The following is a 70079-nucleotide window of genomic DNA, read 5'->3' as shown; positions in this document are numbered from 1 at the left end:
CACGGGGGGGAAGAGTTTGGGGGGATCGGACTGCACGGGGCGGGGAGGAGTTTGGGGGGATCAGACTGCACGGGGGGGAGGAGTTTGGGGGGATCGGACTGCACGGAGGGAGAGGAGTTTGGGGAGATCGGACTGCACGGGGCGGGGAAGAGTTTGGGGGGATCGGACTGCATGGGGCGGGGAGGAGTTTGGGGGGGATCAGACTGCACGGGGGGAGAGGAGTTTGGGGGGATCAGATTGCACGGGGCGGACGAGTTTGGGGGGATCAGACTGCACGGGGGGAGAGGAGTTTGGGGGGGATCGTACTGCACGGAGGGAGAGGAGTTTGGGGGGATCGGACTGCACGGGGCGGGGAAGAGTTTGGGGGGATCGGACTGCACGGGGCGTGGAGGAGTTTGGGGGGGATCAGACTGCACGGGGGGAGAGGAGTTTGGGGGGATCAGATTGCACGGGGGGGAAGAGTTTGGGAGGATCGGACTGCACGGGGCGGGGAGGAGTTTGGGGGGATCAGACTGCACGGGGGAGAGGATCAGACTGCACGGAGCGGGGAGGAGTGTGGGGGGGGATCAGACTGCACGGGGGGGAGGAGTTTGGAGGGGGATCAGACTGCACGGGGCGGGGAGGTGTTTGGGGGGGATCGGACTGCACGGGGCGGGGAGGTGTTTGGGGGGGATCATACTGCACGGGGGGAGAGGAGTTTGGGGGGATCGGACTGCACGGGGCGGGGAAGAGTTTGGGGGGATCGGACTGCACGGGGCGGGGAGGAGTTTGGGGGGATCAGACTGCACGGGGGGAGAGGAGTTTGGGGGGATCAGAGTGCACGGGGCGGAGGGGAAGTTTGGGGGGATCAGACTGCACGGGGGGGAGGAGTTTGAGGGGGGATCAGACTGCACGGGGCGGGGAGGAGTTTGGGGGGATCAGACTGCACGGGGTGGGGAGGAGTTTGGGGGGGAAGGGTTGCCGCGGAGTCTCCTCTCCCGAGTGGGGTCGGGGCATCAGCTGCGGACGCTGCCGTCTCTGAGGCAGGAGCCCCGCCCAGCAATGGGGAGGGGCGGGATGAGGGGGAGTAGGGAAAGTAGCCGCAGTGGCTTGTGGGAAACTGAGTGCCCCTGTCCGCAGCTCCCATCGGCCATTGCAGGGCCAGGGCAGGCCCGGCGCTGTTCGGCTGGGCGGGTGCAGCGGAAGTGACATCACAACGGGGCATTGACCAGGGAGCGACGCGGTTGGTCCCGCGCTCGTGTCACTCCAAGTGTTAGCGACGCATCCTGGGACTTGTAGTTCTCATAGTGCGGCCTCCCGGGGCACGTCGCAGCGCGCCCCGCCCCTATCATAGCCCCGCCCCCCGGCATAGCCCCGCCCAGCGTGTTCTTAGTTCGGAATGGGGCATTTCTACCCTAAGAACAATCTTTTTTATTCGGAAATAACGGCCCTTAGCAGAGCAACAGTGACACTCGGTAGTCACCGGCGGTAATGCACGTGTAATTCCGAAGCGCCTCCACAGTGCCGCTCGGTGGTCATTGCGGGTAATGCACGTGTAATTCCGAAGCGCCTCCACAGTGCCGCTCGGTGGTCAGTGCAGGTAATGCACGTGTAATTCCATCGCCCCCAGCTGCTGTCCCTGCTCCGCACGCCACGTGGCCCCAGTCTTGCCCTTTGACAGCAGGCAAAGTAAGAAGCTCGTTATTTCCAGGCTCCGCGCAGCCCTCTCCCCTCCTGCCCCCGGCCCCCTCATCCCACACACCAGGCTCCGCGCAGCCCTCTCCCCTCCTGCCCATGGCCCCCTCATCCCGCACTCCAGGCTCCGCACAGCCCTCTCCCCTCCTGCCCCCGGCCCCCTCATCCCGCACTCCAGGCTCCGCACAGCCCTCTCCCCTCCTGCCCATGGCCCCCTCATCCCGCACTCCAGGCTCCGCGCAGCCCCCTCCCCTCCTGCTTCCTCACCCCAGCCTGCACCCCGTCCATACTCTTATCCCGGGGCCCTTCCTCTCCCCAGCCTGCACCCCCATCCATATGCTTATCCCGGGGCCCTTCCTCCCCCCAGCCTGCACCCCCATCCATATTCTTATCCCGGGGCCCTTCCTCACTCCAGTCTGCACGCCCATTCATGGGAGCCATCAGTCCACCTTTTCCCTGCACCACATTCAGTAAAGTGTCTGATCAGGGTATGAGAGCAGCCCTGAGCCTTTGTCTCCACTCAGCAGGTTGCACCACACAGGATATGTGGATGGTCCTGGGCTTTGTACAGCACTCCAGACTGACCCCTGGACACGGCTTCTGGGTCCTAGCCCTTTGCTGTCACTCCTGCCCGAGGGCTTTGCTGGCTCCAGACTGGGTAACAGCTGGGAAACTGGCTGGGCAGTGGGCTGAGAAGATACCGTCCGAGATGGACTTGAGCTGCCTGGACGTGATTCTCGGAACACGTGAAGGGTCCTCAGCGTTCGGCCTTCCCATGGCTCTGTGTGAGTAAGAGGTGCGTGCTTTGAAATCTTCAAGCGTCCTGGCAGTATGTTTCTTCTGAGGCAGAGAGCTTCCTGCTGGGGCACGGAGCCTGGTGGCTTGGGGACTGGTGAAGGGGCAGTAGGCGGTTCAACAGTGCGTGGATAGATATTCAAGGCCTCCGTTCTCTCCGAGTTCCTGGAGTGGCAGCGGGAGGGGGTGGCCGATGGTGGGAGGAGAAGCGATGCCGCGTCCTTGCGGACTGAAAAGCTAAGTTGTTTGTTTGTTTTTTCCCCTCAGCTGTGTTCGGTAGCGAGCGATAAGAAGTCAACCCTCCCGGTGTCCTCCCGTCTGGGGATGGAACGGAAAAGAGAACGGCGAGCTTGGGAGCTTGGTCGAAGCGAGGCGAGAACCGTCCTGCTGGGAGCGGAGCAGCCATCGCTGACCGGGAGATAAGTGTCGGGTCTGGAAATCTCTCGGCTTACGGCCCACTCGGGTCTAGGAAGGGAAGTCACGTTTGCTTAGACAGCGAGTCCGAGCGGAGGTTCCCGAGGTGCTTACTTGGTAGTGGGAGAAACAGGGCTCCCGTTTGTCAGGGGTGCTGGTTTCTCTGGAACACGGTGTCCTTCTCAGCAGACGCTTGGCTCGAGGAGGAAGACGCAAGGTGGTAAGGTTTCTGGCTGCCTCGCATGTGTTTCTCTCTTGTTGCTCTCTCGTATTGGCCAATACGTCCTGTCTGTCTGTTTCTGTCTGTGTCTTTGTCCTTGCTCTGCTTCTGCCGTGTCCTTGTACAGCACACTTGCAGGCATTCCAGGTGAGCATCTCCAAGGGTTAAGGGCTCAGGAGCCAACGGGAATTCAGCAGGTTCGCAAGTCGCGCAAGGGAGAGCGGTGGTGCGTCATGGCTGAATGACTCGGTGTTCTTGTAGAGGACCCGATACATAGGCGAGAGGGGGGGAAAGGGCTAAAGGATAGAATTCCCACAGCCACAGACTTTAGTGAGTGAGAGCTAACGCTGGGCTTTTTTGGCCACCCTTGCAGAGGAATCAGTGCGTGGCCGTGGGCGGAGAATAAATCGTCCGAGATGTACTTGAGCTGCCTGGACGTGATTCTCGGAACATGTGAAGGGTCCTCAGCGTTCGGCCTTCCCATGGCTCTGTGTGAGTAAGAGGTGCGTGCTTTGAAATCTTTAAGCGTCCTGGCAGTATGTTTCTTCTGAGGCAGAGAGCTTCCTGCTGGGTCACGGAGCCTGGTGGCTTGGGGACTGGTGAAGGGGCATAGGCAGTTCAACAGAGCGTGGATAGATATTCAAGGCCTCCGTTCTCTCCGCGTTCCTGGAGTGGCAGCGGGAGGGGGTGGCCGATGGTGGGAGGCAGCGGTGCGATGGTGGGAGGAGAAGCGATGCCGCGTCCTTGCGGACTGAAAAGCTAAGTTGTTTGTTTGTTTTTTCCCCTCTGCTGTGTTCGGTAGTGAGCGATAAGAAGTCAACCCTCCCGGTGTCCTCCCGTCTGGGGATGGAACGGAAACGAGAACAGCGAGCTCGGGAGCTTGGTCGAAGCGAGGCGAGAACCGTCCGGCTGGGAGCGGAGCAGCCATCGCTGACAGGGAGATAAGTGTCGGGTTTGGAAATCTCTCGGCTTACGGCGCACTCGGGTCTAGGAAGGGAAGTCAGGTTTGCTTAGACAGCGAGTCCGAGCGGAGGTTCGCGAGGTGATTCCTTGGTAGTGGGAGAAACAGGGCTTCCGTTTGTCAGGGGTGCTGATTTCTCTGGAACACGGTGTCCTTCTCAGCAGACGATTGGCTCGAGGAGGAAGACGCAAGGCGGTAAGGTTTCCGTCTGCCTCTCATGTGTTTCTCTCTTGTTGCTCTCTCGTATTGGCCAATACGTTCTGTCTGTCTGTTTCTGTCTGTGTCTTTGTCCTTGCTCTGCTTCTGCCGTGTCCTTGTATAGCTCACGTGCAGGCATTCCAGGTGAGCATCTCCACGGGTTAAGGGCTCAGGAGCCAACGGGAATTCTGCAGGTTCGCAAGTCGCGCAAGGGAGAGCGGTGGCGCGTCATGGCTGACTGACTCAGTGTTCTTGTAGAGGGCCCTATACATAGGCGAGGGGCGGGGGGGAAGGGCTAAAGGATAGAATTCCCACAGCCACAGACCTTAGTGAGTGAGAGGTCTCTTCAGTCACGCCGCTCTCGGATCTCGCTGCAGGGAGGGATTCTGGTGCCGCTCTCGGGTCGTGCAGCTTGGGGGTGTCTCTAGCGCTGCTCTCGGGTCTCGCTGCTGGGGGGGAGGGGTCTTTGGGGCCACTCTCAGGTCGTGCTGCTGGGAGGGAGTCTGGCGCCTCTCTCGGGTTATGCTGCTGCGGGGAATCTCTGGTGCCGCTCTCGAGTCGCGCTACTGGGGGGGGTCTCTGGCGCCTCCTTGGGATCATGCTGCTGGGGGGGTCTCTGGCTTCGCTCTCCGGTCGTGCTGCTGGGGGGGGGTCTCTGTTACCGCTTTTGGGTCGCGCTGTTGGGGGGGTCTCTGGTGCCGCTCTCGGTAGTGGTGCTGGGGGTGGGGTCTCTGTCTCCACTCTCGGGTCGCGCTGCTGGGGGGAGGTCTCTGGCGCCGCTCTCGGGTCGCACTACTGGGGGTGGTCTCTGGAGCCTCCCTCCGGTCATGCTGCAGACGGGGGGTGTCACTGGCCCCGCTATCAGGTGATGCTGCTGCGGGGGGTCTCTGGCACCTCTCTCGGGTTTTGCTGCTGGGTGGGTGTCTGGGGCCGCTCTCGGGTGATGCTGTTCGGGGAGGTCTCTGGCGCCGCTCTCCGGTAGCGGTGCTGGGGGTGGGGTTTCTGTCTCCACTCTCGGGTAATGCTTCTGGGGGGGTCTCCGGCGCCGGTCTCGGGTCGCGCTCCTTGGGGGTGGGGTCTCTGTCGCCACTTTCATCTCATGCTGCTGGGGGGGGTCTCTGGCGCCACTCTCGGGTGATGCTGCTGGGGGGGGGCCTCTGGCTCCCATCTCAGGTTGTGCTGCTGGGGGGGGGGGAGATCTCTGTCGCCGTTCTCTGGTGATGCTGCTGGGGGGAGGGTCTCTGGCGCCACTCTTGGGTCGCACTGCTGGGGGCGGGTCTGTGGTGCCGCTCTCGGGTCTTGCTGCTGGGGGGGGTCTCTGGCACCGTTTTCGGGTCACTCTGCTGGGGGAGGTCTCTGGCTTCGCTCTCGGGTCACGCTGCTGGGGAGGGTCTCTGGCGCCGCCCTCGGGACTTGCTGCTGGGGGGGGTCTCTGGCGCCGCCCTCGGGTCGCAATGCCGGGGGGGTTCTTTCGCGCTGCTCTCGGGTTTTGCTGCTGGGGGGGGGGAGGGTCTCTTGTTTCGCTCTCGGGTCATGCTGCTGGGGGGGGGACTTTGCAAGCGGGGCCGGGTACTAAAGGCACCAAGCAGCTGGCGGAATCACTGAGAACAAGGGTCATGGGGTCGGGGGTTGGTTGAGACTCTTTGGACCAGAGGCAGGGGGTCCAGGCTGCCAAATGTGTCGCGGAGAACCTCCATCTATCGGACGCGGCTTCCTCTCCGCGCTTGCAGAACCGAGCAGCTAAAAGTGTTAGAAGCCAAATCAGAGCGGCTCATGTGTGTGTTAGAAACGGCTACGGGGAGCCAATTGCACTGGCACCTGACGCCTTCTTCAGCCCTTTGTTGCTGCATTCTCAGGCTGGCACCTCTCACAACCATTCATTCATCGTCCAAGCACTCTCTCTCTTATGTACATTCCCTAATTAATGTTTCCCATACAGTATTTTGCATAATAATACAAGAGTTGTAGTTACAAAAAGTTACAAACGTTTCTGGGTGGCATTTCTTAAAACATTCTCTCTCTGAGCGCTGAGTTAGTTACTGTTATAGTTACAATGCTTCACTTTGCGATTAGGGTTAAGTGCTTCACAATGCTTTGAAGAGAACGGTTGTCAATTGTGTAACAGTAAGTTTGAGCGTGCCCTGGCGCACAGCGAGGGGAGCTGTTTCTGGCTACATAGTAGTATATTTTTAACAGTTTGAAGTTACATGACCTAATATTACATTCCTAACCAATTATATTCTAGAGGGGCAAAAATGTTTAGATTTATAATTAAACAATCCTAACAAATAATAATAATAATAATAATTATAAATCTAAACACTTCTCAAGCTTGATAACACTAAATCTAAACACTTTCACAAGAATAAATCTAAACACTTCTATGCTTCTTCTACTTAACAAACTTCTCCTCCTTAGACTTGTAGTTGTGGGGAACAAATTCTGGGGAGTCACTTCCACTTGGGGAATCCTGTTTCATACTTGACTATGTTCTCCCTACACTAAGGCTGGCCGAGAGACTGTCCCGGACTGATCGTAACAGACTGTTCTGTCCGCGAATGGGCTGAGAGTAAAGGGCGTGTTCGGAATCTGTGGCGCCCAATCTGAGGCTGTCCGAGGTGACTCTTAACGGACTGCTCCGTGCGCCAATGGGCGGTGACTCAAGGCGTGTTCTGGGGCTGCTGGCGGCCAATAGGTTGTCCGGGGTGGATTATAACAGACTCTTCTGTCCGCGAATGGGCTGTGACTAAGGGGCGTGTTCTGAATCAGAGGCACCCAATAGGCTGACCCGGCTGCATCTTAACGGACAGCTCTGTCTGCGAATGCGGTGTGACTAGGGGGAATGACCTGCCACTGCTCTCGACCAATAGGCTGTCCGGGGTGGATCTTAATGGGCTGCTCTGTCCTCGAATTGTCTGTGACTTAGGGGTGGTTCCTGGCTGTGTGCCAGCCAATGGGCTTTCGGAAGACAGCCTTGGCGGAGGATAGTGTCGCCCAATGGGCTGTCAGCAAAGGGGATCCTGCCTCTGGTTCGGCCAATGGGCTGCCGCAGGGGGGCGTTGTCTGACTGGGCGGCCGGCGCCGCCATGACAGGAAGGTCCGAGGAGCGCGCGGGGGCGCGAGCGAATCCTGGGTCCGAGTGCGAAGCTCCCCGCCCCCAGCCCGCCCCTTGTTGGTGTCTGGCCCGGGGGAGGAGGGGGCGCGAGGGAAGGTGGGGGAGCGGGCTGGGGGTGGGGTGTCTGGACAGGGGTGAGGTGTAGGAGCAGGCTGGGTGTGAGGGGCCGGGGGGGGCGCTTGGCACTGGGGGGGCAGGAGGGGGTGAGGGGCCGGGGGGGTGCTCGGCACTGGGGGGGCAGGAGGGAGGGGGAGGGGCCGGGGGGGGCCTTGGCACTGGGGGGGGCAGGAGGGGACAGGGCGCGGGAGAGCGCAGGCGCGGGCGGCGCTGGCTGGGCGGGAAACTCCCGGGACGCTCGCGCTGACGAGGCGGGCGGGAAAACGCTGCGGGGGGCGCTGAGGGGCGGAGCCTGGGGGGCGGGGCGGGAGCTGGCAGTGACGTGGAGCCCCCCCCCCCCGCCTGCTTCTCTCCGGGCCCCAGGCTGGACATCGGCGGGGCGGCCCCTGGCGGAGGTGGGGGGGCGATTTCTGCCCCCCCCCGGCGCTGCAGCCTCCCCGGGGAGCAGCGCCCCTGTGACCCCCCCCCCACGTGGTGCCGGGGGAACGGGGCTGTGGCCCCCCCTTTGGGGCGCGGGAGCTGACCCGGGCTCCAGTCACGTGGGTGTCTCGGGGAGGGGGGGCTGCGGGCCACCGGGGCGCGGGAGTGTCACGTGCCCCCTCCCCCCGCCGGGGAGCCGCGCGCCCTCGAGGGGTGGTTCCCGCGGGCGGGGCACGCACAGAACGTGTCCCGTACGCGGGGGGGCGGGGCGGCCTGAGCCCTGCTCCCCGCGCTGCTCGCTGCCTGGGGGCGGGGCCGGGTGCCCGCTGAATCCCCCCTGTGCCCGGGGGGGGCAGTTCGGCGGGGGGCGCTGTGGGGGGGGATGCTCTGGCCCTGGCTGCCCGCAGTGCTGCCCAGTGCCCGGCTGTGCCTCCTGCAGAGGCCGAGAGCGTCCTGGGTGGGGGCGTGTGGGGAGAGGGGGGGAGTGGCTGAGAATTGGGGGGCAAACAGGTGACAGACAAACCAACCGACAGAAAAGCCTCCCTGCCTGGCCCCCAGCTGAGCGGAGAAACGTCCCCCTGGCGCCAGAGCACTGCAGGGCCCAGCCTAGTCGCTTTGTGCGCTCCAGCCCCACGGCGTGGGGAGGGGGCGACGGTGGAGGAGCCCCACGCACCCAGGCCTTAGGTTCCCCACCCGCCTTCTAAGCACTGAGCATTTTAGGCCTGGCTGGACTAGAGAAGGGGGCACCAGGAGAGTTGCCGCTGAAGGCGCGCGGCCGCGCACAAACACCCCTCTGCCGCCCACCTCCCTTGCGGAGCCTTGCAGCGGCACTCGCCTTCCTGCTGGCCGGGGAATGGCGCGGTTGTTTTCCTGATCTGGTGGAGGGCGGCAGTCCCGTTGTGTCCCTGCTGGGGCAGCCTCGCCCCACCTCCAGCTGCGATTGGGGCTTCTGTTTGTTTCTGTTCATACAGTTTGCTGCAGTTTTCCATCCCCGAGGACCTGCATGAAGCTGGTCCGACCAGAGATACTGGGATCGATTTTTAAGAGTAAGAGGTTTTGTTTTTAAAGCAGGGGTGAGGAACCTAATACCCCAGCTCACGTGAGTGTGGCCCTCGAGACTCAAGGTTCCCACACTAACGCTCTAGCTCCCCTCCAGATTGGTGATAGAAATGTAGCCGTGTTAGTCTGGGGTAGTTGAAGCAAAATGCAGGACAATGTAGCACTTTAAAGACTAACAAGATGGTTTATTAGATGATGAGCTTTCGTGGGCCAGACCCACTTCCTCAGATCAAATAGTGGAAGAAAGTAGTCACAACCATATATACCAAAGGATACAATTAAAAAAAAGAACAAATATGAAAAGGACAAATCACATTGCAGAACAGGAGGGGGATGCGGTGGGGGGGAAGGGGAAGGAAGGTAAGTGTCTGTGAATTGATGATATTAGAGGTAGGGAGAGTGGGATGTTTGTGAGTTAATGGTATTAGAGGTGATAATTGGGGAAACTATCTTGGTAATGGGTGAGATAACAAACATTTGAACTAAGTCCTTGTTGGAAAGTGTCGAATTTTAACATGAATGACAGTTCAGAGGATTCCCTTTCAAGTGCAGATGTAAAAGGTCTTTGTAGCAGAATGCAGGTGGTTAAGTCATTGAGAGAGTGTCCTTTCTGGTTAAAATGGCAAGAAACTGTTTTCTCTTTGTGATCTTGTCTGATATCTGTTTTGTGGGCATTAATCCTTTGGCGAAGTGTCTGAGATGTTTGTCCAATGTACATAGCAGACGGACACTTTCGGCACACGATAGCATAGATTATATTTCTGGATGCGCAGGAATATGTGTTCTTGATCTTATAACTCACTTGGTTGGGTCCAATAATGGTATCAGCAGAATGAATATGTGGACAAAGCTGGCAACGGGGTTTGTTGCAAGGGAAGGTACCAGGGTTGATATTAGTGTGGTATGTCCTGTGGTGGTTGGTAAGAATGATCTTGAGGTTAGGTGGTTGTCTATAGGAGACTATGGGTCTGTCTCCCAGAGCCTCTTTGAGTATGGTATCCTGTTCCAATATAGGCTGTAGTTTATTGATAATGTGTTGGACAGGTTTAAGTTGGGGGTTGTAGGTGATGACAAGTGGTGTTCTATTGTTGGTTTTCTTGGGTCTGTCTTGAAGTAGATGGTTTCTAGGTATTCGTCTGGCTCTTTCAATTTGCTTTTTTATTTCTCTGGGTGGCCAGATTGGAGCAGACAAATTCTGCTAGCCTGCCCCGCCCCGCCCCGCCCCCCGCCCCCCCCTCCTCACAAGCTCCGGTGTGCGAGGGGAATGTGGGAAGCCTCTTCCTCCTTCTCAGTTGGGGCATGTGTTAATGCGGATGGTGGGGTTTGGGATTTTTTTTTTCTTCACTCTTGTGTGTAGGGTTGCCAGGTGTCTAGCACTGAGCCAGACAGCCCGGTAGTTGCACTTTTTGTCCGGTAAATAAATTTAGAAAATACCGGACATACAAAATGTCCAGTATTTTCTGCTTTTCCTCTGTGCCCAGCAGAAATAAGCCGGGGCGGGGAGATTGGCTGACTAATTAAAGGGGTCACAACTGGATTTTGCTCAACAAAAATGTTCCTGGTGGGGTTTTTTTGTTTGGTTGGCTTCTTTCCCTCAACAAAAATTTTCCTGGCGCCTTTTTTTTTTTTTTTTTTTTTGCTGAAACCATCTGGCAACCCTACTAGTGTGTGCCTTCCGCCCCCCCAATAAGGTTCCCCACCCCGTCTGAAAGCGAGAGTTGGGAGAACAGGTTACCTTGCGTTCCTGTGTCCTTATAAGGAAGTTGAAGGCTACTATAAAATCCCCCCTCATGGTCTCCTCTTCAGACTAAAGAAACCTAAATCCCTCAGCCTCTTCATAGAGCAATTGCTCCAGCCCCCTAATCATTTTGGTTGTCCTCTGCTGGACCCTCTCCAATGTGTCCACATCCCTTCTGTAGTGGGGGGCCCAGAACTGGACACAGTACTCCAGATGTGGCCTCACCAAAGCCGAATAAAGGGGAATAATGACATCTCTGGATCTACTGGCAATGCTCCTCTTAATGCAACCTAATATGCCATTAGCCTTCTTGGCTACAAGGGCACACTGTTGACTCATCTCCAGCTTCTCATCCACTGTAACCCCCAGGTCCTGTCTGCAGAACTACTACTTAACCGGTTGGTCCCCAGCTTGTAACTATGCTTGGGATTCTTCCATCCCAAGTGCAGGACTCTACACTTGTCCTTGTTGAACCTCATCAGATTTCTTGTGGCCCAATCCTCCAATTTGTCTAAGTCATTCTGGACCCTATCTCCGCCCTTAGGCATCTTTTAGCCTTTTTGTTCTATTATTGTTTTTCTATTTGGTACTAGAAAATCAAACTTTCCTCCTGCTTGGGCCTCAAGTTTCACTCCAGCAGCCCTTCCACGAGTAGAATCGTCTGCAAAATAAAATGTCAGGGCTACCGTCATTAAGGTGCTTGTCCCTGTAAGGACATGTGACTGAACTGGTTGTTCAGAAGGTTTCTGGTGAATTGGTTTATGCACAGGTATGCCTCCCGTTCTTCTTTAACCACCGCAGTCTCTTGTTTTTGTCCGGAAGCAAATTCTCTGCCAAGCCACCTTTTTTCCCTTTCATGTAATTGTCTGCTCTTTCGTTCGGTGTGGTAGACTTGTTCTAGTGTGGCATTAGACAACCGAGCCACAGAAAAGTCTGCCTTGGTACCACTGAGTACCGGCCCAGACCAAAGTAGCTTTCAGACACCTTAAGAGAGTCTTGATTTGCAATTCTCCCCTTTCTTCTCCTTGGATTTTCAACTAGGAAAGTGTGCTAATCATCTGCTTTTGCGGAAAAACTTGCCAGCTGTCTACACTGGCCGCTTGAATTTCCGCAAAAGCACTGACGATCTCATGTAAGATTGTCAGTGCTTCTGCGGGAATACTATGCTGCTCCCGTTCGGGCAAAAGTCTTTTTCCGAAAGACTTCTGCGCAAAAGGGCCAGTGTAGACAGCAGAGAGTTCTTTTCCGCAAAAAAGCCCCGATGGCGAAAATGGCGATTGGGGCTTTTTTGCAGAAAAGCGCGACTAGATTGGCCACGGACGCTTTTCCGTAAAAAGTTTACATACCCAGTATCTTGTGAAGAACTTGTCACCTCAGCACAGGGTCCCGGGGCGGGCTTTACCATAAGGGACCCGGAGAGATCATCTAGGCCAGCTGGAGGGGGCAGGGGAGGGGAGGGGAGAGGAGAGGAGAGGAGAGGAGGTTGGCCACTGAAAATGTTGCAGTATTAATTTTCCTTTTATTTGACTTCATATCAAACAAATATTTACAGTTTAAATGACCTTGTTAATTCTCCCTTGTGTTAGTACTCTTTCTTCCAGAACGTTTTAAAAACACAGACGAGACATGTCTTCGCCTGGGTGGCAGGCATCCGAAGAAGGGCACGTGACCTCGATCTTGGAGCACGAGACAAAACTCACTCCGCTCCTGGAGGGGAAATGTTAGAGGCAACACTGGGCTCCAGTGAGCAGCAGCCAGGTGACGCACGTGTCTGTCCTTTCCACACATCTAGGGTGGCCTAGCTCCTAACCGTTCTCTGTCTCTTTTTCGGTCCCTGTAGACTTGGAGGAGATGAGAGGCTGGCCATGTGGTGGCAGAGACCGAAAGGAGCCACCCCCCCCGAGACCCTGCCGGCAGATGGAAACCAGACAGCGATCTATGGAAGAAGAGCAAATAGCAATTGGCTCAAGGTAAGTATCGAGGGAGGGCCGCACAGACGTTTGCGAGCGTGGTACGGGTCCCTGAGAAAAGGCCCTCTGGCTCGTGGTGGAAGAACTTGAAAATACGAAGTACAAAAGTCACAGTGTTGTACTTAAAAGAAGTACTCGGGATCTTTTTCAGAGGGATAAGGCAACACGCCACATTTATTGATCACACACACACACATTATATATATATAGAAATTATTTATTTATTTACCACATGCATATGATAAGTATTGATTATTCTGTGTCACTCACGCACTCACACACACACACACACGTGCACAAGCACACTCCGTCTTGCTGTTGTTACCAACTTGTTGCTCCCCTTAACTTCACTGGCCAGGTGAGTTAGATGGGGGAGGGGTGGAGCCGGGCTTCTGCTGATCCGGATCGATGCTCCGATGGTGACAAGATGAGACCCGGAGTCCTCTGCAAGACAACTCACTTTTATAGCAGCTTCCCTCTTATGCAAATATATCCCAGATTCAAAATCTGGGTCTGTGTCCTTTGGTCCCTTTGTGGGTGCTGTCTGTTAAGAGAGGGTGTTTTCCAAAGAAGGTGCTTGCTTCTAATCCCCAAGGCCTTCAATATGTCTGCTCTTCTTTCTTGAGCCCTCTTGACACCTTGGGTCTGGCTTCTACCCCCTTTTCAACTGGTGTAGCTCTCTGGAGGTGCTTGGCTCCCAAGTGTTACTCATTCACACCTCGTTCATTCAACTGGGCAATTGATTACAGAGTGGGGGGAGAGAGTGGGGGAAAGATCTTATTCTACTCCTAGCAAATGACATTTTTACCTCTTTAACTATATACTCTGTATTAGAACCCTATGTAGAAAACTAAGTTACAAGGTTATATGGATTCAGGTTCTAATACAAAGTGACAAGGTCATATGGATTAATACAAAGTTACAAGGTTATATGGAGAGGCACAGTGTCAAGTCATATGAAGTACATAGGTTTATCTACAACAGAAACTGAACACCGATTTTTGTATTTTTAAAAATGTCATTAATCCCCCCGCCCCGCCGCCCCCCGAATCTCCTGGCTGGCGATACTTAACGTGTCTAGGATCATACGGAAAACTAAGTGAGTAGGCTGCCAATTGACCTAGCGTCACGCATGCGGAGAGTTGGCAAAACTGGGATTGAAATAAAGACTTGGTCTCCAGCAGCACCGAGGAGCCCCAGACATGGATTAGGGCCTCGTGGGAATAGTTGTCTCCTAATTGATCTAATCTTTGGCTTTTGAGTTTAATATTATTGGTGAGTCCTTCTAGGCGACTGTTAGTCGGTGTGCATGCGTGCGCACGTAAGTATGAGTGCAAGTGTGTGCGTCCGCAAGTGTCCATTTGCGTGTGTGTGCACATGCCTGCGTGCGGGCAGATTGAGCAGATGCGTGTGTGGGCATTTGAGCGAGGGCATGAGTGGGCGCCCAGGCGTGTTAATCTGTTAATTCGCGTTTGTGAGTGTGTACACGCATCCCTGCGTGTGAGCATTTGGCAGGGTGAGTGGCTGTGGTACGGGCGTGTGCGTCTGACGTGTGCCAGTCAGACGGTGCCCTGGCAGCAGTAGCTCCTGGAAAGCGACACCCCTCCCCTCCCATCTGGAGCATGCAACTGGGATGAGAGGGGCAGGGAAGAGTAGCGCTGCTGCAGCGCGTTTCAGCACGAGGCTCTAACTGCCGCGCGGTAGCTGCTCCTTTTGTATCCGACGTGGGGCAACAAGGAGCGGCCTCGCATCATGCCGGCGCCACGTGCGTTCAGTCCCACGGACCGGAAGTGACGTTTGCTCGGTCCACAGCCTGACAGCAACCGACTGGGAACCGTGACCGGAAGGTGCCCAGGTACGAGCGCTCAGCTGGTGCCAGGTCAGCGGGTGGTAGGCAGGAGACACGGGGCCAGGCGGGACGGGTTCAGACACGGGGTGCCTGGCTGGGACAGCGACTGGGGTTGGAGGCTTCCTGTGGCGGTGCAGCCAGCGTAGGCCACCAGCTCCCGTGGTACGTGGGGCAGAGGAAGGACAGCAGAGCGGAGGCTGGAACCGCTCCGACAAGGCACCACTCTGCTTATGGTTGCCAGGTGTCCGGTTTTGAACTGGACGGTCCAGGCTTTCAGCTTTTTCTTCGGGAAACAAATTTATATTTTCTCAATGTCCGCGAAAGCGGCAAGGAGTTCTGTGCCACAGGGCTCCTCGCTGCTTTTGCAGATTCAGACTAACGCGGCTACTCCTCTGATAAATGTCGGGTATTTTCTAAATCAGATGGAATGCAGATTGTGATGTCATGTCAGGCGTGCCTGGTATTTTTGGTGAAACCATCTGGCAACCCTAGCTCTGCTCCTTGCTTGGCCGGGGTGGCGCCCTGCCTCTGTGGCAGGTCCTGACGTCACAGGGAGCGTGTTCCCCAGGAAATCCGGGCAGTGCAGCGGCTTCCGGTCCGCGCCACCCGGCCCCAAGGGAGCGGCGGCGGGAGGCGGCAGCGAGGTCAGAGCGTGACGCTGCCCCGCCCGGATCTCAGCCCTTGGGCGCCCCAGTGTGCACCCCGCCCGGCCGGGCCGCTCCCCTGTAGCTCCGCCCCCAGCGCTGCGCCCGCTGCCTCGTGGCCCGGCTCGGTGCGAAGCTGCCACTGCCGGCTACGAACAGCAGCGCACTGCTAGTGACGTCATTGCCCTGGCGCGGTGCATGCAAATGACGGAACGCGGGGCACGTTCTATCGGCTCCCGGGCGAGTGACACGTGGGTTTGTGTGGCACACAGACGGGTCCCAGGCTCCGTCATTAATGGCAGGGGCGGGGCCACTGACTGGCAGGAACTCAGCTGGGACACAGAAGTGAGCGGCAGAAAACTCCTCGGGGTCTCCGGAAAATCCTCGCGCGGCCCCTCTGGGCTTGTGAACGGGACGCAGCAGAGGCAGCCGCCCCCCTCCCCACCCACCCGCCTCACGCTCCCCGCTGCACTTTCGAAGGCAACAGCAGCATCAGCCTGTCCCGCTGCCAGTCCCTGCACAAGCCGGCTGGGAAATTTGGTGTTGGGGGGAGCAGACTGCACGGGGCGGAGAGGAGTTTGGGGGTGGTGGGGGATCAGACTGCATGGAGCGGAGAGGAGTTTGGGGGGAAGCAGACTGCACGGGGCGGGGAGGAGTTTGGTGAGGGGGGATCATACTGCATGGGGCGGAGAGGAGTTTGGTGAAGGGGAATCATACTGCATGGGGCGGAGAGGAGTTTGGGGGGAAGCAGACTGCACGGGGCGGGGAGGAGTTTGGTGAGGGGGGATCAGACTGCATGGCGCGGAGAGGAGTTAGGGGGGTAGGGGATCAGACTGCAGGGGGCGGAGAGGAGTTTCGTGGGGGGTAGGAGATCAGACTGCACGGGGGGAGGAGTTTGGGGGGGATCAGACTGCACGGGGCGAGGAGGAGTTTGGGGGGGGATCAGACTGCACGGGGCGGGGAGGAGTTTGGGGGGGATCAGACTGCACGGGGCGGGGAGGAGTTTGGGGGGGATCAGACTGCACGGGGCGGGGAGGAGTTGGGGGGGGATCAGACTGCACGGGGCGGGGAGGAGTTTAGGGGGGGATCAGACTGCACGGGGCGAGGAGTTTGGGGGGATCAGACTGCATGGGGTGGGGAGGAGTTTGGGGGGGATCAGACTGCACGGGGCGGGGAGGAGTTTTGGGGGGCGATCAGACTGCACGGGGGGGAGAGGAGTTTGGGGGGATCAGACTGCACGGGGGGAGAGGAGTTTGGGGGGATCAGACTGCACGGGGCAGGGAGGAGCTTTGGGGGGGATCAGACTGCACGGGGCGGACAGGAGTTTGGGGGGGCGATCAGACTGCACGGGGCGGAGGGGACTGTGGGGGGGATCAGACTGCACGGGGGGGAGAGGAGTTTGGGGGGGATCAGACTGCACGGAGCGGGGAGGAGTTTGGGGGGGGATCGGACTGCACGGGGCGGGGAGGAGTTTTGGGGGAGATCGGACTGCACGGGGCGGGGAGGAGTTTGGGGGGATCGGACTGCACGGGGCGGGGAAGAGTTTGGGGGGGATCGGACTGCACGGGGCGGGGAGGAGTTTGGGGGGGATCGGACTGCACGGAGGGAGAGGAGTTTGGGGGGATCGGACTGCACGGGGCGGGGAAGAGTTTGGGGGGATCGGACTGCACGTGGGGGAGGAGTTTGGGGGGATCAGACTGCACGGGGGGAGAGGAGTTTGGGGGGGATCGGACTGCACGGAGGGAGAGGAGTTTGGGGGGATCGGACTGCACGGGGCGGGGAAGAGTTTGGGGGGATCGGACTGCACGGGGCGGGGAGGAGTTTGGGGGGATCAGACTGCATGGAGGGGAGGATCAGACTGCACGGAGCGGGGAGGAGTTTGGGGGGGGATCAGACTGCACGGGGGGGAGGAGTTTGGGGGGATCGGACTGCACGGGGCGGGGAGGAGTTTGGGGGGGATCGGACTGCACGGAGGGAGAGGAGTTTGGGGGGATCGGACTGCACGGGGCGGGGAGGAGTTTGGGGGGGATCAGACTGCACGGGGGGAGAGGAGTTTGGGGGGATCAGATTGCACGGGGGGGAAGAGTTTGGGGGGATCGGACTGCACGGGGCGGGGAGGAGTTTGGGGGGATCAGACTGCACGGGGGGGAGGAGTTTGGGGGGATCGGACTGCACGGAGGGAGAGGAGTTTGGGGAGATCGGACTGCACGGGGCGGGGAAGAGTTTGGGGGGATCGGACTGCATGGGGCGGGGAGGAGTTTGGGGGGGATCAGACTGCACGGGGGGAGAGGAGTTTGGGGGGATCAGATTGCACGGGGCGGACGAGTTTGGGGGGATCAGACTGCACGGGGGGAGAGGAGTTTGGGGGGGATCGTACTGCACGGAGGGAGAGGAGTTTGGGGGGATCGGACTGCACGGGGCGGGGAAGAGTTTGGGGGGATCGGACTGCACGGGGCGTGGAGGAGTTTGGGGGGGATCAGATTGCACGGGGGGGAAGAGTTTGGGAGGATCGGACTGCACGGGGCGGGGAGGAGTTTGGGGGGATCAGACTGCACGGGGGAGAGGATCAGACTGCACGGAGCGGGGAGGAGTGTGGGGGGGGATCAGACTGCACGGGGGGGAGGAGTTTGGAGGGGGATCAGACTGCACGGGGCGGGGAGGTGTTTGGGGGGGATCGGACTGCACGGGGCGGGGAGGTGTTTGGGGGGGATCATACTGCACGGGGGGAGAGGAGTTTGGGGGGATCGGACTGCACGGGGCGGGGAAGAGTTTGGGGGGATCGGACTGCACGGGGCGGGGAGGAGTTTGGGGGGATCAGACTGCACGGGGGGAGAGGAGTTTGGGGGGATCAGAGTGCACGGGGCGGAGGGGAAGTTTGGGGGGATCAGACTGCACGGGGGGGAGGAGTTTGAGGGGGGATCAGACTGCACGGGGCGGGGAGGAGTTTGGGGGGATCAGACTGCACGGGGTGGGGAGGAGTTTGGGGGGGAAGGGTTGCCGCGGAGTCTCCTCTCCCGAGTGGGGTCGGGGCATCAGCTGCGGACGCTGCCGTCTCTGAGGCAGGAGCCCCGCCCAGCAATGGGGAGGGGCGGGATGAGGGGGAGTAGGGAAAGTAGCCGCAGTGGCTTGTGGGAAACTGAGTGCCCCTGTCCGCAGCTCCCATCGGCCATTGCAGGGCCAGGGCAGGCCCGGCGCTGTTCGGCTGGGCGGGTGCAGCGGAAGTGACATCACAACGGGGCATTGACCAGGGAGCGACGCGGTTGGTCCCGCGCTCGTGTCACTCCAAGTGTTAGCGACGCATCCTGGGACTTGTAGTTCTCATAGTGCGGCCTCCCGGGGCACGTCGCAGCGCGCCCCGCCCCTATCATAGCCCCGCCCCCCGGCATAGCCCCGCCCAGCGTGTTCTTAGTTCGGAATGGGGCATTTCTACCCTAAGAACAATCTTTTTTATTCGGAAATAACGGCCCTTAGCAGAGCAACAGTGACACTCGGTAGTCACCGGCGGTAATGCACGTGTAATTCCGAAGCGCCTCCACAGTGCCGCTCGGTGGTCATTGCGGGTAATGCACGTGTAATTCCGTAGCGCCTCCACAGTGCCGCTCGGTGGTCATTGCCGGTAATGCACGTGTAATTCCGTAGCGCCTCCACAGTGCCGCTCGGTGGTCATTGCCGGTAATGCACGTGTAATTCCGTAGCGCCTCCACAGTGCCGCTCGGTGGTCATTGCGGGTAATGCACGTGTAATTCCGTAGCGCCTCCACAGTGCCGCTCGGTGGTCATTGCCGGTAATGCACGTGTAATTCCGAAGCGCCTCCACAGTGCCGCTCGGTGGTCATTGCCGGTAATGCACGTGTAATTCCGTAGCGCCTCCACAGTGCCGCTCGGTGGTCATTGCCGGTAATGCACGTGTAATTCCGAAGCGCCTCCACAGTGCCGCTCGGTGGTCATTGCGGGTAATGCACGTGTAATTCCGAAGCGCCTCCACAGTGCCGCTCGGTGGTCAGTGCAGGTAATGCACGTGTAATTCCATCGCCCCCAGCTGCTGTCCCTGCTCCGCACGCCACGTGGCCCCAGTCTTGCCCTTTGACAGCAGGCAAAGTAAGAAGCTCGTTATTTCCAGGCTCCGCGCAGCCCTCTCCCCTCCTGCCCCCGGCCCCCTCATCCCACACACCAGGCTCCGCGCAGCCCTCTCCCCTCCTGCCCATGGCCCCCTCATCCCGCACTCCAGGCTCCGCACAGCCCTCTCCCCTCCTGCCCCCGGCCCCCTCATCCCGCACTCCAGGCTCCGCACAGCCCTCTCCCCTCCTGCCCATGGCCCCCTCATCCCGCACTCCAGGCTCCGCGCAGCCCCCTCCCCTCCTGCTTCCTCACCCCAGCCTGCACCCCGTCCATACTCTTATCCCGGGGCCCTTCCTCTCCCCAGCCTGCACCCCCATCCATATGCTTATCCCGGGGCCCTTCCTCCCCCCAGCCTGCACCCCCATCCATATTCTTATCCCGGGGCCCTTCCTCACTCCAGTCTGCACGCCCATTCATGGGAGCCATCAGTCCACCTTTTCCCTGCACCACATTCAGTAAAGTGTCTGATCAGGGTATGAGAGCAGCCCTGAGCCTTTGTCTCCACTCAGCAGGTTGCACCACACAGGATATGTGGATGGTCCTGGGCTTTGTACAGCACTCCAGACTGACCCCTGGACACGGCTTCTGGGTCCTAGCCCTTTGCTGTCACTCCTGCCCGAGGGCTTTGCTGGCTCCAGACTGGGTAACAGCTGGGAAACTGGCTGGGCAGTGGGCTGAGAAGATACCGTCCGAGATGGACTTGAGCTGCCTGGACGTGATTCTCGGAACACGTGAAGGGTCCTCAGCGTTCGGCCTTCCCATGGCTCTGTGTGAGTAAGAGGTGCGTGCTTTGAAATCTTCAAGCGTCCTGGCAGTATGTTTCTTCTGAGGCAGAGAGCTTCCTGCTGGGGCACGGAGCCTGGTGGCTTGGGGACTGGTGAAGGGGCAGTAGGCGGTTCAACAGTGCGTGGATAGATATTCAAGGCCTCCGTTCTCTCCGAGTTCCTGGAGTGGCAGCGGGAGGGGGTGGCCGATGGTGGGAGGAGAAGCGATGCCGCGTCCTTGCGGACTGAAAAGCTAAGTTGTTTGTTTGTTTTTTCCCCTCAGCTGTGTTCGGTAGCGAGCGATAAGAAGTCAACCCTCCCGGTGTCCTCCCGTCTGGGGATGGAACGGAAAAGAGAACGGCGAGCTTGGGAGCTTGGTCGAAGCGAGGCGAGAACCGTCCTGCTGGGAGCGGAGCAGCCATCGCTGACCGGGAGATAAGTGTCGGGTCTGGAAATCTCTCGGCTTACGGCCCACTCGGGTCTAGGAAGGGAAGTCACGTTTGCTTAGACAGCGAGTCCGAGCGGAGGTTCCCGAGGTGCTTACTTGGTAGTGGGAGAAACAGGGCTCCCGTTTGTCAGGGGTGCTGGTTTCTCTGGAACACGGTGTCCTTCTCAGCAGACGCTTGGCTCGAGGAGGAAGACGCAAGGTGGTAAGGTTTCTGGCTGCCTCGCATGTGTTTCTCTCTTGTTGCTCTCTCGTATTGGCCAATACGTCCTGTCTGTCTGTTTCTGTCTGTGTCTTTGTCCTTGCTCTGCTTCTGCCGTGTCCTTGTACAGCACACTTGCAGGCATTCCAGGTGAGCATCTCCAAGGGTTAAGGGCTCAGGAGCCAACGGGAATTCAGCAGGTTCGCAAGTCGCGCAAGGGAGAGCGGTGGTGCGTCATGGCTGAATGACTCGGTGTTCTTGTAGAGGACCCGATACATAGGCGAGAGGGGGGGAAAGGGCTAAAGGATAGAATTCCCACAGCCACAGACTTTAGTGAGTGAGAGCTAACGCTGGGCTTTTTTGGCCACCCTTGCAGAGGAATCAGTGCGTGGCCGTGGGCGGAGAATAAATCGTCCGAGATGTACTTGAGCTGCCTGGACGTGATTCTCGGAACATGTGAAGGGTCCTCAGCGTTCGGCCTTCCCATGGCTCTGTGTGAGTAAGAGGTGCGTGCTTTGAAATCTTTAAGCGTCCTGGCAGTATGTTTCTTCTGAGGCAGAGAGCTTCCTGCTGGGTCACGGAGCCTGGTGGCTTGGGGACTGGTGAAGGGGCATAGGCAGTTCAACAGAGCGTGGATAGATATTCAAGGCCTCCGTTCTCTCCGCGTTCCTGGAGTGGCAGCGGGAGGGGGTGGCCGATGGTGGGAGGCAGCGGTGCGATGGTGGGAGGAGAAGCGATGCCGCGTCCTTGCGGACTGAAAAGCTAAGTTGTTTGTTTGTTTTTTCCCCTCTGCTGTGTTCGGTAGTGAGCGATAAGAAGTCAACCCTCCCGGTGTCCTCCCGTCTGGGGATGGAACGGAAACGAGAACAGCGAGCTCGGGAGCTTGGTCGAAGCGAGGCGAGAACCGTCCGGCTGGGAGCGGAGCAGCCATCGCTGACAGGGAGATAAGTGTCGGGTTTGGAAATCTCTCGGCTTACGGCGCACTCGGGTCTAGGAAGGGAAGTCAGGTTTGCTTAGACAGCGAGTCCGAGCGGAGGTTCGCGAGGTGATTCCTTGGTAGTGGGAGAAACAGGGCTTCCGTTTGTCAGGGGTGCTGATTTCTCTGGAACACGGTGTCCTTCTCAGCAGACGATTGGCTCGAGGAGGAAGACGCAAGGCGGTAAGGTTTCCGTCTGCCTCTCATGTGTTTCTCTCTTGTTGCTCTCTCGTATTGGCCAATACGTTCTGTCTGTCTGTTTCTGTCTGTGTCTTTGTCCTTGCTCTGCTTCTGCCGTGTCCTTGTATAGCTCACGTGCAGGCATTCCAGGTGAGCATCTCCACGGGTTAAGGGCTCAGGAGCCAACGGGAATTCTGCAGGTTCGCAAGTCGCGCAAGGGAGAGCGGTGGCGCGTCATGGCTGACTGACTCAGTGTTCTTGTAGAGGGCCCTATACATAGGCGAGGGGCGGGGGGGAAGGGCTAAAGGATAGAATTCCCACAGCCACAGACCTTAGTGAGTGAGAGGTCTCTTCAGTCACGCCGCTCTCGGATCTCGCTGCAGGGAGGGATTCTGGTGCCGCTCTCGGGTCGTGCAGCTTGGGGGTGTCTCTAGCGCTGCTCTCGGGTCTCGCTGCTGGGGGGGAGGGGTCTTTGGGGCCACTCTCAGGTCGTGCTGCTGGGAGGGAGTCTGGCGCCTCTCTCGGGTTATGCTGCTGCGGGGAATCTCTGGTGCCGCTCTCGAGTCGCGCTACTGGGGGGGGTCTCTGGCGCCTCCTTGGGATCATGCTGCTGGGGGGGTCTCTGGCTTCGCTCTCCGGTCGTGCTGCTGGGGGGGGGTCTCTGTTACCGCTTTTGGGTCGCGCTGTTGGGGGGGTCTCTGGTGCCGCTCTCGGTAGTGGTGCTGGGGGTGGGGTCTCTGTCTCCACTCTCGGGTCGCGCTGCTGGGGGGAGGTCTCTGGCGCCGCTCTCGGGTCGCACTACTGGGGGTGGTCTCTGGAGCCTCCCTCCGGTCATGCTGCAGACGGGGGGTGTCACTGGCCCCGCTATCAGGTGATGCTGCTGCGGGGGGTCTCTGGCACCTCTCTCGGGTTTTGCTGCTGGGTGGGTGTCTGGGGCCGCTCTCGGGTGATGCTGTTCGGGGAGGTCTCTGGCGCCGCTCTCCGGTAGCGGTGCTGGGGGTGGGGTTTCTGTCTCCACTCTCGGGTAATGCTTCTGGGGGGGTCTCCGGCGCCGGTCTCGGGTCGCGCTCCTTGGGGGTGGGGTCTCTGTCGCCACTTTCATCTCATGCTGCTGGGGGGGGTCTCTGGCGCCACTCTCGGGTGATGCTGCTGGGGGGGGGCCTCTGGCTCCCATCTCAGGTTGTGCTGCTGGGGGGGGGGGAGATCTCTGTCGCCGTTCTCTGGTGATGCTGCTGGGGGGAGGGTCTCTGGCGCCACTCTTGGGTCGCACTGCTGGGGGCGGGTCTGTGGTGCCGCTCTCGGGTCTTGCTGCTGGGGGGGGTCTCTGGCACCGTTTTCGGGTCACTCTGCTGGGGGAGGTCTCTGGCTTCGCTCTCGGGTCACGCTGCTGGGGAGGGTCTCTGGCGCCGCCCTCGGGACTTGCTGCTGGGGGGGGTCTCTGGCGCCGCCCTCGGGTCGCAATGCCGGGGGGGTTCTTTCGCGCTGCTCTCGGGTTTTGCTGCTGGGGGGGGGGAGGGTCTCTTGTTTCGCTCTCGGGTCATGCTGCTGGGGGGGGGACTTTGCAAGCGGGGCCGGGTACTAAAGGCACCAAGCAGCTGGCGGAATCACTGAGAACAAGGGTCATGGGGTCGGGGGTTGGTTGAGACTCTTTGGACCAGAGGCAGGGGGTCCAGGCTGCCAAATGTGTCGCGGAGAACCTCCATCTATCGGACGCGGCTTCCTCTCCGCGCTTGCAGAACCGAGCAGCTAAAAGTGTTAGAAGCCAAATCAGAGCGGCTCATGTGTGTGTTAGAAACGGCTACGGGGAGCCAATTGCACTGGCACCTGACGCCTTCTTCAGCCCTTTGTTGCTGCATTCTCAGGCTGGCACCTCTCACAACCATTCATTCATCGTCCAAGCACTCTCTCTCTTATGTACATTCCCTAATTAATGTTTCCCATACAGTATTTTGCATAATAATACAAGAGTTGTAGTTACAAAAAGTTACAAACGTTTCTGGGTGGCATTTCTTAAAACATTCTCTCTCTGAGCGCTGAGTTAGTTACTGTTATAGTTACAATGCTTCACTTTGCGATTAGGGTTAAGTGCTTCACAATGCTTTGAAGAGAACGGTTGTCAATTGTGTAACAGTAAGTTTGAGCGTGCCCTGGCGCACAGCGAGGGGAGCTGTTTCTGGCTACATAGTAGTATATTTTTAACAGTTTGAAGTTACATGACCTAATATTACATTCCTAACCAATTATATTCTAGAGGGGCAAAAATGTTTAGATTTATAATTAAACAATCCTAACAAATAATAATAATAATAATAATTATAAATCTAAACACTTCTCAAGCTTGATAACACTAAATCTAAACACTTTCACAAGAATAAATCTAAACACTTCTATGCTTCTTCTACTTAACAAACTTCTCCTCCTTAGACTTGTAGTTGTGGGGAACAAATTCTGGGGAGTCACTTCCACTTGGGGAATCCTGTTTCATACTTGACTATGTTCTCCCTACACTAAGGCTGGCCGAGAGACTGTCCCGGACTGATCGTAACAGACTGTTCTGTCCGCGAATGGGCTGAGAGTAAAGGGCGTGTTCGGAATCTGTGGCGCCCAATCTGAGGCTGTCCGAGGTGACTCTTAACGGACTGCTCCGTGCGCCAATGGGCGGTGACTCAAGGCGTGTTCTGGGGCTGCTGGCGGCCAATAGGTTGTCCGGGGTGGATTATAACAGACTCTTCTGTCCGCGAATGGGCTGTGACTAAGGGGCGTGTTCTGAATCAGAGGCACCCAATAGGCTGACCCGGCTGCATCTTAACGGACAGCTCTGTCTGCGAATGCGGTGTGACTAGGGGGAATGACCTGCCACTGCTCTCGACCAATAGGCTGTCCGGGGTGGATCTTAATGGGCTGCTCTGTCCTCGAATTGTCTGTGACTTAGGGGTGGTTCCTGGCTGTGTGCCAGCCAATGGGCTTTCGGAAGACAGCCTTGGCGGAGGATAGTGTCGCCCAATGGGCTGTCAGCAAAGGGGATCCTGCCTCTGGTTCGGCCAATGGGCTGCCGCAGGGGGGCGTTGTCTGACTGGGCGGCCGGCGCCGCCATGACAGGAAGGTCCGAGGAGCGCGCGGGGGCGCGAGCGAATCCTGGGTCCGAGTGCGAAGCTCCCCGCCCCCAGCCCGCCCCTTGTTGGTGTCTGGCCCGGGGGAGGAGGGGGCGCGAGGGAAGGTGGGGGAGCGGGCTGGGGGTGGGGTGTCTGGACAGGGGTGAGGTGTAGGAGCAGGCTGGGTGTGAGGGGCCGGGGGGGGGGTGCTCGGCACTGGGGGGGGCAGGAGGGGGTGAGGGGCCGGGGGGGTGCTCGGCACTGGGGGGGCAGGAGGGAGGGGGAGGGGCCGGGGGGGGCCTTGGCACTGGGGGGGGCAGGAGGGGACAGGGCGCGGGAGAGCGCAGGCGCGGGCGGCGCTGGCTGGGCGGGAAACTCCCGGGACGCTCGCGCTGACGAGGCGGGCGGGAAAACGCTGCGGGGGGCGCTGAGGGGCGGAGCCTGGGGGGCGGGGCGGGAGCTGGCAGTGACGTGGAGCCCCCCCCCCCCGCCTGCTTCTCTCCGGGCCCCAGGCTGGACATCGGCGGGGCGGCCCCTGGCGGAGGTGGGGGGGCGATTTCTGCCCCCCCCCGGCGCTGCAGCCTCCCCGGGGAGCAGCGCCCCTGTGACCCCCCCCCCACGTGGTGCCGGGGGAACGGGGCTGTGGCCCCCCCTTTGGGGCGCGGGAGCTGACCCGGGCTCCAGTCACGTGGGTGTCTCGGGGAGGGGGGGCTGCGGGCCACCGGGGCGCGGGAGTGTCACGTGCCCCCTCCCCCCGCCGGGGAGCCGCGCGCCCTCGAGGGGTGGTTCCCGCGGGCGGGGCACGCACAGAACGTGTCCCGTACGCGGGGGGGCGGGGCGGCCTGAGCCCTGCTCCCCGCGCTGCTCGCTGCCTGGGGGCGGGGCCGGGTGCCCGCTGAATCCCCCCTGTGCCCGGGGGGCAGTTCGGCGGGGGGCGCTGTGGGGGGGGATGCTCTGGCCCTGGCTGCCCGCAGTGCTGCCCAGTGCCCGGCTGTGCCTCCTGCAGAGGCCGAGAGCGTCCTGGGTGGGGGCGTGTGGGGAGAGGGGGGGAGTGGCTGAGAATTGGGGGGCAAACAGGTGACAGACAAACCAACCGACAGAAAAGCCTCCCTGCCTGGCCCCCAGCTGAGCGGAGAAACGTCCCCCTGGCGCCAGAGCACTGCAGGGCCCAGCCTAGTCGCTTTGTGCGCTCCAGCCCCACGGCGTGGGGAGGGGGCGACGGTGGAGGAGCCCCACGCACCCAGGCCTTAGGTTCCCCACCCGCCTTCTAAGCACTGAGCATTTTAGGCCTGGCTGGACTAGAGAAGGGGGCACCAGGAGAGTTGCCGCTGAAGGCGCGCGGCCGCGCACAAACACCCCTCTGCCGCCCACCTCCCTTGCGGAGCCTTGCAGCGGCACTCGCCTTCCTGCTGGCCGGGGAATGGCGCGGTTGTTTTCCTGATCTGGTGGAGGGCGGCAGTCCCGTTGTGTCCCTGCTGGGGCAGCCTCGCCCCACCTCCAGCTGCGATTGGGGCTTCTGTTTGTTTCTGTTCATACAGTTTGCTGCAGTTTTCCATCCCCGAGGACCTGCATGAAGCTGGTCCGACCAGAGATACTGGGATCGATTTTTAAGAGTAAGAGGTTTTGTTTTTAAAGCAGGGGTGAGGAACCTAATACCCCAGCTCACGTGAGTGTGGCCCTCGAGACTCAAGGTTCCCACACTAACGCTCTAGCTCCCCTCCAGATTGGTGATAGAAATGTAGCCGTGTTAGTCTGGGGTAGTTGAAGCAAAATGCAGGACAATGTAGCACTTTAAAGACTAACAAGATGGTTTATTAGATGATGAGCTTTCGTGGGCCAGACCCACTTCCTCAGATCAAATAGTGGAAGAAAGTAGTCACAACCATATATACCAAAGGATACAATTAAAAAAAAGAACAAATATGAAAAGGACAAATCACATTGCAGAACAGGAGGGGGATGCGGTGGGGGGGAAGGGGAAGGAAGGTAAGTGTCTGTGAATTGATGATATTAGAGGTAGGGAGAGTGGGATGTTTGTGAGTTAATGGTATTAGAGGTGATAATTGGGGAAACTATCTTGGTAATGGGTGAGATAACAAACATTTGAACTAAGTCCTTGTTGGAAAGTGTCGAATTTTAACATGAATGACAGTTCAGAGGATTCCCTTTCAAGTGCAGATGTAAAAGGTCTTTGTAGCAGAATGCAGGTGGTTAAGTCATTGAGAGAGTGTCCTTTCTGGTTAAAATGGCAAGAAACTGTTTTCTCTTTGTGATCTTGTCTGATATCTGTTTTGTGGGCATTAATCCTTTGGCGAAGTGTCTGAGATGTTTGTCCAATGTACATAGCAGACGGACACTTTCGGCACACGATAGCATAGATTATATTTCTGGATGCGCAGGAATATGTGTTCTTGATCTTATAACTCACTTGGTTGGGTCCAATAATGGTATCAGCAGAATGAATATGTGGACAAAGCTGGCAACGGGGTTTGTTGCAAGGGAAGGTACCAGGGTTGATATTAGTGTGGTATGTCCTGTGGTGGTTGGTAAGAATGATCTTGAGGTTAGGTGGTTGTCTATAGGAGACTATGGGTCTGTCTCCCAGAGCCTCTTTGAGTATGGTATCCTGTTCCAATATAGGCTGTAGTTTATTGATAATGTGTTGGACAGGTTTAAGTTGGGGGTTGTAGGTGATGACAAGTGGTGTTCTATTGTTGGTTTTCTTGGGTCTGTCTTGAAGTAGATGGTTTCTAGGTATTCGTCTGGCTCTTTCAATTTGCTTTTTTATTTCTCTGGGTGGCCAGATTGGAGCAGACAAATTCTGCTAGCCTGCCCCGCCCCGCCCCGCCCCCCGCCCCCCCCTCCTCACAAGCTCCGGTGTGCGAGGGGAATGTGGGAAGCCTCTTCCTCCTTCTCAGTTGGGGCATGTGTTAATGCGGATGGTGGGGTTTGGGATTTTTTTTTTCTTCACTCTTGTGTGTAGGGTTGCCAGGTGTCTAGCACTGAGCCAGACAGCCCGGTAGTTGCACTTTTTGTCCGGTAAATAAATTTAGAAAATACCGGACATACAAAATGTCCAGTATTTTCTGCTTTTCCTCTGTGCCCAGCAGAAATAAGCCGGGGCGGGGAGATTGGCTGACTAATTAAAGGGGTCACAACTGGATTTTGCTCAACAAAAATGTTCCTGGTGGGGTTTTTTTGTTTGGTTGGCTTCTTTCCCTCAACAAAAATTTTCCTGGCGCCTTTTTTTTTTTTTTTTTTTTTGCTGAAACCATCTGGCAACCCTACTAGTGTGTGCCTTCCGCCCCCCCAATAAGGTTCCCCACCCCGTCTGAAAGCGAGAGTTGGGAGAACAGGTTACCTTGCGTTCCTGTGTCCTTATAAGGAAGTTGAAGGCTACTATAAAATCCCCCCTCATGGTCTCCTCTTCAGACTAAAGAAACCTAAATCCCTCAGCCTCTTCATAGAGCAATTGCTCCAGCCCCCTAATCATTTTGGTTGTCCTCTGCTGGACCCTCTCCAATGTGTCCACATCCCTTCTGTAGTGGGGGGCCCAGAACTGGACACAGTACTCCAGATGTGGCCTCACCAAAGCCGAATAAAGGGGAATAATGACATCTCTGGATCTACTGGCAATGCTCCTCTTAATGCAACCTAATATGCCATTAGCCTTCTTGGCTACAAGGGCACACTGTTGACTCATCTCCAGCTTCTCATCCACTGTAACCCCCAGGTCCTGTCTGCAGAACTACTACTTAACCGGTTGGTCCCCAGCTTGTAACTATGCTTGGGATTCTTCCATCCCAAGTGCAGGACTCTACACTTGTCCTTGTTGAACCTCATCAGATTTCTTGTGGCCCAATCCTCCAATTTGTCTAAGTCATTCTGGACCCTATCTCCGCCCTTAGGCATCTTTTAGCCTTTTTGTTCTATTATTGTTTTTCTATTTGGTACTAGAAAATCAAACTTTCCTCCTGCTTGGGCCTCAAGTTTCACTCCAGCAGCCCTTCCACGAGTAGAATCGTCTGCAAAATAAAATGTCAGGGCTACCGTCATTAAGGTGCTTGTCCCTGTAAGGACATGTGACTGAACTGGTTGTTCAGAAGGTTTCTGGTGAATTGGTTTATGCACAGGTATGCCTCCCGTTCTTCTTTAACCACCGCAGTCTCTTGTTTTTGTCCGGAAGCAAATTCTCTGCCAAGCCACCTTTTTTCCCTTTCATGTAATTGTCTGCTCTTTCGTTCGGTGTGGTAGACTTGTTCTAGTGTGGCATTAGACAACCGAGCCACAGAAAAGTCTGCCTTGGTACCACTGAGTACCGGCCCAGACCAAAGTAGCTTTCAGACACCTTAAGAGAGTCTTGATTTGCAATTCTCCCCTTTCTTCTCCTTGGATTTTCAACTAGGAAAGTGTGCTAATCATCTGCTTTTGCGGAAAAACTTGCCAGCTGTCTACACTGGCCGCTTGAATTTCCGCAAAAGCACTGACGATCTCATGTAAGATTGTCAGTGCTTCTGCGGGAATACTATGCTGCTCCCGTTCGGGCAAAAGTCTTTTTCCGAAAGACTTCTGCGCAAAAGGGCCAGTGTAGACAGCAGAGAGTTCTTTTCCGCAAAAAAGCCCCGATGGCGAAAATGGCGATTGGGGCTTTTTTGCAGAAAAGCGCGACTAGATTGGCCACGGACGCTTTTCCGTAAAAAGTTTACATACCCAGTATCTTGTGAAGAACTTGTCACCTCAGCACAGGGTCCCGGGGCGGGCTTTACCATAAGGGACCCGGAGAGATCATCTAGGCCAGCTGGAGGGGGCAGGGGAGGGGAGGGGAGAGGAGAGGAGAGGAGAGGAGGTTGGCCACTGAAAATGTTGCAGTATTAATTTTCCTTTTATTTGACTTCATATCAAACAAATATTTACAGTTTAAATGACCTTGTTAATTCTCCCTTGTGTTAGTACTCTTTCTTCCAGAACGTTTTAAAAACACAGACGAGACATGTCTTCGCCTGGGTGGCAGGCATCCGAAGAAGGGCACGTGACCTCGATCTTGGAGCACGAGACAAAACTCACTCCGCTCCTGGAGGGGAAATGTTAGAGGCAACACTGGGCTCCAGTGAGCAGCAGCCAGGTGACGCACGTGTCTGTCCTTTCCACACATCTAGGGTGGCCTAGCTCCTAACCGTTCTCTGTCTCTTTTTCGGTCCCTGTAGACTTGGAGGAGATGAGAGGCTGGCCATGTGGTGGCAGAGACCGAAAGGAGCCACCCCCCCCGAGACCCTGCCGGCAGATGGAAACCAGACAGCGATCTATGGAAGAAGAGCAAATAGCAATTGGCTCAAGGTAAGTATCGAGGGAGGGCCGCACAGACGTTTGCGAGCGTGGTACGGGTCCCTGAGAAAAGGCCCTCTGGCTCGTGGTGGAAGAACTTGAAAATACGAAGTACAAAAGTCACAGTGTTGTACTTAAAAGAAGTACTCGGGATCTTTTTCAGAGGGATAAGGCAACACGCCACATTTATTGATCACACACACACACATTATATATATATAGAAATTATTTATTTATTTACCACATGCATATGATAAGTATTGATTATTCTGTGTCACTCACGCACTCACACACACACACACACGTGCACAAGCACACTCCGTCTTGCTGTTGTTACCAACTTGTTGCTCCCCTTAACTTCACTGGCCAGGTGAGTTAGATGGGGGAGGGGTGGAGCCGGGCTTCTGCTGATCCGGATCGATGCTCCGATGGTGACAAGATGAGACCCGGAGTCCTCTGCAAGACAACTCACTTTTATAGCAGCTTCCCTCTTATGCAAATATATCCCAGATTCAAAATCTGGGTCTGTGTCCTTTGGTCCCTTTGTGGGTGCTGTCTGTTAAGAGAGGGTGTTTTCCAAAGAAGGTGCTTGCTTCTAATCCCCAAGGCCTTCAATATGTCTGCTCTTCTTTCTTGAGCCCTCTTGACACCTTGGGTCTGGCTTCTACCCCCTTTTCAACTGGTGTAGCTCTCTGGAGGTGCTTGGCTCCCAAGTGTTACTCATTCACACCTCGTTCATTCAACTGGGCAATTGATTACAGAGTGGGGGGAGAGAGTGGGGGAAAGATCTTATTCTACTCCTAGCAAATGACATTTTTACCTCTTTAACTATATACTCTGTATTAGAACCCTATGTAGAAAACTAAGTTACAAGGTTATATGGATTCAGGTTCTAATACAAAGTGACAAGGTCATATGGATTAATACAAAGTTACAAGGTTATATGGAGAGGCACAGTGTCAAGTCATATGAAGTACATAGGTTTATCTACAACAGAAACTGAACACCGATTTTTGTATTTTTAAAAATGTCATTAATCCCCCCGCCCCGCCGCCCCCCGAATCTCCTGGCTGGCGATACTTAACGTGTCTAGGATCATACGGAAAACTAAGTGAGTAGGCTGCCAATTGACCTAGCGTCACGCATGCGGAGAGTTGGCAAAACTGGGATTGAAATAAAGACTTGGTCTCCAGCAGCACCGAGGAGCCCCAGACATGGATTAGGGCCTCGTGGGAATAGTTGTCTCCTAATTGATCTAATCTTTGGCTTTTGAGTTTAATATTATTGGTGAGTCCTTCTAGGCGACTGTTAGTCGGTGTGCATGCGTGCGCACGTAAGTATGAGTGCAAGTGTGTGCGTCCGCAAGTGTCCATTTGCGTGTGTGTGCACATGCCTGCGTGCGGGCAGATTGAGCAGATGCGTGTGTGGGCATTTGAGCGAGGGCATGAGTGGGCGCCCAGGCGTGTTAATCTGTTAATTCGCGTTTGTGAGTGTGTACACGCATCCCTGCGTGTGAGCATTTGGCAGGGTGAGTGGCTGTGGTACGGGCGTGTGCGTCTGACGTGTGCCAGTCAGACGGTGCCCTGGCAGCAGTAGCTCCTGGAAAGCGACACCCCTCCCCTCCCATCTGGAGCATGCAACTGGGATGAGAGGGGCAGGGAAGAGTAGCGCTGCTGCAGCGCGTTTCAGCACGAGGCTCTAACTGCCGCGCGGTAGCTGCTCCTTTTGTATCCGACGTGGGGCAACAAGGAGCGGCCTCGCATCATGCCGGCGCCACGTGCGTTCAGTCCCACGGACCGGAAGTGACGTTTGCTCGGTCCACAGCCTGACAGCAACCGACTGGGAACCGTGACCGGAAGGTGCCCAGGTACGAGCGCTCAGCTGGTGCCAGGTCAGCGGGTGGTAGGCAGGAGACACGGGGCCAGGCGGGACGGGTTCAGACACGGGGTGCCTGGCTGGGACAGCGACTGGGGTTGGAGGCTTCCTGTGGCGGTGCAGCCAGCGTAGGCCACCAGCTCCCGTGGTACGTGGGGCAGAGGAAGGACAGCAGAGCGGAGGCTGGAACCGCTCCGACAAGGCACCACTCTGCTTATGGTTGCCAGGTGTCCGGTTTTGAACTGGACGGTCCAGGCTTTCAGCTTTTTCTTCGGGAAACAAATTTATATTTTCTCAATGTCCGCGAAAGCGGCAAGGAGTTCTGTGCCACAGGGCTCCTCGCTGCTTTTGCAGATTCAGACTAACGCGGCTACTCCTCTGATAAATGTCGGGTATTTTCTAAATCAGATGGAATGCAGATTGTGATGTCATGTCAGGCGTGCCTGGTATTTTTGGTGAAACCATCTGGCAACCCTAGCTCTGCTCCTTGCTTGGCCGGGGTGGCGCCCTGCCTCTGTGGCAGGTCCTGACGTCACAGGGAGCGTGTTCCCCAGGAAATCCGGGCAGTGCAGCGGCTTCCGGTCCGCGCCACCCGGCCCCAAGGGAGCGGCGGCGGGAGGCGGCAGGGAGGTCAGAGCGTGACGCTGCCCCGCCCGGATCTCAGCCCTTGGGCGCCCCAGTGTGCACCCCGCCCGGCCGGGCCGCTCCCCTGTAGCTCCGCCCCCAGCGCTGCGCCCGCTGCCTCGTGGCCCGGCTCGGTGCGAAGCTGCCACTGCCGGCTACGAACAGCAGCGCACTGCTAGTGACGTCATTGCCCTGGCGCGGTGCATGCAAATGACGGAACGCGGGGCACGTTCTATCGGCTCCCGGGCGAGTGACACGTGGGTTTGTGTGGCACACAGACGGGTCCCAGGCTCCGTCATTAATGGCAGGGGCGGGGCCACTGACTGGCAGGAACTCAGCTGGGACACAGAAGTGAGCGGCAGAAAACTCCTCGGGGTCTCCGGAAAATCCTCGCGCGGCCCCTCTGGGCTTGTGAACGGGACGCAGCAGAGGCAGCCGCCCCCCTCCCCACCCACCCGCCTCACGCTCCCCGCTGCACTTTCGAAGGCAACAGCAGCATCAGCCTGTCCCGCTGCCAGTCCCTGCACAAGCCGGCTGGGAAATTTGGTGTTGGGGGGAGCAGACTGCACGGGGCGGAGAGGAGTTTGGGGGTGGTGGGGGATCAGACTGCATGGAGCGGAGAGGAGTTTGGGGGGAAGCAGACTGCACGGGGCGGGGAGGAGTTTGGTGAGGGGGGATCATACTGCATGGGGCGGAGAGGAGTTTGGTGAAGGGGAATCATACTGCATGGGGCGGAGAGGAGTTTGGGGGGAAGCAGACTGCACGGGGCGGGGAGGAGTTTGGTGAGGGGGGATCAGACTGCATGGCGCGGAGAGGAGTTAGGGGGGTAGGGGATCAGACTGCAGGGGGCGGAGAGGAGTTTCGTGGGGGGTAGGAGATCAGACTGCACGGGGGGAGGAGTTTGGGGGGGATCAGACTGCACGGGGCGAGGAGGAGTTTGGGGGGGGATCAGACTGCACGGGGCGGGGAGGAGTTTGGGGGGGATCAGACTGCACGGGGCGGGGAGGAGTTTGGGGGGGATCAGACTGCACGGGGCGGGGAGGAGTTGGGGGGGGATCAGACTGCACGGGGCGGGGAGGAGTTTAGGGGGGGATCAGACTGCACGGGGCGAGGAGTTTGGGGGGATCAGACTGCATGGGGTGGGGAGGAGTTTGGGGGGGATCAGACTGCACGGGGCGGGGAGGAGTTTTGGGGGGCGATCAGACTGCACGGGGGGGAGAGGAGTTTGGGGGGATCAGACTGCACGGGGGGAGAGGAGTTTGGGGGGATCAGACTGCACGGGGCAGGGAGGAGCTTTGGGGGGGATCAGACTGCACGGGGCGGACAGGAGTTTGGGGGGGCGATCAGACTGCACGGGGCGGAGGGGACTGTGGGGGGGATCAGACTGCACGGGGGGGAGAGGAGTTTGGGGGGGATCAGACTGCACGGAGCGGGGAGGAGTTTGGGGGGGGATCAGACTGCACGGGGCGGGGAGGAGTTTTGGGGGAGATCGGACTGCACGGGGCGGGGAGGAGTTTGGGGGGATCGGACTGCACGGGGCGGGGAAGAGTTTGGGGGGGATCGGACTGCACGGGGCGGGGAGGAGTTTGGGGGGGATCGGACTGCACGGAGGGAGAGGAGTTTGGGGGGATCGGACTGCACGGGGCGGGGAAGAGTTTGGGGGGATCGGACTGCACGTGGGGGAGGAGTTTGGGGGGATCAGACTGCACGGGGGGAGAGGAGTTTGGGGGGGATCGGACTGCACGGAGGGAGAGGAGTTTGGGGGGATCGGACTGCACGGGGCGGGGAAGAGTTTGGGGGGATCGGACTGCACGGGGCGGGGAGGAGTTTGGGGGGATCAGACTGCATGGAGGGGAGGATCAGACTGCACGGAGCGGGGAGGAGTTTGGGGGGGGATCAGACTGCACGGGGGGGAGGAGTTTGGGGGGATCGGACTGCACGGGGCGGGGAGGAGTTTGGGGGGGATCGGACTGCACGGAGGGAGAGGAGTTTGGGGGGATCGGACTGCACGGGGCGGGGAGGAGTTTGGGGGGGATCAGACTGCACGGGGGGAGAGGAGTTTGGGGGGATCAGATTGCACGGGGGGGAAGAGTTTGGGGGGATCGGACTGCACGGGGCGGGGAGGAGTTTGGGGGGATCAGACTGCACGGGGGGGAGGAGTTTGGGGGGATCGGACTGCACGGAGGGAGAGGAGTTTGGGGAGATCGGACTGCACGGGGCGGGGAAGAGTTTGGGGGGATCGGACTGCATGGGGCGGGGAGGAGTTTGGGGGGGATCAGACTGCACGGGGGGAGAGGAGTTTGGGGGGATCAGATTGCACGGGGCGGACGAGTTTGGGGGGATCAGACTGCACGGGGGGAGAGGAGTTTGGGGGGGATCGTACTGCACGGAGGGAGAGGAGTTTGGGGGGATCGGACTGCACGGGGCGGGGAAGAGTTTGGGGGGATCGGACTGCACGGGGCGTGGAGGAGTTTGGGGGGGATCAGACTGCACGGGGGGAGAGGAGTTTGGGGGGATCAGATTGCACGGGGGGGAAGAGTTTGGGAGGATCGGACTGCACGGGGCGGGGAGGAGTTTGGGGGGATCAGACTGCACGGGGGAGAGGATCAGACTGCACGGAGCGGGGAGGAGTGTGGGGGGGGATCAGACTGCACGGGGGGGAGGAGTTTGGAGGGGGATCAGACTGCACGGGGCGGGGAGGTGTTTGGGGGGGATCGGACTGCACGGGGCGGGGAGGTGTTTGGGGGGGATCATACTGCACGGGGGGAGAGGAGTTTGGGGGGATCGGACTGCACGGGGCGGGGAAGAGTTTGGGGGGATCGGACTGCACGGGGCGGGGAGGAGTTTGGGGGGATCAGACTGCACGGGGGGAGAGGAGTTTGGGGGGATCAGAGTGCACGGGGCGGAGGGGAAGTTTGGGGGGATCAGACTGCACGGGGGGGAGGAGTTTGAGGGGGGATCAGACTGCACGGGGCGGGGAGGAGTTTGGGGGGATCAGACTGCACGGGGTGGGGAGGAGTTTGGGGGGGAAGGGTTGCCGCGGAGTCTCCTCTCCCGAGTGGGGTCGGGGCATCAGCTGCGGACGCTGCCGTCTCTGAGGCAGGAGCCCCGCCCAGCAATGGGGAGGGGCGGGATGAGGGGGAGTAGGGAAAGTAGCCGCAGTGGCTTGTGGGAAACTGAGTGCCCCTGTCCGCAGCTCCCATCGGCCATTGCAGGGCCAGGGCAGGCCCGGCGCTGTTCGGCTGGGCGGGTGCAGCGGAAGTGACATCACAACGGGGCATTGACCAGGGAGCGACGCGGTTGGTCCCGCGCTCGTGTCACTCCAAGTGTTAGCGACGCATCCTGGGACTTGTAGTTCTCATAGTGCGGCCTCCCGGGGCACGTCGCAGCGCGCCCCGCCCCTATCATAGCCCCGCCCCCCGGCATAGCCCCGCCCAGCGTGTTCTTAGTTCGGAATGGGGCATTTCTACCCTAAGAACAATCTTTTTTATTCGGAAATAACGGCCCTTAGCAGAGCAACAGTGACACTCGGTAGTCACCGGCGGTAATGCACGTGTAATTCCGAAGCGCCTCCACAGTGCCGCTCGGTGGTCATTGCGGGTAATGCACGTGTAATTCCGTAGCGCCTCCACAGTGCCGCTCGGTGGTCATTGCGGGTAATGCACGTGTAATTCCGTAGCGCCTCCACAGTGCCGCTCGGTGGTCATTGCCGGTAATGCACGTGTAATTCCGTAGCGCCTCCACAGTGCCGCTCGGTGGTCATTGCGGGTAATGCACGTGTAATTCCGTAGCGCCTCCACAGTGCCGCTCGGTGGTCATTGCCGGTAATGCACGTGTAATTCCGAAGCGCCTCCACAGTGCCGCTCGGTGGTCATTGCCGGTAATGCACGTGTAATTCCGTAGCGCCTCCACAGTGCCGCTCGGTGGTCATTGCCGGTAATGCACGTGTAATTCCGAAGCGCCTCCACAGTGCCGCTCGGTGGTCATTGCGGGTAATGCACGTGTAATTCCGAAGCGCCTCCACAGTGCCGCTCGGTGGTCAGTGCAGGTAATGCACGTGTAATTCCATCGCCCCCAGCTGCTGTCCCTGCTCCGCACGCCACGTGGCCCCAGTCTTGCCCTTTGACAGCAGGCAAAGTAAGAAGCTCGTTATTTCCAGGCTCCGCGCAGCCCTCTCCCCTCCTGCCCCCGGCCCCCTCATCCCACACACCAGGCTCCGCGCAGCCCTCTCCCCTCCTGCCCATGGCCCCCTCATCCCGCACTCCAGGCTCCGCACAGCCCTCTCCCCTCCTGCCCCCGGCCCCCTCATCCCGCACTCCAGGCTCCGCACAGCCCTCTCCCCTCCTGCCCATGGCCCCCTCATCCCGCACTCCAGGCTCCGCGCAGCCCCCTCCCCTCCTGCTTCCTCACCCCAGCCTGCACCCCGTCCATACTCTTATCCCGGGGCCCTTCCTCTCCCCAGCCTGCACCCCCATCCATATGCTTATCCCGGGGCCCTTCCTCCCCCCAGCCTGCACCCCCATCCATATTCTTATCCCGGGGCCCTTCCTCACTCCAGTCTGCACGCCCATTCATGGGAGCCATCAGTCCACCTTTTCCCTGCACCACATTCAGTAAAGTGTCTGATCAGGGTATGAGAGCAGCCCTGAGCCTTTGTCTCCACTCAGCAGGTTGCACCACACAGGATATGTGGATGGTCCTGGGCTTTGTACAGCACTCCAGACTGACCCCTGGACACGGCTTCTGGGTCCTAGCCCTTTGCTGTCACTCCTGCCCGAGGGCTTTGCTGGCTCCAGACTGGGTAACAGCTGGGAAACTGGCTGGGCAGTGGGCTGAGAAGATACCGTCCGAGATGGACTTGAGCTGCCTGGACGTGATTCTCGGAACACGTGAAGGGTCCTCAGCGTTCGGCCTTCCCATGGCTCTGTGTGAGTAAGAGGTGCGTGCTTTGAAATCTTCAAGCGTCCTGGCAGTATGTTTCTTCTGAGGCAGAGAGCTTCCTGCTGGGGCACGGAGCCTGGTGGCTTGGGGACTGGTGAAGGGGCAGTAGGCGGTTCAACAGTGCGTGGATAGATATTCAAGGCCTCCGTTCTCTCCGAGTTCCTGGAGTGGCAGCGGGAGGGGGTGGCCGATGGTGGGAGGAGAAGCGATGCCGCGTCCTTGCGGACTGAAAAGCTAAGTTGTTTGTTTGTTTTTTCCCCTCAGCTGTGTTCGGTAGCGAGCGATAAGAAGTCAACCCTCCCGGTGTCCTCCCGTCTGGGGATGGAACGGAAAAGAGAACGGCGAGCTTGGGAGCTTGGTCGAAGCGAGGCGAGAACCGTCCTGCTGGGAGCGGAGCAGCCATCGCTGACCGGGAGATAAGTGTCGGGTCTGGAAATCTCTCGGCTTACGGCCCACTCGGGTCTAGGAAGGGAAGTCACGTTTGCTTAGACAGCGAGTCCGAGCGGAGGTTCCCGAGGTGCTTACTTGGTAGTGGGAGAAACAGGGCTCCCGTTTGTCAGGGGTGCTGGTTTCTCTGGAACACGGTGTCCTTCTCAGCAGACGCTTGGCTCGAGGAGGAAGACGCAAGGTGGTAAGGTTTCTGGCTGCCTCGCATGTGTTTCTCTCTTGTTGCTCTCTCGTATTGGCCAATACGTCCTGTCTGTCTGTTTCTGTCTGTGTCTTTGTCCTTGCTCTGCTTCTGCCGTGTCCTTGTACAGCACACTTGCAGGCATTCCAGGTGAGCATCTCCAAGGGTTAAGGGCTCAGGAGCCAACGGGAATTCAGCAGGTTCGCAAGTCGCGCAAGGGAGAGCGGTGGTGCGTCATGGCTGAATGACTCGGTGTTCTTGTAGAGGACCCGATACATAGGCGAGAGGGGGGGAAAGGGCTAAAGGATAGAATTCCCACAGCCACAGACTTTAGTGAGTGAGAGCTAACGCTGGGCTTTTTTGGCCACCCTTGCAGAGGAATCAGTGCGTGGCCGTGGGCGGAGAATAAATCGTCCGAGATGTACTTGAGCTGCCTGGACGTGATTCTCGGAACATGTGAAGGGTCCTCAGCGTTCGGCCTTCCCATGGCTCTGTGTGAGTAAGAGGTGCGTGCTTTGAAATCTTTAAGCGTCCTGGCAGTATGTTTCTTCTGAGGCAGAGAGCTTCCTGCTGGGTCACGGAGCCTGGTGGCTTGGGGACTGGTGAAGGGGCATAGGCAGTTCAACAGAGCGTGGATAGATATTCAAGGCCTCCGTTCTCTCCGCGTTCCTGGAGTGGCAGCGGGAGGGGGTGGCCGATGGTGGGAGGCAGCGGTGCGATGGTGGGAGGAGAAGCGATGCCGCGTCCTTGCGGACTGAAAAGCTAAGTTGTTTGTTTGTTTTTTCCCCTCTGCTGTGTTCGGTAGTGAGCGATAAGAAGTCAACCCTCCCGGTGTCCTCCCGTCTGGGGATGGAACGGAAACGAGAACAGCGAGCTCGGGAGCTTGGTCGAAGCGAGGCGAGAACCGTCCGGCTGGGAGCGGAGCAGCCATCGCTGACAGGGAGATAAGTGTCGGGTTTGGAAATCTCTCGGCTTACGGCGCACTCGGGTCTAGGAAGGGAAGTCAGGTTTGCTTAGACAGCGAGTCCGAGCGGAGGTTCGCGAGGTGATTCCTTGGTAGTGGGAGAAACAGGGCTTCCGTTTGTCAGGGGTGCTGATTTCTCTGGAACACGGTGTCCTTCTCAGCAGACGATTGGCTCGAGGAGGAAGACGCAAGGCGGTAAGGTTTCCGTCTGCCTCTCATGTGTTTCTCTCTTGTTGCTCTCTCGTATTGGCCAATACGTTCTGTCTGTCTGTTTCTGTCTGTGTCTTTGTCCTTGCTCTGCTTCTGCCGTGTCCTTGTATAGCTCACGTGCAGGCATTCCAGGTGAGCATCTCCACGGGTTAAGGGCTCAGGAGCCAACGGGAATTCTGCAGGTTCGCAAGTCGCGCAAGGGAGAGCGGTGGCGCGTCATGGCTGACTGACTCAGTGTTCTTGTAGAGGGCCCTATACATAGGCGAGGGGCGGGGGGGAAGGGCTAAAGGATAGAATTCCCACAGCCACAGACCTTAGTGAGTGAGAGGTCTCTTCAGTCACGCCGCTCTCGGATCTCGCTGCAGGGAGGGATTCTGGTGCCGCTCTCGGGTCGTGCAGCTTGGGGGTGTCTCTAGCGCTGCTCTCGGGTCTCGCTGCTGGGGGGGAGGGGTCTTTGGGGCCACTCTCAGGTCGTGCTGCTGGGAGGGAGTCTGGCGCCTCTCTCGGGTTATGCTGCTGCGGGGAATCTCTGGTGCCGCTCTCGAGTCGCGCTACTGGGGGGGGTCTCTGGCGCCTCCTTGGGATCATGCTGCTGGGGGGGTCTCTGGCTTCGCTCTCCGGTCGTGCTGCTGGGGGGGGGTCTCTGTTACCGCTTTTGGGTCGCGCTGTTGGGGGGGTCTCTGGTGCCGCTCTCGGTAGTGGTGCTGGGGGTGGGGTCTCTGTCTCCACTCTCGGGTCGCGCTGCTGGGGGGAGGTCTCTGGCGCCGCTCTCGGGTCGCACTACTGGGGGTGGTCTCTGGAGCCTCCCTCCGGTCATGCTGCAGACGGGGGGTGTCACTGGCCCCGCTATCAGGTGATGCTGCTGCGGGGGGTCTCTGGCACCTCTCTCGGGTTTTGCTGCTGGGTGGGTGTCTGGGGCCGCTCTCGGGTGATGCTGTTCGGGGAGGTCTCTGGCGCCGCTCTCCGGTAGCGGTGCTGGGGGTGGGGTTTCTGTCTCCACTCTCGGGTAATGCTTCTGGGGGGGTCTCCGGCGCCGGTCTCGGGTCGCGCTCCTTGGGGGTGGGGTCTCTGTCGCCACTTTCATCTCATGCTGCTGGGGGGGGTCTCTGGCGCCACTCTCGGGTGATGCTGCTGGGGGGGGGCCTCTGGCTCCCATCTCAGGTTGTGCTGCTGGGGGGGGGGGAGATCTCTGTCGCCGTTCTCTGGTGATGCTGCTGGGGGGAGGGTCTCTGGCGCCACTCTTGGGTCGCACTGCTGGGGGCGGGTCTGTGGTGCCGCTCTCGGGTCTTGCTGCTGGGGGGGGTCTCTGGCACCGTTTTCGGGTCACTCTGCTGGGGGAGGTCTCTGGCTTCGCTCTCGGGTCACGCTGCTGGGGAGGGTCTCTGGCGCCGCCCTCGGGACTTGCTGCTGGGGGGGGTCTCTGGCGCCGCCCTCGGGTCGCAATGCCGGGGGGGTTCTTTCGCGCTGCTCTCGGGTTTTGCTGCTGGGGGGGGGGAGGGTCTCTTGTTTCGCTCTCGGGTCATGCTGCTGGGGGGGGGACTTTGCAAGCGGGGCCGGGTACTAAAGGCACCAAGCAGCTGGCGGAATCACTGAGAACAAGGGTCATGGGGTCGGGGGTTGGTTGAGACTCTTTGGACCAGAGGCAGGGGGTCCAGGCTGCCAAATGTGTCGCGGAGAACCTCCATCTATCGGACGCGGCTTCCTCTCCGCGCTTGCAGAACCGAGCAGCTAAAAGTGTTAGAAGCCAAATCAGAGCGGCTCATGTGTGTGTTAGAAACGGCTACGGGGAGCCAATTGCACTGGCACCTGACGCCTTCTTCAGCCCTTTGTTGCTGCATTCTCAGGCTGGCACCTCTCACAACCATTCATTCATCGTCCAAGCACTCTCTCTCTTATGTACATTCCCTAATTAATGTTTCCCATACAGTATTTTGCATAATAATACAAGAGTTGTAGTTACAAAAAGTTACAAACGTTTCTGGGTGGCATTTCTTAAAACATTCTCTCTCTGAGCGCTGAGTTAGTTACTGTTATAGTTACAATGCTTCACTTTGCGATTAGGGTTAAGTGCTTCACAATGCTTTGAAGAGAACGGTTGTCAATTGTGTAACAGTAAGTTTGAGCGTGCCCTGGCGCACAGCGAGGGGAGCTGTTTCTGGCTACATAGTAGTATATTTTTAACAGTTTGAAGTTACATGACCTAATATTACATTCCTAACCAATTATATTCTAGAGGGGCAAAAATGTTTAGATTTATAATTAAACAATCCTAACAAATAATAATAATAATAATAATTATAAATCTAAACACTTCTCAAGCTTGATAACACTAAATCTAAACACTTTCACAAGAATAAATCTAAACACTTCTATGCTTCTTCTACTTAACAAACTTCTCCTCCTTAGACTTGTAGTTGTGGGGAACAAATTCTGGGGAGTCACTTCCACTTGGGGAATCCTGTTTCATACTTGACTATGTTCTCCCTACACTAAGGCTGGCCGAGAGACTGTCCCGGACTGATCGTAACAGACTGTTCTGTCCGCGAATGGGCTGAGAGTAAAGGGCGTGTTCGGAATCTGTGGCGCCCAATCTGAGGCTGTCCGAGGTGACTCTTAACGGACTGCTCCGTGCGCCAATGGGCGGTGACTCAAGGCGTGTTCTGGGGCTGCTGGCGGCCAATAGGTTGTCCGGGGTGGATTATAACAGACTCTTCTGTCCGCGAATGGGCTGTGACTAAGGGGCGTGTTCTGAATCAGAGGCACCCAATAGGCTGACCCGGCTGCATCTTAACGGACAGCTCTGTCTGCGAATGCGGTGTGACTAGGGGGAATGACCTGCCACTGCTCTCGACCAATAGGCTGTCCGGGGTGGATCTTAATGGGCTGCTCTGTCCTCGAATTGTCTGTGACTTAGGGGTGGTTCCTGGCTGTGTGCCAGCCAATGGGCTTTCGGAAGACAGCCTTGGCGGAGGATAGTGTCGCCCAATGGGCTGTCAGCAAAGGGGATCCTGCCTCTGGTTCGGCCAATGGGCTGCCGCAGGGGGGCGTTGTCTGACTGGGCGGCCGGCGCCGCCATGACAGGAAGGTCCGAGGAGCGCGCGGGGGCGCGAGCGAATCCTGGGTCCGAGTGCGAAGCTCCCCGCCCCCAGCCCGCCCCTTGTTGGTGTCTGGCCCGGGGAGGAGGGGGCGCGAGGGAAGGTGGGGGAGCGGGCTGGGGGTGGGGTGTCTGGACAGGGGTGAGGTGTAGGAGCAGGCTGGGTGTGAGGGGCCGGGGGGGGCGCTTGGCACTGGGGGGGCAGGAGGGGGTGAGGGGCCGGGGGGGTGCTCGGCACTGGGGGGGCAGGAGGGAGGGGGAGGGGCCGGGGGGGGCCTTGGCACTGGGGGGGGCAGGAGGGGACAGGGCGCGGGAGAGCGCAGGCGCGGGCGGCGCTGGCTGGGCGGGAAACTCCCGGGACGCTCGCGCTGACGAGGCGGGCGGGAAAACGCTGCGGGGGGCGCTGAGGGGCGGAGCCTGGGGGCGGGGCGGGAGCTGGCAGTGACGTGGAGCCCCCCCCCCCCCGCCTGCTTCTCTCCGGGCCCCAGGCTGGACATCGGCGGGGCGGCCCCTGGCGGAGGTGGGGGGGCGATTTCTGCCCCCCCCCGGCGCTGCAGCCTCCCCGGGGAGCAGCGCCCCTGTGACCCCCCCCCACGTGGTGCCGGGGGAACGGGGCTGTGGCCCCCCCTTTGGGGCGCGGGAGCTGACCCGGGCTCCAGTCACGTGGGTGTCTCGGGGAGGGGGGGCTGCGGGCCACCGGGGCGCGGGAGTGTCACGTGCCCCCTCCCCCCGCCGGGGAGCCGCGCGCCCTCGAGGGGTGGTTCCCGCGGGCGGGGCACGCACAGAACGTGTCCCGTACGCGGGGGGGCGGGGCGGCCTGAGCCCTGCTCCCCGCGCTGCTCGCTGCCTGGGGGCGGGGCCGGGTGCCCGCTGAATCCCCCCTGTGCCCGGGGGGGGCAGTTCGGCGGGGGGCGCTGTGGGGGGGGATGCTCTGGCCCTGGCTGCCCGCAGTGCTGCCCAGTGCCCGGCTGTGCCTCCTGCAGAGGCCGAGAGCGTCCTGAGTGGGGGCGTGTGGGGAGAGGGGGGAGTGGCTGAGAATTGGGGGGCAAACAGGTGACAGACAAACCAACCGACAGAAAAGCCTCCCTGCCTGGCCCCCAGCTGAGCGGAGAAACGTCCCCCTGGCGCCAGAGCACTGCAGGGCCCAGCCTAGTCGCTTTGTGCGCTCCAGCCCCACGGCGTGGGGAGGGGGCGACGGTGGAGGAGCCCCACGCACCCAGGCCTTAGGTTCCCCACCCGCCTTCTAAGCACTGAGCATTTTAGGCCTGGCTGGACTAGAGAAGGGGGCACCAGGAGAGTTGCCGCTGAAGGCGCGCGGCCGCGCACAAACACCCCTCTGCCGCCCACCTCCCTTGCGGAGCCTTGCAGCGGCACTCGCCTTCCTGCTGGCCGGGGAATGGCGCGGTTGTTTTCCTGATCTGGTGGAGGGCGGCAGTCCCGTTGTGTCCCTGCTGGGGCAGCCTCGCCCCACCTCCAGCTGCGATTGGGGCTTCTGTTTGTTTCTGTTCATACAGTTTGCTGCAGTTTTCCATCCCGGAGGACCTGCGTGAAGCTGGTCCGACCAGAGATACTGGGATCGATTTTTAAGAGTAAGAGGTTTTGTTTTTAAAGCAGGGGTGAGGAACCTAATACCCCAGCTCACGTGAGTGTGGCCCTCGAGACTCAAGGTTCCCACACTAACGCTCTAGCTCCCCTCCAGATTGGTGATAGAAATGTAGCCGTGTTAGTCTGGGGTAGTTGAAGCAAAATGCAGGACAATGTAGCACTTTAAAGACTAACAAGATGGTTTATTAGATGATGAGCTTTCGTGGGCCAGACCCACTTCCTCAGATCAAATAGTGGAAGAAAGTAGTCACAACCATATATACCAAAGGATACAATTAAAAAAAAGAACAAATATGAAAAGGACAAATCACATTGCAGAACAGGAGGGGGATGCGGTGGGGGGGAAGGGGAAGGAAGGTAAGTGTCTGTGAATTGATGATATTAGAGGTAGGGAGAGTGGGATGTTTGTGAGTTAATGGTATTAGAGGTGATAATTGGGGAAACTATCTTGGTAATGGGTGAGATAACAAACATTTGAACTAAGTCCTTGTTGGAAAGTGTCGAATTTTAACATGAATGACAGTTCAGAGGATTCCCTTTCAAGTGCAGATGTAAAAGGTCTTTGTAGCAGAATGCAGGTGGTTAAGTCATTGAGAGAGTGTCCTTTCTGGTTAAAATGGCAAGAAACTGTTTTCTCTTTGTGATCTTGTCTGATATCTGTTTTGTGGGCATTAATCCTTTGGCGAAGTGTCTGAGATGTTTGTCCAATGTACATAGCAGACGGACACTTTCGGCACACGATAGCATAGATTATATTTCTGGATGCGCAGGAATATGTGTTCTTGATCTTATAACTCACTTGGTTGGGTCCAATAATGGTATCAGCAGAATGAATATGTGGACAAAGCTGGCAACGGGGTTTGTTGCAAGGGAAGGTACCAGGGTTGATATTAGTGTGGTATGTCCTGTGGTGGTTGGTAAGAATGATCTTGAGGTTAGGTGGTTGTCTATAGGAGACTATGGGTCTGTCTCCCAGAGCCTCTTTGAGTATGGTATCCTGTTCCAATATAGGCTGTAGTTTATTGATAATGTGTTGGACAGGTTTAAGTTGGGGGTTGTAGGTGATGACAAGTGGTGTTCTATTGTTGGTTTTCTTGGGTCTGTCTTGAAGTAGATGGTTTCTAGGTATTCGTCTGGCTCTTTCAATTTGCTTTTTTATTTCTCTGGGTGGCCAGATTGGAGCAGACAAATTCTGCTAGCCTGCCCCGCCCCGCCCCGCCCCCCGCCCCCCCCTCCTCACAAGCTCCGGTGTGCGAGGGGAATGTGGGAAGCCTCTTCCTCCTTCTCAGTTGGGGCATGTGTTAATGCGGATGGTGGGGTTTGGGATTTTTTTTTTCTTCACTCTTGTGTGTAGGGTTGCCAGGTGTCTAGCACTGAGCCAGACAGCCCGGTAGTTGCACTTTTTGTCCGGTAAATAAATTTAGAAAATACCGGACATACAAAATGTCCAGTATTTTCTGCTTTTCCTCTGTGCCCAGCAGAAATAAGCCGGGGCGGGGAGATTGGCTGACTAATTAAAGGGGTCACAACTGGATTTTGCTCAACAAAAATGTTCCTGGTGGGGTTTTTTTGTTTGGTTGGCTTCTTTCCCTCAACAAAAATTTTCCTGGCGCCTTTTTTTTTTTTTTTTTTTTTGCTGAAACCATCTGGCAACCCTACTAGTGTGTGCCTTCCGCCCCCCCAATAAGGTTCCCCACCCCGTCTGAAAGCGAGAGTTGGGAGAACAGGTTACCTTGCGTTCCTGTGTCCTTATAAGGAAGTTGAAGGCTACTATAAAATCCCCCCTCATGGTCTCCTCTTCAGACTAAAGAAACCTAAATCCCTCAGCCTCTTCATAGAGCAATTGCTCCAGCCCCCTAATCATTTTGGTTGTCCTCTGCTGGACCCTCTCCAATGTGTCCACATCCCTTCTGTAGTGGGGGGCCCAGAACTGGACACAGTACTCCAGATGTGGCCTCACCAAAGCCGAATAAAGGGGAATAATGACATCTCTGGATCTACTGGCAATGCTCCTCTTAATGCAACCTAATATGCCATTAGCCTTCTTGGCTACAAGGGCACACTGTTGACTCATCTCCAGCTTCTCATCCACTGTAACCCCCAGGTCCTGTCTGCAGAACTACTACTTAACTGGTTGGTCCCCAGCTTGTAACTATGCTTGGGATTCTTCCATCCCAAGTGCAGGACTGTACACTTGTCCTTGTTGAACCTCATCAGATTTCTTGTGGCCCAATCCTCCAATTTGTCTAAGTCATTCTGGACCCTATCTCCGCCCTTAGGCATCTTTTAGCCTTTTTGTTCTATTATTGTTTTTCTATTTGGTACTAGAAAATCAAACTTTCCTCCTGCTTGGGCCTCAAGTTTCACTCCAGCAGCCCTTCCACAAGTAGAATCGTCTGCAAAATAAAATGTCAGGGCTACCGTCATTAAGGTGCTTGTCCCTGTAAGGACATGTGACTGAACTGGTTGTTCAGAAGGTTTCTGGTGAATTGGTTTATGCACAGGTATGCCTCCCGTTCTTCTTTAACCACCGCAGTCTCTTGTTTTTGTCCGGAAGCAAATTCTCTGCCAAGCCACCTTTTTTCCCTTTCATGTAATTGTCTGCTCTTTCGTTCGGTGTGGTAGACTTGTTCTAGTGTGGCATTAGACAACCGAGCCACAGAAAAGTCTGCCTTGGTACCACTGAGTACCGGCCCAGACCAAAGTAGCTTTCAGACACCTTAAGAGAGTCTTGATTTGCAATTCTCCCCTTTCTTCTCCTTGGATTTTCAACTAGGAAAGTGTGCTAATCATCTGCTTTTGCGGAAAAACTTGCCAGCTGTCTACACTGGCCGCTTGAATTTCCGCAAAAGCACTGACGATCTCATGTAAGATTGTCAGTGCTTCTGCGGGAATACTATGCTGCTCCCGTTCGGGCAAAAGTCTTTTTCCGAAAGACTTCTGCGCAAAAGGGCCAGTGTAGACAGCAGAGAGTTCTTTTCCGCAAAAAAGCCCCGATGGCGAAAATGGCGATTGGGGCTTTTTTGCAGAAAAGCGCGACTAGATTGGCCACGGACGCTTTTCCGTAAAAAGTTTACATACCCAGTATCTTGTGAAGAACTTGTCACCTCAGCACAGGGTCCCGGGGCGGGCTTTACCATAAGGGACCCGGAGAGATCATCTAGGCCAGCTGGAGGGGGCAGGGGAGGGGAGGGGAGAGGAGAGGAGAGGAGAGGAGGTTGGCCACTGAAAATGTTGCAGTATTAATTTTCCTTTTATTTGACTTCATATCAAACAAATATTTACAGTTTAAATGACCTTGTTAATTCTCCCTTGTGTTAGTACTCTTTCTTCCAGAACGTTTTAAAAACACAGACGAGACATGTCTTCGCCTGGGTGGCAGGCATCCGAAGAAGGGCACGTGACCTCGATCTTGGAGCACGAGACAAAACTCACTCCGCTCCTGGAGGGGAAATGTTAGAGGCAACACTGGGCTCCAGTGAGCAGCAGCCAGGTGACGCACGTGTCTGTCCTTTCCACACATCTAGGGTGGCCTAGCTCCTAACCGTTCTCTGTCTCTTTTTCGGTCCCTGTAGACTTGGAGGAGATGAGAGGCTGGCCATGTGGTGGCAGAGACCGAAAGGAGCCACCCCCCCCCGAGACCCTGCCGGCAGATGGAAACCAGACAGCGATCTATGGAAGAAGAGCAAATAGCAATTGGCTCAAGGTAAGTATCGAGGGAGGGCCGCACAGACGTTTGCGAGCGTGGTACGGGTCCCTGAGAAAAGGCCCTCTGGCTCGTGGTGGAAGAACTTGAAAATACGAAGTACAAAAGTCACAGTGTTGTACTTAAAAGAAGTACTCGGGATCTTTTTCAGAGGGATAAGGCAACACGCCACATTTATTGATCACACACACACACATTATATATATATAGAAATTATTTATTTATTTACCACATGCATATGATAAGTATTGATTATTCTGTGTCACTCACGCACTCACTCTCACACACACACACACACACACACACACACACACACACACACACACACGTGCACAAGCACACTCCGTCTTGCTGTTGTTACCAACTTGTTGCTCCCCTTAACTTCACTGGCCAGGTGAGTTAGATGGGGGAGGGGTGGAGCCGGGCTTCTGCTGATCCGGATCGATGCTCCGATGGTGACAAGATGAGACCCGGAGTCCTCTGCAAGACAACTCACTTTTATAGCAGCTTCCCTCTTATGCAAATATATCCCAGATTCAAAATCTGGGTCTGTGTCCTTTGGTCCCTTTGTGGGTGCTGTCTGTTAAGAGAGGGTGTTTTCCAAAGAAGGTGCTTGCTTCTAATCCCCAAGGCCTTCAATATGTCTGCTCTTCTTTCTTGAGCCCTCTTGACACCTTGGGTCTGGCTTCTACCCCCTTTTCAACTGGTGTAGCTCTCTGGAGGTGCTTGGCTCCCAAGTGTTACTCATTCACACCTCGTTCATTCAACTGGGCAATTGATTACAGAGTGGGGGGAGAGAGTGGGGGAAAGATCTTATTCTACTCCTAGCAAATGACATTTTTACCTCTTTAACTATATACTCTGTATTAGAACCCTATGTAGAAAACTAAGTTACAAGGTTATATGGATTCAGGTTCTAATACAAAGTGACAAGGTCATATGGATTAATACAAAGTTACAAGGTTATATGGAGAGGCACAGTGTCAAGTCATATGAAGTACATAGGTTTATCTACAACAGAAACTGAACACCGATTTTTGTATTTTTAAAAATGTCATTAATCCCCCCGCCCCGCCGCCCCCCGAATCTCCTGGCTGGCGATACTTAACGTGTCTAGGATCATACGGAAAACTAAGTGAGTAGGCTGCCAATTGACCTAGCGTCACGCATGCGGAGAGTTGGCAAAACTGGGATTGAAATAAAGACTTGGTCTCCAGCAGCACCGAGGAGCCCCAGACATGGATTAGGGCCTCGTGGGAATAGTTGTCTCCTAATTGATCTAATCTTTGGCTTTTGAGTTTAATATTATTGGTGAGTCCTTCTAGGCGACTGTTAGTCGGTGTGCATGCGTGCGCACGTAAGTATGAGTGCAAGTGTGTGCGTCCGCAAGTGTCCATTTGCGTGTGTGTGCACATGCCTGCGTGCGGGCAGATTGAGCAGATGCGTGTGTGGGCATTTGAGCGAGGGCATGAGTGGGCGCCCAGGCGTGTTAATCTGTTAATTCGCGTTTGTGAGTGTGTACACGCATCCCTGCGTGTGAGCATTTGGCAGGGTGAGTGGCTGTGGTACGGGCGTGTGCGTCTGACGTGTGCCAGTCAGACGGTGCCCTGGCAGCAGTAGCTCCTGGAAAGCGACACCCCTCCCCTCCCATCTGGAGCATGCAACTGGGATGAGAGGGGCAGGGAAGAGTAGCACTGCTGCAGCGCGTTTCAGCACGAGGCTCTAACTGCCGCGCGGTAGCTGCTCCTTTTGTATCCGACGTGGGGCAACAAGGAGCGGCCTCGCATCATGCCGGCGCCACGTGCGTTCAGTCCCACGGACCGGAAGTGACGTTTGCTCGGTCCACAGCCTGACAGCAACCGACTGGGAACCGTGACCGGAAGGTGCCCAGGTACGAGCGCTCAGCTGGTGCCAGGTCAGCGGGTGGTAGGCAGGAGACACGGGGCCAGGCGGGACGGGTTCAGACACGGGGTGCCTGGCTGGGACAGCGACTGGGGTTGGAGGCTTCCTGCGGCGGTGCAGCCAGCGTAGGCCACCAGCTCCCGTGGTACGTGGGGCAGAGGAAGGACAGCAGAGCGGAGGCTGGAACCGCTCCGACAAGGCACCACTCTGCTTATGGTTGCCAGGTGTCCGGTTTTGAACTGGACGGTCCAGGCTTTCAGCTTTTTCTTCGGGAAACAAATTTATATTTTCTCAATGTCCGCGAAAGCGGCAAGGAGTTCTGTGCCACAGGGCTCCTCGCTGCTTTTGCAGATTCAGACTAACGCGGCTACTCCTCTGATAAATGTCGGGTATTTTCTAAATCAGATGGAATGCAGATTGTGATGTCATGTCAGGCGTGCCTGGTATTTTTGGTGAAACCATCTGGCAACCCTAGCTCTGCTCCTTGCTTGGCCGGGGTGGCGCCCTGCCTCTGTGGCAGGTCCTGACGTCACAGGGAGCGTGTTCCCCAGGAAATCCGGGCAGTGCAGCGGCTTCCGGTCCGCGCCACCCGGCCCCAAGGGAGCGGCGGCGGGAGGCGGCAGGGAGGTCAGAGCGTGACGCTGCCCCGCCCGGATCTCAGCCCTTGGGCGCCCCAGTGTGCACCCCGCCCGGCCGGGCCGCTCCCCTGTAGCTCCGCCCCCAGCGCTGCGCCCGCTGCCTCGTGGCCCGGCTCGGTGCGAAGCTGCCACTGCCGGCTACGAACAGCAGCGCACTGCTAGTGACGTCATTGCCCTGGCGCGGTGCATGCAAATGACGGAACGCGGGGCACGTTCTATCGGCTCCCGGGCGAGTGACACGTGGGTTTGTGTGGCACACAGACGGGTCCCAGGCTCCGTCATTAATGGCAGGGGCGGGGCCACTGACTGGCAGGAACTCAGCTGGGACACAGAAGTGAGCGGCAGAAAACTCCTCGGGGTCTCCGGAAAATCCTCGCACGGCCCCTCTGGGCTTGTGAACGGGACGCAGCAGAGGCAGCCGCCCCCCCTCCCCCCCCACCCGCCTCACGCTCCCCGCTGCACTTTCGAAGGCAACAGCAGCATCAGCCTGTCCCGCTGCCAGTCCCTGCACAAGCCGGCTGGGAAATTTGGTGTTGGGGGGAGCAGACTGCACGGGGCGGAGAGGAGTTTGGGGGTGGTGGGGGATCAGACTGCATGGAGCGGAGAGGAGTTTGGGGGGAAGCAGACTGCACGGGGCGGGGAGGAGTTTGGTGAGGGGGGATCATACTGCATGGGGCGGAGAGGAGTTTGGTGAAGGGGAATCATACTGCATGGGGCGGAGAGGAGTTTGGGGGGAAGCAGACTGCACGGGGCGGGGAGGAGTTTGGTGAGGGGGGATCAGACTGCATGGCGCGGAGAGGAGTTAGGGGGGTAGGGGATCAGACTGCAGGGGGCGGAGAGGAGTTTCGTGGGGGGTAGGAGATCAGACTGCACGGGGGGAGGAGTTTGGGGGGGATCAGACTGCACGGGGCGAGGAGGAGTTTGGGGGGGGATCAGACTGCACGGGGCGGGGAGGAGTTGGGGGGGATCAGACTGCAGGGGGCGAGGAGGAGTTTAGGGGGGGATCAGACTGCAGGGGGCGAGGAGGAGTTTAGGGGGGGATCAGACTGCACGGGGCGGGGAGGAGTTTGGGGGGGATCAGACTGCACGGGGCGGGGAGGAGTTTTGGGGGGCGATCAGACTGCACGGGGGGGAGGGGAGTGTGGGGGGGATCAGACTGCACGGGGGGGAGAGGAGTTTGGGGGGATCAGACTGCACGGGGGGGAGAGGAGTTTGGGGGGATCAGACTGCACGGGGGGAGGGGAGTGTGGGGGGGATCAGACTGCACGGGGGGAGGGGAGTGTGGGGGGGATCAGACTGCACGGGGGGGAGAGGAGTTTGGGGGGATCAGACTGCACGGGGGGGAGAGGAGTTTGGGGGGATCGGACTGCACGGGGCGGGGAGGAGTTTGGGGGGGATCGGACTGCACGGGGGGAGAGGAGTTTGGGGGGATCGGATTGCACGGGGGGGAAGAGTTTGGGGGGATCGGACTGCACGGGGCGGGGAGGAGTTTGGGGGGATCAGACTGCACGGGGGGGAGGAGTTTGGGGGGATCGGACTGCACGGAGGGAGAGGAGTTTGGGGAGATCGGACTGCACGGGGCGGGGAAGAGTTTGGGGGGATCGGACTGCATGGGGCGGGGAGGAGTTTGGGGGGGATCAGACTGCACGGGGGGAGAGGAGTTTGGGGGGATCAGATTGCACGGGGGGGACGAGTTTGGGGGGATCAGACTGCACGGGGGGAGAGGAGTTTGGGGGGGATCGTACTGCACGGAGGGAGAGGAGTTTGGGGGGATCGGACTGCACGGGGCGGGGAAGAGTTTGGGGGGATCGGACTGCACGGGGCGTGGAGGAGTTTGGGGGGGATCAGACTGCACGGGGGGAGAGGAGTTTGGGGGGATCAGATTGCACGGGGGGGAAGAGTTTGGGGGGATCGGACTGCACGGGGCGGGGAGGAGTTTGGGGGGATCAGACTGCACGGGGGAGAGGATCAGACTGCACGGAGCGGGGAGGAGTTTGGGGGGGGATCAGACTGCACGGGGGGGAGGATCAGACTGCACGGGGGGGGAGGAGTTTGGAGGGGGATCAGACTGCACGGGGCGGGGAGGTGTTTGGGGGGGATCATACTGCACGGGGGGAGAGGAGTTTGGGGGGATCGGACTGCACGGAGGGAGAGGAGTTTGGGGGGATCGGACTGCACGGGGCGGGGAGGAGTTTGGGGGGGATCAGACTGCACGGGAGGAGAGGAGTTTGGGGGGATCAGATTGTACGAGGGGGGAGGAGTTTGGGGGGATCAGACTGCACGGGGGGGGAGGATCAGACTGCACGGAGCGGGGAGGAGTTTGGGGGGGATCAGACTGCACGGGGGGGGAGGATCAGACTGCACGGAGCGGGGAGGAGTTTGGGGGGGATCAGACTGCACGGGGGGGAGGATCAGACTGCACGGGGGGGGAGGAGTTTGGAGGGGGATCAGACTGCACGGGGCGGGGAGGAGTTTGGGGGGGATCGGACTGCACGGGGCGGGGAGGTGTTTGGGGGGGATCGGACTGCACGGGGCGGGGAGGTGTTTGGGGGGGATCATACTGCACGGGGGGAGAGGAGTTTGGGGGGATCGGACTGCACGGGGCGGGGAAGAGTTTGGGGGGATCGGACTGCACGGGGCGGGGAGGAGTTTGGGGGGATCAGACTGCACGGGGGGAGAGGAGTTTGGGGGGATCAGACTGCACGGGGGGGAGGATCAGAGTGCACGGGGCGGAGGGGAAGTTTGGGGGGATCAGACTGCACGGGGGGGAGGAGTTTGAGGGGGGATCAGACTGCACGGGGCGGGGAGGAGTTTGGGGGGATCAGACTGCACGGGGCGGGGAGGAGTTTGGGGGGGAAGGGTTGCCGCGGAGTCTCCTCTCCCGAGTGGGGGCGGGGCATCAGCTGCGGACGCTGCCGTCTCTGAGGCAGGAGCCCCGCCCAGCAATGGGGAGGGGCGGGATGAGGGGGAGTAGGGAAAGTAGCCGCAGTGGCTTGTGGGAAACTGAGTGCCCCTGTCCGCAGCTCCCATCGGCCATTGCAGGGCCAGGGCAGGCCCGGCGCTGTTCGGTTGGGCGGGTGCAGCGGAAGTGACATCACAACGGGGCATTGACCAGGGAGCGACGCGGTTGGTCCCGCGCTCGTGTCACTCCAAGTGTTAGCGACGCATCCTGGGACTTGTAGTTCTCATAGTGCGGCCTCCCGGGGCACGTCGCAGCGCGCCCCGCCCCTATCATAGCCCCGCCCCCCGGCATAGCCCCGCCCAGCGTGTTCTTAGTTCGGAATGGGGCATTTCTACCCTAAGAACAATCTTTTTTATTCGGAAATAACGGCCCTTAGCAGAGCAACAGTGACACTCGGTAGTCACCGGCGGTAATGCACGTGTAATTCCGTAGCGCCTCCACAGTGCCGCTCGGTGGTCATTGCGGGTAATGCACGTGTAATTCCGTAGCGCCTCCACAGTGCCGCTCGGTGGTCATTGCGGGTAATGCACGTGTAATTCCGAAGCGCCTCCACAGTGCCGCTCGGTGGTCATTGCGGGTAATGCACGTGTAATTCCGAAGCGCCTCCACAGTGCCGCTCGGTGGTCATTGCGGGTAATGCACGTGTAATTCCGAAGCGCCTCCACAGTGCCGCTCGGTGGTCATTGCGGGTAATGCACGTGTAATTCCGTAGCGCCTCCACAGTGCCGCTCGGTGGTCATTGCAGGTAATGCACGTGTAATTCCATCGCCCCCAGCTGCTGTCCCTGCTCCGCACGCCACGTGGCCCCAGTCTTGCCCTTTGACAGCAGGCAAAGTAAGAAGCTCGTTATTTCCAGGCTCCGCGCAGCCCTCTCCCCTCCTGCCCCCGGCCCCCTCATCCCACACACCAGGCTCCGCGCAGCCCTCTCCCCTCCTGCCCCCGGCCCCCTCATCCCGCACTCCAGGCTCCGCACAGCCCTCTCCCCTCCTGCCCATGGCCCCCTCATCCCGCACTCCAGGCTCCGCGCAGCCCCCTCCCCTCCTGCTTCCTCACCCCAGCCTGCACCCCGTCCATACTCTTATCCCGGGGCCCTTCCTCTCCCCAGCCTGCACCCCCGTCCATATGCTTATCCCGGGGCCCTTCCTCACTCCAGTCTGCACGCCCATTCATGGGAGCCATCAGTCCACCTTTTCCCTGCACCACATTCAGTAAAGTGTCTGATCAGGGTATGAGAGCAGCCCTGAGCCTTTGTCTCCACTCAGCAGGTTGCACCACACAGGATATGTGGATGGTCCTGGGCTTTGTACAGCACTCCAGACTGACCCCTGGACACGGCTTCTGGGTCCTAGCCCTTTGCTGTCACTCCTGCCCGAGGGCTTTGCTGGCTCCAGACTGGGTAACAGCTGGGAAACTGGCTGGGCAGTGGGCTGAGAAGATACCGTCCGAGATGGACTTGAGCTGCCTGGACGTGATTCTCGGAACACGTGAAGGGTCCTCAGCGTTCGGCCTTCCCATGGCTCTGTGTGAGTAAGAGGTGCGTGCTTTGAAATCTTCAAGCGTCCTGGCAGTATGTTTCTTCTGAGGCAGAGAGCTTCCTGCTGGGGCACGGAGCCTGGTGGCTTGGGGACTGGTGAAGGGGCAGTAGGCGGTTCAACAGTGCGTGGATAGATATTCAAGGCCTCCGTTCTCTCCGAGTTCCTGGAGTGGCAGCGGGAGGGGGTGGCCGATGGTGGGAGGAGAAGCGATGCCGCGTCCTTGCGGACTGAAAAGCTAAGTTGTTTGTTTGTTTTTTCCCCTCAGCTGTGTTCGGTAGCGAGCGATAAGAAGTCAACCCTCCCGGTGTCCTCCCGTCTGGGGATGGAACGGAAAAGAGAACGGCGAGCTTGGCAGCTTGGTCGAAGCGAGGCGAGAACCGTCCTGCTGGGAGCGGAGCAGCCATCGCTGACCGGGAGATAAGTGTCGGGTCTGGAAATCTCTCGGCTTACGGCCCACTCGGGTCTAGGAAGGGAAGTCACGTTTGCTTAGACAGCGAGTCCGAGCGGAGGTTCCCGAGGTGCTTACTTGGTAGTGGGAGAAACAGGGCTCCCGTTTGTCAGGGGTGCTGGTTTCTCTGGAACACGGTGTCCTTCTCAGCAGACGCTTGGCTCGAGGAGGAAGACGCAAGGTGGTAAGGTTTCTGGCTGCCTCGCATGTGTTTCTCTCTTGTTGCTCTCTCGTATTGGCCAATACGTCCTGTCTGTCTGTTTCTGTCTGTGTCTTTGTCCTTGCTCTGCTTCTGCCGTGTCCTTGTACAGCACACTTGCAGGCATTCCAGGTGAGCATCTCCAAGGGTTAAGGGCTCAGGAGCCAACGGGAATTCAGCAGGTTCGCAAGTCGCGCAAGGGAGAGCGGTGGTGCGTCATGGCTGAATGACTCGGTGTTCTTGTAGAGGACCCGATACATAGGCGAGAGGGGGGGAAAGGGCTAAAGGATAGAATTCCCACAGCCACAGACTTTAGTGAGTGAGAGCTAACGCTGGGCTTTTTTGGCCACCCTTGCAGAGGAATCAGTGCGTGGCCGTGGGCGGAGAATAAATCGTCCGAGATGTACTTGAGCTGCCTGGACGTGATTCTCGGAACATGTGAAGGGTCCTCAGCGTTCGGCCTTCCCATGGCTCTGTGTGAGTAAGAGGTGCGTGCTTTGAAATCTTTAAGCGTCCTGGCAGTATGTTTCTTCTGAGGCAGAGAGCTTCCTGCTGGGTCACGGAGCCTGGTGGCTTGGGGACTGGTGAAGGGGCATAGGCAGTTCAACAGAGCGTGGATAGATATTCAAGGCCTCCGTTCTCTCCGCGTTCCTGGAGTGGCAGCGGGAGGGGGTGGCCGATGGTGGGAGGCAGCGGTGCGATGGTGGGAGGAGAAGCGATGCCGCGTCCTTGCGGACTGAAAAGCTAAGTTGTTTGTTTGTTTTTTCCCCTCTGCTGTGTTCGGTAGTGAGCGATAAGAAGTCAACCCTCCCGGTGTCCTCCCGTCTGGGGATGGAACGGAAACGAGAACAGCGAGCTCGGGAGCTTGGTCGAAGCGAGGCGAGAACCGTCCGGCTGGGAGCGGAGCAGCCATCGCTGACAGGGAGATAAGTGTCGGGTTTGGAAATCTCTCGGCTTACGGCGCACTCGGGTCTAGGAAGGGAAGTCAGGTTTGCTTAGACAGCGAGTCCGAGCGGAGGTTCGCGAGGTGATTCCTTGGTAGTGGGAGAAACAGGGCTTCCGTTTGTCAGGGGTGCTGATTTCTCTGGAACACGGTGTCCTTCTCAGCAGACGCTTGGCTCGAGGAGGAAGACGCAAGGCGGTAAGGTTTCCGTCTGCCTCTCATGTGTTTCTCTCTTGTTGCTCTCTCGTATTGGCCAATACGTTCTGTCTGTCTGTTTCTGTCTGTGTCTTTGTCCTTGCTCTGCTTCTGCCGTGTCCTTGTATAGCTCACGTGCAGGCATTCCAGGTGAGCATCTCCACGGGTTAAGGGCTCAGGAGCCAACGGGAATTCTGCAGGTACGCTAGTCGCGCAAGGGAGAGCGGTGGTGCGTCATGGCTGACTGACTCAGTGTTCTTGTAGAGGGCCCTATACATAGGCGAGGGGGGGGGAAGGGCTAAAGGATAGAATTCCCACAGCCACAGACCTTAGTGAGTGAGAGGTCTCTTCAGTCACGCCGCTCTCGGATCTCGCTGCAGGGAGGGATTCTGGTGCCGCTCTCGGGTCGTGCAGCTTGGGGGTGTCTCTAGCGCTGCTCTCGGGTCTCGCTGCTGGGGGGGAGGGGTCTTTGGGGCCACTCTCAGGTCGTGCTGCTGGGAGGGAGTCTGGCGCCTCTCTCGGGTTATGCTGCTGCGGGGAATCTCTGGTGCCGCTCTCGAGTCGCGCTACTGGGGGGGGTCTCTGGCGCCTCCTTGGGATCATGCTGCTGGGGGGGTCTCTGGCTTCGCTCTCCGGTCGTGCTGCTGGGGGGGGGTCTCTGTTACCGCTTTCGGGTCGCGCTGTTGGGGGGGGTCTCTGGTGCCGCTCTCGGTAGTGGTGCTGGGGGTGGGGTCTCTGTCTCCACTCTCGGGTCGCGCTGCTGGGGGGAGGTCTCTGGCGCCGCTCTCGGGTCGCACTACTGGGGGTGGTCTCTGGAGCCTCCCTCCGGTCATGCTGCAGACGGGGGGTGTCACTGGCCCCGCTATCAGGTGATGCTGCTGCGGGGGGTCTCTGGCACCTCTCTCGGGTTTTGCTGCTGGGTGGGTGTCTGGGGCCGCTCTCGGGTGATGCTGTTCGGGGAGGTCTCTGGCGCCGCTCTCCGGTAGCGGTGCTGGGGGTGGGGTTTCTGTCTCCACTCTCGGGTAATGCTTCTGGGGGGGTCTCCGGCGCCGGTCTCGGGTCGCGCTCCTTGGGGGTGGGGTCTCTGTCGCCACTTTCATCTCATGCTGCTGGGGGGGGTCTCTGGCGCCACTCTCGGGTGATGCTGCTGGGGGGGGCCTCTGGCTCCCATCTCAGGTTGTGCTGCTGGGGGGGGGGGGAGATCTCTGTCGCCGTTCTCTGGTGATGCTGCTGGGGGGAGGGTCTCTGGCGCCACTCTTGGGTCGCACTGCTGGGGGCGGGTCTGTGGTGCCGCTCTCGGGTCTTGCTGCTGGGGGGGGTCTCTGGCACTGTTTTCGGGTCACTCTGCTGGGGGAGGTCTCTGGCTTCGCTCTCGGGTCACGCTGCTGGGGAGGGTCTCTGGCGCCGCCCTCGGGACTTGCTGCTGGGGGGGGTCTCTGGCGCCGCCCTCGGGTCGCAATGCCGGGGGGGTTCTTTCGCGCTGCTCTCGGGTTTTGCTGCTGGGGGGGGGGGTCTCTTGTTTCGCTCTCGGGTCATGCTGCTGGGGGGGGACTTTGCAAGCGGGGCCGGGTACTAAAGGCACCAAGCAGCTGGCGGAATCACTGAGAACAAGGGTCATGGGGTCGGGGGTTGGTTGAGACTCTTTGGACCAGAGGCAGGGGGTCCAGGCTGCCAAATGTGTCGCGGAGAACCTCCATCTATCGGACGCGGCTTCCTCTCCGCGCTTGCAGAACCGAGCAGCTAAAAGTGTTAGAAGCCAAATCAGAGCGGCTCATGTGTGTGTTAGAAACGGCTACGGGGAGCCAATTGCACTGGCACCTGACGCCTTCTTCAGCCCTTTGTTGCTGCATTCTCAGGCTGGCACCTCTCACAACCATTCATTCATCGTCCAAGCACTCTCTCTCTTATGTACATTCCCTAATTAATGTTTCCCATACAGTATTTTGCATAATAATACAAGAGTTGTAGTTACAAAAAGTTACAAAAGTTTCTGGGTGGCATTTCTTAAAACATTCTCTCTCTGAGCGCTGAGTTAGTTACTGTTATAGTTACAATGCTTCACTTTGCGATTAGGGTTAAGTGCTTCACAATGCTTTGAAGAGAACGGTTGTCAATTGTGTAACAGTAAGTTTGAGCGTGCCCTGGCGCACAGCGAGGGGAGCTGTTTCTGGCTACATAGTAGTATATTTTTAACAGTTTGAAGTTACATGACCTAATATTACATTCCTAACCAATTATATTCTAGAGGGGCAAAAATGTTTAGATTTATAATTAAACAATCCTAACAAATAATAATAATAATAATAATTATAAATCTAAACACTTCTCAAGCTTGATAACACTAAATCTAAACACTTTCACAAGAATAAATCTAAACACTTCTATGCTTCTTCTACTTAACAAACTTCTCCTCCTTAGACTTGTAGTTGTGGGGAACAAATTCTGGGGAGTCACTTCCACTTGGGGAATCCTGTTTCATACTTGACTATGTTCTCCCTACACTAAGGCTGGCCGAGAGACTGTCCCGGACTGATCGTAACAGACTGTTCTGTCCGCGAATGGGCTGAGAGTAAAGGGCGTGTTCGGAATCTGTGGCGCCCAATCTGAGGCTGTCCGAGGTGACTCTTAACGGACTGCTCCGTGCGCCAATGGGCGGTGACTCAAGGCGTGTTCTGGGGCTGCTGGCGGCCAATAGGTTGTCCGGGGTGGATTATAACAGACTCTTCTGTCCGCGAATGGGCTGTGACTAAGGGGCGTGTTCTGAATCAGAGGCACCCAATAGGCTGACCCGGCTGCATCTTAACGGACAGCTCTGTCTGCGAATGCGGTGTGACTAGGGGGAATGACCTGCCACTGCTCTCGACCAATAGGCTGTCCGGGGTGGATCTTAATGGGCTGCTCTGTCCTCGAATTGTCTGTGACTTAGGGGTGGTTCCTGGCTGTGTGCCAGCCAATGGGCTTTCGGAAGACAGCCTTGGCGGAGGATAGCGTCGCCCAATGGGCTGTCAGCAAAGGGGATCCTGCCTCTGGTTCGGCCAATGGGCTGCCGCAGGGGGGCGTTGTCTGACTGGGCGGCCGGCGCCGCCATGACAGGAAGGTCCGAGGAGCGCGCGGGGGCGCGAGCGAATCCTGGGTCCGAGTGCGAAGCTCCCCGCCCCCAGCCCGCCCCTTGTTGGTGTCTGGCCCGGGGGAGGAGGGGGCGCGAGGGAAGGTGGGGGAGCGGGCTGGGGGTGGGGTGTCTGGCCTGGGGGAGGAGGGGGCGCGAGGGAAGGTGGGGGAGCGGGCTGGGGGTGGGGTGTCTGGACAGGGGTGAGGTGTAGGAGCAGGCTGGGTGTGAGGGGCCGGGGGGGGCGCTTGGCACTGGGGGGGCAGGAGGGGGTGAGGGGCCGGGGGGGTGCTCGGCACTGGGGGGGCAGGAGGGAGGGGGAGGGGCCGGGGGGGGCCTTGGCACTGGGGGGGGCAGGAGGGGACAGGGCGCGGGAGAGCGCAGGCGCGGGCGGCGCTGGCTGGGCGGGAAACTCCCGGGACGCTCGCGCTGACGAGGCGGGCGGGAAAACGCTGCGGGGGGCGCTGAGGGGCGGAGCCTGGGGGGCGGGGCGGGAGCTGGCAGTGACGTGGAGCCCCCCCCCCCCGCCTGCTTCTCTCCGGGCCCCAGGCTGGACATCGGCGGGGCGGCCCCTGGCGGAGGTGGGGGGGCGATTTCTGCCCCCCCCCCCCGGCGCTGCAGCCTCCCCGGGGAGCAGCGCCCCTGTGACCCCCCCCCACGTGGTGCCGGGGGAACGGGGCTGTGGCCCCCCCTTTGGGGCGCGGGAGCTGACCCGGGCTCCAGTCACGTGGGTGTCTCGGGGAGGGGGGGCTGCGGGCCACCGGGGCGCGGGAGTGTCACGTGCCCCCTCCCCCCGCCGGGGAGCCGCGCGCCCTCGAGGGGTGGTTCCCGCGGGCGGGGCACGCACAGAACGTGTCCCGCACGCGGGGGGGCGGGGCGGCCTGAGCCCTGCTCCCCGCGCTGCTCGCTGCCTGGGGGCGGGGCCGGGTGCCCGCTGAATCCCCCCTGTGCCCGGGGGGGGCAGTTCGGCGGGGGGCGCTGTGGGGGGGGATGCTCTGGCCCTGGCTGCCCGCAGTGCCGCCCAGTGCCCGGCTGTGCCTCCTGCAGAGGCCGAGAGCATCCTGGGTGGGGGCGTGTGGGGAGGGGGGGGAGTGGCTGAGAATTGGGGGGCAAACAGGTGACAGACAAACCAACCGACAGAAAAGCCTCCCTGCCTGGCCCCCGGCTGAGCGGAGAAACGTCCCCCTGGCGCCAGAGCACTGCAGGGCCCAGCCTAGTCGCTTTGTGCGCTCCAGCCCCACGGCGTGGGGAGGGGGCGACGGTGGAGGAGCCCCAAGCACCCAGGCCTTAGGTTCCCCACCCGCCTTCTAAGCACTGAGCATTTTAGGCCTGGCTGGACTAGAGAAGGGGGCACCAGGGGAGTTGCCGCTGAAGGCGCGCGGCCGCGCACAAACACCCCTCTGCCGCCCACCTCCGTTGCGGAGCCTTGCAGCGGCACTCGCCTTCCTGCTGGCCGGGGAATGGCGCGGTTGTTTTCCTGATCTGGTGGAGGGCGGCTGCCCGGTTGTGTCCCTGCTGGGGCAGCCTCGCCCCACCTCCAGCTGCGATTGGGGCTTCTGTTTGTTTCTGTTCATACAGTTTGCTGCAGTTTTCCATCCCCGAGGACCTGCATGAAGCTGGTCCGACCAGAGATACTGGGATCGATTTTTAAGAGTAAGAGGTTTTGTTTTTAAAGCAGGGGTGAGGAACCTAATACCCCAGCTCACGTGAGTGTGGCCCTCGAGACTCAAGGTTCCCACACTAACGCTCTAGCTCCCCTCCAGATTGGTGATAGAAATGTAGCCGTGTTAGTCTGGGGTAGTTGAAGCAAAATGCAGGACAATGTAGCACTTTAAAGACTAACAAGATGGTTTATTAGATGATGAGCTTTCGTGGGCCAGACCCACTTCCTCAGATCAAATAGTGGAAGAAAGTAGTCACAACCATATATACCAAAGGATACAATTAAAAAAAAGAACAAATATGAAAAGGACAAATCACATTGCAGAACAGGAGGGGGATGCGGTGGGGGGGAGGGGGAAGGAAGGTAAGTGTCTGTGAATTGATGATATTAGAGGTAGGGAGAGTGGGATGTTTGTGAGTTAATGGTATTAGAGGTGATAATTGGGGAAACTATCTTGGTAATGGGTGAGATAACAAACATTTGAACTAAGTCCTTGTTGGAAAGTGTCGAATTTTAACATGAATGACAGTTCAGAGGATTCCCTTTCAAGTGCAGATGTAAAAGGTCTTTGTAGCAGAATGCAGGTGGTTAAGTCATTGAGAGAGTGTCCTTTCTGGTTAAAATGGCAAGAAACTGTTTTCTCTTTGTGATCTTGTCTGATATCTGTTTTGTGGGCATTAATCCTTTGGCGAAGTGTCTGAGATGTTTGTCCAATGTACATAGCAGACGGACACTTTCGGCACACGATAGCATAGATTATATTTCTGGATGCGCAGGAATATGTGTTCTTGATCTTATAACTCACTTGGTTGGGTCCAATAATGGTATCAGCAGAATGAATATGTGGACAAAGCTGGCAACGGGGTTTGTTGCAAGGGAAGGTACCAGGGTTGATATTAGTGTGGTATGTCCTGTGGTGGTTGGTAAGAATGATCTTGAGGTTAGGTGGTTGTCTATAGGAGACTATGGGTCTGTCTCCCAGAGCCTCTTTGAGTATGGTATCCTGTTCCAATATAGGCTGTAGTTTATTGATAATGTGTTGGACAGGTTTAAGTTGGGGGTTGTAGGTGATGACAAGTGGTGTTCTATTGTTGGTTTTCTTGGGTCTGTCTTGAAGTAGATGGTTTCTAGGTATTCGTCTGGCTCTTTCAATTTGCTTTTTTATTTCTCTGGGTGGCCAGATTGGAGCAGACAAATTCTGCTAGCCTGCCCCGCCCCGCCCCGCCCCCCGCCCCCCCCTCCTCACAAGCTCCGGTGTGCGAGGGGAATGTGGGAAGCCTCTTCCTCCTTCTCAGTTGGGGCATGTGTTAATGCGGATGGTGGGGTTTGGGATTTTTTTTTTCTTCACTCTTGTGTGTAGGGTTGCCAGGTGTCTAGCACTGAGCCAGACAGCCCGGTAGTTGCACTTTTTGTCCGGTAAATAAATTTAGAAAATACCGGACATACAAAATGTCCAGTATTTTCTGCTTTTCCTCTGTGCCCAGCAGAAATAAGCCGGGGCGGGGAGATTGGCTGACTAATTAAAGGGGTCACAACTGGATTTTGCTCAACAAAAATGTTCCTGGTGGGGTTTTTTTGTTTGGTTGGCTTCTTTCCCTCAACAAAAATTTTCCTGGCGCCTTTTTTTTTTTTTTTTTTTTTGCTGAAACCATCTGGCAACCCTACTAGTGTGTGCCTTCCGCCCCCCCAATAAGGTTCCCCACCCCGTCTGAAAGCGAGAGTTGGGAGAACAGGTTACCTTGCGTTCCTGTGTCCTTATAAGGAAGTTGAAGGCTACTATAAAATCCCCCCTCATGGTCTCCTCTTCAGACTAAAGAAACCTAAATCCCTCAGCCTCTTCATAGAGCAATTGCTCCAGCCCCCTAATCATTTTGGTTGTCCTCTGCTGGACCCTCTCCAATGTGTCCACATCCCTTCTGTAGTGGGGGGCCCAGAACTGGACACAGTACTCCAGATGTGGCCTCACCAAAGCCGAATAAAGGGGAATAATGACATCTCTGGATCTACTGGCAATGCTCCTCTTAATGCAACCTAATATGCCATTAGCCTTCTTGGCTACAAGGGCACACTGTTGACTCATCTCCAGCTTCTCATCCACTGTAACCCCCAGGTCCTGTCTGCAGAACTACTACTTAACCGGTTGGTCCCCAGCTTGTAACTATGCTTGGGATTCTTCCATCCCAAGTGCAGGACTCTACACTTGTCCTTGTTGAACCTCATCAGATTTCTTGTGGCCCAATCCTCCAATTTGTCTAAGTCATTCTGGACCCTATCTCCGCCCTTAGGCATCTTTTAGCCTTTTTGTTCTATTATTGTTTTTCTATTTGGTACTAGAAAATCAAACTTTCCTCCTGCTTGGGCCTCAAGTTTCACTCCAGCAGCCCTTCCACAAGTAGAATCGTCTGCAAAATAAAATGTCAGGGCTACCGTCATTAAGGTGCTTGTCCCTGTAAGGACATGTGACTGAACTGGTTGTTCAGAAGGTTTCTGGTGAATTGGTTTATGCACAGGTATGCCTCCCGTTCTTCTTTAACCACCGCAGTCTCTTGTTTTTGTCCGGAAGCAAATTCTCTGCCAAGCCACCTTTTTTCCCTTTCATGTAATTGTCTGCTCTTTCGTTCGGTGTGGTAGACTTGTTCTAGTGTGGCATTAGACAACCGAGCCACAGAAAAGTCTGCCTTGGTACCACTGAGTACCGGCCCAGACCAAAGTAGCTTTCAGACACCTTAAGAGAGTCTTGATTTGCAATTCTCCCCTTTCTTCTCCTTGGATTTTCAACTAGGAAAGTGTGCTAATCATCTGCTTTTGCGGAAAAACTTGCCAGCTGTCTACACTGGCCGCTTGAATTTCCGCAAAAGCACTGACGATCTCATGTAAGATTGTCAGTGCTTCTGCGGGAATACTATGCTGCTCCCGTTCGGGCAAAAGTCTTTTTCCGAAAGACTTCTGCGCAAAAGGGCCAGTGTAGACAGCAGAGAGTTCTTTTCCGCAAAAAAGCCCCGATGGCGAAAATGGCGATTGGGGCTTTTTTGCAGAAAAGCGCGACTAGATTGGCCACGGACGCTTTTCCGTAAAAAGTTTACATACCCAGTATCTTGTGAAGAACTTGTCACCTCAGCACAGGGTCCCGGGGCGGGCTTTACCATAAGGGACCCGGAGAGATCATCTAGGCCAGCTGGAGGGGGCAGGGGAGGGGAGGGGAGAGGAGAGGAGAGGAGAGGAGGTTGGCCACTGAAAATGTTGCAGTATTAATTTTCCTTTTATTTGACTTCATATCAAACAAATATTTACAGTTTAAATGACCTTGTTAATTCTCCCTTGTGTTAGTACTCTTTCTTCCAGAACGTTTTAAAAACACAGACGAGACATGTCTTCGCCTGGGTGGCAGGCATCCGAAGAAGGGCACGTGACCTCGATCTTGGAGCACGAGACAAAACTCACTCCGCTCCTGGAGGGGAAATGTTAGAGGCAACACTGGGCTCCAGTGAGCAGCAGCCAGGTGACGCACGTGTCTGTCCTTTCCACACATCTAGGGTGGCCTAGCTCCTAACCGTTCTCTGTCTCTTTTTCGGTCCCTGTAGACTTGGAGGAGATGAGAGGCTGGCCATGTGGTGGCAGAGACCGAAAGGAGCCACCCCCCCCGAGACCCTGCCGGCAGATGGAAACCAGACAGCGATCTATGGAAGAAGAGCAAATAGCAATTGGCTCAAGGTAAGTATCGAGGGAGGGCCGCACAGACGTTTGCGAGCGTGGTACGGGTCCCTGAGAAAAGGCCCTCTGGCTCGTGGTGGAAGAACTTGAAAATACGAAGTACAAAAGTCACAGTGTTGTACTTAAAAGAAGTACTCGGGATCTTTTTCAGAGGGATAAGGCAACACGCCACATTTATTGATCACACACACACACATTATATATATATAGAAATTATTTATTTATTTACCACATGCATATGATAAGTATTGATTATTCTGTGTCACTCACGCACTCACACACACACACACACGTGCACAAGCACACTCCGTCTTGCTGTTGTTACCAACTTGTTGCTCCCCTTAACTTCACTGGCCAGGTGAGTTAGATGGGGGAGGGGTGGAGCCGGGCTTCTGCTGATCCGGATCGATGCTCCGATGGTGACAAGATGAGACCCGGAGTCCTCTGCAAGACAACTCACTTTTATAGCAGCTTCCCTCTTATGCAAATATATCCCAGATTCAAAATCTGGGTCTGTGTCCTTTGGTCCCTTTGTGGGTGCTGTCTGTTAAGAGAGGGTGTTTTCCAAAGAAGGTGCTTGCTTCTAATCCCCAAGGCCTTCAATATGTCTGCTCTTCTTTCTTGAGCCCTCTTGACACCTTGGGTCTGGCTTCTACCCCCTTTTCAACTGGTGTAGCTCTCTGGAGGTGCTTGGCTCCCAAGTGTTACTCATTCACACCTCGTTCATTCAACTGGGCAATTGATTACAGAGTGGGGGGAGAGAGTGGGGGAAAGATCTTATTCTACTCCTAGCAAATGACATTTTTACCTCTTTAACTATATACTCTGTATTAGAACCCTATGTAGAAAACTAAGTTACAAGGTTATATGGATTCAGGTTCTAATACAAAGTGACAAGGTCATATGGATTAATACAAAGTTACAAGGTTATATGGAGAGGCACAGTGTCAAGTCATATGAAGTACATAGGTTTATCTACAACAGAAACTGAACACCGATTTTTGTATTTTTAAAAATGTCATTAATCCCCCCGCCCCCCGAATCTCCTGGCTGGCGATACTTAACGTGTCTAGGATCATACGGAAAACTAAGTGAGTAGGCTGCCAATTGACCTAGCGTCACGCATGCGGAGAGTTGGCAAAACTGGGATTGAAATAAAGACTTGGTCTCCAGCAGCACCGAGGAGCCCCAGACATGGATTAGGGCCTCGTGGGAATAGTTGTCTCCTAATTGATCTAATCTTTGGCTTTTGAGTTTAATATTATTGGTGAGTCCTTCTAGGCGACTGTTAGTCGGTGTGCATGCGTGCGCACGTAAGTATGAGTGCAAGTGTGTGCGTCCGCAAGTGTCCATTTGCGTGTGTGTGCACATGCCTGCGTGCGGGCAGATTGAGCAGATGCGTGTGTGGGCATTTGAGCGAGGGCATGAGTGGGCGCCCAGGCGTGTTAATCTGTTAATTCGCGTTTGTGAGTGTGTACACGCATCCCTGCGTGTGAGCATTTGGCAGGGTGAGTGGCTGTGGTACGGGCGTGTGCGTCTGACGTGTGCCAGTCAGACGGTGCCCTGGCAGCAGTAGCTCCTGGAAAGCGACACCCCTCCCCTCCCATCTGGAGCATGCAACTGGGATGAGAGGGGCAGGGAAGAGTAGCACTGCTGCAGCGCGTTTCAGCACGAGGCCCTAACTGCCGCGCGGTAGCTGCTCCTTTTGTATCCGACGTGGGGCAACAAGGAGCGGCCTCGCATCATGCCGGCGCCACGTGCGTTCAGTCCCACGGACCGGAAGTGACGTTTGCTCGGTCCACAGCCTGACAGCAACCGACTGGGAACCGTGACCGGAAGGTGCCCAGGTACGAGCGCTCAGCTGGTGCCAGGTCAGCGGGTGGTAGGCAGGAGACACGGGGCCAGGCGGGACGGGTTCAGACACGGGGTGCCCGGCTGGGACAGCGACTGGGGTTGGAGGCTTCCTGCGGCGGTGCAGCCAGCGTAGGCCACCAGCTCCCGTGGTACGTGGGGCAGAGGAAGGACAGCAGAGCGGAGGCTGGAACCGCTCCGACAAGGCACCACTCTGCTTATGGTTGCCAGGTGTCCGGTTTTGAACTGGACGGTCCAGGCTTTCAGCTTTTTCTTCGGGAAACAAATTTATATTTTCTCAATGTCCGCGAAAGCGGCAAGGAGTTCTGTGCCACAGGGCTCCTCGCTGCTTTTGCAGATTCAGACTAACGCGGCTACTCCTCTGATAAATGTCGGGTATTTTCTAAATCAGATGGAATGCAGATTGTGATGTCATGTCAGGCGTGCCTGGTATTTTTGGTGAAACCATCTGGCAACCCTAGCTCTGCTCCTTGCTTGGCCGGGGTGGCGCCCTGCCTCTGTGGCAGGTCCTGACGTCACAGGGAGCGTGTTCCCCAGGAAATCCGGGCAGTGCAGCGGCTTCCGGTCCGCGCCACCCGGCCCCAAGGGAGCGGCGGCGGGAGGCGGCAGGGAGGTCAGAGCGTGACGCTGCCCCGCCCGGATCTCAGCCCTTGGGCGCCCCAGTGTGCACCCCGCCCGGCCGGGCCGCTCCCCTGTAGCTCCGCCCCCAGCGCTGCGCCCGCTGCCTCGTGGCCCGGCTCGGTGCGAAGCTGCCACTGCCGGCTACGAACAGCAGCGCACTGCTAGTGACGTCATTGCCCTGGCGCGGTGCATGCAAATGACGGAACGCGGGGCACGTTCTATCGGCTCCCGGGCGAGTGACACGTGGGTTTGTGTGGCACACAGACGGGTCCCAGGCTCCGTCATTAATGGCAGGGGCGGGGCCACTGACTGGCAGGAACTCAGCTGGGACACAGAAGTGAGCGGCAGAAAACTCCTCGGGGTCTCCGGAAAATCCTCGCGCGGCCCCTCTGGGCTTGTGAACGGGACGCAGCAGAGGCAGCCGCCCCCCTCCCCCCCCACCCGCCTCACGCTCCCCGCTGCACTTTCGAAGGCAACAGCAGCATCAGCCTGTCCCGCTGCCAGTCCCCGCACAAGCCGGCTGGGAAATTTGGTGTTGGGGGGAGCAGACTGCACGGGGGGGAGAGGAGTTTGGGGGTGGTGGGGGATCAGACTGCATGGGGCGGAGAGGAGTTTGGGGGGAAGCAGACTGCACGGGGCGGGGAGGAGTTTGGTGAGGGGGGATCATACTGCATGGGGCGGAGAGGAGTTTGGTGAAGGGGAATCATACTGCATGGGGCGGAGAGGAGTTTGGGGGGAAGCAGACTGCACGGGGCGGGGAGGAGTTTGGTGAGGGGGGATCAGACTGCATGGCGCGGAGAGGAGTTAGGGGGGTAGGGGATCAGACTGCAGGGGGCGGAGAGGAGTTTCGTGGGGGGTAGGAGATCAGACTGCACGGGGGGAGGAGTTTGGGGGGGATCAGACTGCACGGGGCGAGGAGGAGTTTGGGGGGGGATCAGACTGCACGGGGCGGGGAGGAGTTGGGGGGGATCAGACTGCAGGGGGCGAGGAGGAGTTTAGGGGGGGATCAGACTGCAGGGGGCGAGGAGGAGTTTAGGGGGGGATCAGACTGCACGGGGCGGGGAGGAGTTTGGGGGGGATCAGACTGCACGGGGCGGGGAGGAGTTTTGGGGGGCGATCAGACTGCACGGGGGGGAGGGGAGTGTGGGGGGGATCAGACTGCACGGGGGGGAGAGGAGTTTGGGGGGATCAGACTGCACGGGGGGGAGAGGAGTTTGGGGGGATCAGACTGCACGGGGGGAGGGGAGTGTGGGGGGGATCAGACTGCACGGGGGGAGGGGAGTGTGGGGGGGATCAGACTGCACGGGGGGGAGAGGAGTGTGGGGGGGATCAGACTGCACGGGGGGGAGAGGAGTTTGGGGGGATCAGACTGCACGGGGGGAGAGGAGTTTGGGGGGATCGGACTGCACGGGGCGGGGAGGAGTTTGGGGGGGATCGGACTGCACGGGGGGAGAGGAGTTTGGGGGGATCGGATTGCACGGGGGGGAAGAGTTTGGGGGGATCGGACTGCACGGGGCGGGGAGGAGTTTGGGGGGATCAGACTGCACGGGGGGGAGGAGTTTGGGGGGATCGGACTGCACGGAGGGAGAGGAGTTTGGGGAGATCGGACTGCACGGGGCGGGGAAGAGTTTGGGGGGATCGGACTGCATGGGGCGGGGAGGAGTTTGGGGGGGATCAGACTGCACGGGGGGAGAGGAGTTTGGGGGGATCAGATTGCACGGGGGGGACGAGTTTGGGGGGATCAGACTGCACGGGGGGAGAGGAGTTTGGGGGGGATCGTACTGCACGGAGGGAGAGGAGTTTGGGGGGATCGGACTGCACGGGGCGGGGAAGAGTTTGGGGGGATCGGACTGCACGGGGCGTGGAGGAGTTTGGGGGGGATCAGACTGCACGGGGGGAGAGGAGTTTGGGGGGATCAGATTGCACGGGGGGGAAGAGTTTGGGGGGATCGGACTGCACGGGGCGGGGAGGAGTTTGGGGGGATCAGACTGCACGGGGGAGAGGATCAGACTGCACGGAGCGGGGAGGAGTTTGGGGGGGGATCAGACTGCACGGGGGGGAGGATCAGACTGCACGGGGGGGGAGGAGTTTGGAGGGGGATCAGACTGCACGGGGCGGGGAGGTGTTTGGGGGGGATCATACTGCACGGGGGGAGAGGAGTTTGGGGGGATCGGACTGCACGGAGGGAGAGGAGTTTGGGGGGATCGGACTGCACGGGGCGGGGAGGAGTTTGGGGGGGATCAGACTGCACGGGAGGAGAGGAGTTTGGGGGGATCAGATTGTACGAGGGGGGAGGAGTTTGGGGGGATCAGACTGCACGGGGGGGGAGGATCAGACTGCACGGAGCGGGGAGGAGTTTGGGGG

The sequence above is a fragment of the Pelodiscus sinensis genome, chromosome 8, assembly GCF_052426305.1.
Source record: "Pelodiscus sinensis isolate ZL-2025 chromosome 8, ASM5242630v1, whole genome shotgun sequence".
In the NCBI taxonomy this organism is placed as follows: Eukaryota; Metazoa; Chordata; order Testudines; family Trionychidae; genus Pelodiscus; species Pelodiscus sinensis.
The sequence above is the reverse complement of the archived record's forward strand: the minus strand, read 5'-3'. Positions refer to the sequence as shown.